Source organism: Grampus griseus (genome assembly GCF_964374135.1).
Source record: "Grampus griseus genome assembly, chromosome: 4".
In the NCBI taxonomy this organism is placed as follows: domain Eukaryota; kingdom Metazoa; phylum Chordata; class Mammalia; order Artiodactyla; family Delphinidae; genus Grampus; species Grampus griseus.
Window position 1 is genome coordinate 6,982,964 of NC_138997.1, and position 72,089 is coordinate 7,055,052.

Below are 72,089 nucleotides of genomic sequence, written 5' to 3' on the forward strand. Positions count from 1 at the left end.
ACCGCAACGAAGAGTAGCCCCCGCTCGCCTCAACTAGAGAAAGCCCATGCTCAGCAACGAAGACCCAATGCAGCCAAATATATATATATATATATATATATATATATAAATTAAAAGAAAAGAAAATGGAAGGAAATGATAAAGATAAGAACATCAATCAATGAGCTAGAACGCAAATATAAAGTACAACAATCAGCAACCAAAAATTTGTTCCTTATAGTAAATTACAAGGTTGACTTTTGGTCTAGAAAATTCTCTTCGACCTTATAAATATCTAGAATGCCAAATATATTAATTCTTTAATTCAAAACATGAATAATACAGGTTTAATTATCTTTACAACCTGTATACTTAATATTAAATTTTCCAAGTTTAAAATATGGATACTCACTAAGAAAATAATTATGCCACTCCCAATGATTTTGAGTGTTTTTTCCTAGGAAAATATTGTTAGGCTTCGTTCTCAGCAAGTGGATTTGTAGTCTGTTTGTTTTTTAAGTACCAGTGGTATCGATCAGTGTGCCACTAGGTCCTTGTTTAAGACACTGATGGGACACAGTGAACCATTTTATAGTTGCTATATCAATGACTCCAAACATAAAGGAAAAGTTGGGTACATACCTATTTTCTCAGATTTGAATTATTTTATTCCCAATTTTCAAGTAAAGTTAGTTTGTAATCCTCATTCAGCAGGTACACAGTTGAAGTTTGTAATTCATTGGCTCTTAAAATATGTAAATGTCTTCTTATCCACTTGCTAAAAATCATTAACAGAATTCATTATTCTCTCCTTTTTCCTGACTTTTTGGAGCATACAACCCTTAATAATATTAGAACGTCTGATTGGATTCTCCAGATCTCAAGGCTGTGTCTGAACCTATTCACGGCATAACTGCTACTAGCAGTTGGTTCAGTGTGAGGACTTGGATGGAATTCATGTGTGCAATTGGTGTATCACATAACTGCATTTTATTCTCTTTGTGACATGCCATATTTCCAGCATGTCACGACCCTTACTTTTTTAGTTCTAACTCCTCCAGGACAACAAACACCAAAAAGAAAGAAACCATTGGGTGGCCGCTCAAGTACTGACCTCAGAACTGGTCCCAGAAGTTGGATGTCCACACCATGAAAAATAAACACACCTCATCATTGCTGACACTAATTGTGTCCTTCACTTGTGTCTTCTCAGAAGAAAAGCCAAGAATGAAATTGCCATGAAGGACAAGTTCCTTCCCATCACTGGGAGTGGCCTCTTTACTACAGGGTTGAAGCCCAGCACTCACTTGCTGCGGGCTCAGTGCACATGGCCAGTGCCTGTGCTATTCATAGCACGTGAAGAAGGAAGGCGAGACCATCTCCTGGGACATCTAGCTTCCATGACTCAGCAGCAAATCTTTTTGCAAAAGTTAAGAGAAAGTATAATAGGCAAAAAATAGGTGAGAGGAGACTTAACGACATTACTCAGAACTTTCCTTTATGATACATAATTATCTATGATACGTCATCACTTAACATAGTTTTATGTATTACCAGATTTGTAAGTGATTAACTTTTTGAACACTTACAGAGTTGGACTATTGAGAGGAAAATGTGGTATTGGTCAGTCACCAGCAGGGTAAGTCTGAGTTAGCAGGCCCATTCCACTCTCACACATTCTCCTACATCAGCTCCATTAGTAACCAGGTTGGTACTTAGACTTCCATATACTAAGTCTGGCCACATGGCTTGCCTCCTGAGCAGTCGCACAGGACCCCACGCTTAGAAGGTCCCTGTGCTTAGAGGTCCCTGGGCTTGGTTTAATGCTCTGCTGTCCCTGTCTTGAATTCTTAATGATTATTAAACAAATAGGTTCATATTTTCATTTTGCACTGAGCCCTCAAATGAGGAAGGCAGTCTTCCATATACCATCCATTAAATTTTATTTCTTAACTTGTTCTGCCTGGGTGAAGAAGAGGAATGCTATTTACTTGAATAGCTACTCAAAATCCCAATACATCAAATCATATAAATTATCGTATAATTATTTAACAATTAAAGGCACAATTTAGGGAATTATACCATGTAATATAGAAACCGGATATAGAAACCCAATTTCTTTAGGTGTATGGTTAGGTTGTTTATTTGAGATGTTTCTTGTTTTTTGATGTAGGATTGTATTGCTATAAACTTCCCTCTTAGAATTGCTTTTGCTGCATCCCATAGGTTATGGGTGGTCCTGTTTTCATTGCCATTTATTTCTAGGTATTTTTTGATTTCCTCTTTGATTTCTTTAGTGATCTCTTTGTTATTTAGTAGCATATTGTTTAGCCTCCATGTGTTTGTATTTTTTACAGGTTTTTTCCTGTAATTGATATCTAGTCTCATAGCGTTGTGGTTGGAAAAGATACTTGATACGGTTTCAATTTTCTTAAATTTACCAAGGATTGATTTGTGACCCAAGATATGATCTATCCTGGAGAATGTTCCACGAGCACTTGAGAAGAAAGTGTATTCTGCTGTTTTTGGATGGAATGTCCTATAAATATCAATTAAGTCCATCTTGTTTAATGCATCATTTAAAGCTTGTGTTTCCTTATTTATTTTTATTTTGGATGATCTGTCCATTGGTGAAAGTGGGGTGTTAAAGTCCCCTACTATTATTGTGATACTGTCGATTTCCCCTTTTATGGCTGTTAGCATTTGCCTTATGTATTGAGGTGCTCCTATGTTGGGTGCATAAATATTTACAATTGTTATATCTTCTTCTTGGATTGATCCCTTGATCATTATGTAGCGTCCTTCTTTGTCTCTTTAATCGTCTTTGCTTTAAAGTCTATTTTGTCTGATATGAGAACTGCTACTCCAGCTTTCTTTTGATTTCCATTTGCATGGAATATCTTTTTCCATCTCTCACTTTCAGTCTGTATGTGTCCCTAGGTCTGAAGTGAGTCTCTTGTACACAGCATATATACAGGTCTTGTTTTTGTATCCATTCAGCCAGTCTGTGTCTTTTGTTTGGAGCATTTAATCCATTTACTTTTAAGGTAATTATCGATATGTATGTTCCTATTACCATTTTCTTAATTGTTTTGGGTTTGTTATTGTAGGTCTTTTCCTTCTCTTGTGTTTCCTACCTAGAGTAGTTCCTTTAGCATTTGTTGTAAAGCTGGTTTGGTGGTGCTGAATTGTCTTAGCTTTTGCTTGTCTGTAAAGGTTTTAATTTCTCCATCAAATCTGAATGAGATCCTTGCTGTGTAGAGTAATCTCTGTCGTAGGTTTTTACCTTTTATCACTTTAAATATGTCCTGCCACACCCTTCTGGCTTGCAGAGTTTCGGCTCCTAGTGTCTGGACACCTTTCCTCTTTCACGGCTCCCTCCCACTGGGGCAGGTCCCGTCCCTATCCTTTTGTTTCTGTTTATTCTTTTTTCTTTTGCCCTACCCAGGTACGTGGGGGGTTTCTTGCCTTTTGGGAGGTCTGAGGTCTTCTGCCAGCGTTCAGTAGGTGTTCTGTAGGAGTTGTTCCACGTGTAGATGTATTTCTGATGTATTTGTGGGGAGGAAGGTGATCTCCGTGTCTCACTCCTCTGCCATCTTGAAGGCCTTCCCTTCATTTCTTTTTATACCCTTGAATGTCTAGCCTAGAACTCTGTGACCATATTCATAGTAGATGATCTCTAGATACTTGCTGAATGAATAAACAAATGAATAAATAACTCATTCTTCATTTGTCTTCAGAAAGGTGATAGTAGCAAGAAGCTCTGGAGTCTTTGGGCATCAGAAAGGATAAGAAATGAGAAGGGGGGGGCAATAAAGGAAATATTGGCCTTCTTTTCACCAAGATTCAAAGGAGGACCAGGAGAAAAGGCCAACAGAATGAGCCACTCCTGAGGCCAGGACAGCCTGCAAGCAGGCATGGTCTTCCAGCTCTCCAGGGTTCCTCAGTCCATCTCCCTTCTGACCTGCCACTGACATTCAGAGGGTCCCAAAATAAAGCCGAGCAGAAATATCTAGTTATATTTACATCTTAATGGCAGGGGAAAATATATTTGCAGAGCCAAACATTGTTTTACCAGTAACCTTACTACCTGCAATCTAAAAGACATCACAGAGCCAAACATTGTTTCACCAGTAACCTTACTACCTGCAATCTAAAAGACATCACATTCGTTTTTCTTTTGTTTGCTTTGCTTATTTCTGGAAATGTGGTTTCTCTTTAGAATAGCTCCAGGGTGGAAGCATGTGAATACTCCTGAGTTATTAAAACCACCACCACAGTCTTCATATTCAAACGTGGCAAATATAGAAGGTGACTCCCATTTCACCAAGCTATGAAAATAATATTTGGGGGAGAAAATAAGAGGAGAGAGGTCTCTACATACATGCAAGCAGTGCCTAAAAGTGATCTGACCCTTTGCTCTTCAAAGTTTGGGCATCTAAAGAGAAACATCACGGGCCACACCTTCATTTGGCTAAGTATATGGTTTTAAGACACTAAACTACTCATTTACAAGTTTCTGCTTAGATTTTCAACCACATTTTAAGCACGAAAGTTTGCGGCTCGTGAGTTAACAAGATGCCACCAAAGAAAACATTGCTGCATGGGGTGTTGCTCCTGAGATCCTTGGAAACAGCAGATCGTACTGGGTTCCCTGTGACCCTCTGCATTTGAAAAGCATTGGTTTGCTAATAGTTGGTTTCAGGCTGCAGTGGTCCACAAACTGTTTTGTTCTTTTTCTATGGTCTGTGAATGATATGCCTCAAGGAATGATGGCTGATACTTTTTTCATTTTCCTCCCTAATTTTCTCACTAAAAAATGTTTAATTAGTGAAAAGGCAACATATTTATAGATATAATAAAACAGTAGAGGAAAGACTGTTTTAAATATACGCACATGTTGTGTTTAGATACACACACCCACACACACACACACACACACACACACGTATATTTTAAGGATACTTTAAATTCATACACATGTGATTCAGAAAACTATACTGTTATGTTTCCTTAGAGTATGATGAAAGTGAACTGTCATATGAACAACAAATTTTTTGAGGTGTTTAGAAATAAAAGGAATATATGTATGCAAAATCTATAAAAGGAATGTTTAATGTTACGGTTAAGTAATTTAAGATCCAAGGAGTGAAATATATTGAAGACTCACAGTAGCAGACACTCCATACGCACTATCTTACTGCTCATAAGGACTTTAAAATAGGTATCATGTCCTCATATTAAAAATATGGAAACTGAGACTAAGAGAAGCTAAAATGAATTCTAATTCTAATAAAGGATGAATGAATAGTTATGTTAACAATTTCTAAATTTGCTATTTGCTCTTACAACATGATTTAAAAGTGACAGTATAGTAAAAACTGGCAACACAATATTTTGAATGACAACACTAATGCTCTTTAGTCGATTGTTTCCCCAAAATCCTTAATAGAAAAGCCCAAAGCAGGAGTTTAATGGAGGCTGAAAAGAAAGGTGCTGGGATCAGGAAAACAATAGAAAAAGGAATGTATTCCACAGGGCTATAGAACATAATAAATAATTATTATGAGAAAAAATGTTTCAGAGAGTCATTCAGTAAATTGTGTTGTATATGAAATAATTTAATTAAAAATTAATTTAAGTTGAGAATTATATTGTATTTTACTAAATTTAATAGAAAATTCCAGTTATCAGTAAGATTTGGCCACCTAAGTAAACGAAAATATAAGTTATTAGGGACCAATAATTATTTTTTTAATTGAGATACAGTTGATGTATGATGTTATGTTAGTTTCAGGTGTATTACACTATGATTTGACATTTGCATACATTATGAAATGATCACTACAATGGGGACCAATAATTCTTGCTTACACCTGCAATGCTTTATACATTTCCCAGGCTGTCAAATGTTCAAACAAGTAGTGAGATCTCCATTCTCACAAAAATTTGCAGCAGATATATTTTCCAAGCTCGAACTGTAGTTCCAGCAGCATCTTTCAGACCTCCATGGAAGTGTGAAGGACATTTTTCAAATTTCAAAATGTATTTAATAAAAATATAAAATTTATTTAACTAATGAAATCGAGGAGCTTCCATTTACCTTCAATTGAGGGTAATTAATTTGCAGTGTAATGACAGGATAAAAGGCAAATATCAAGAGGCAAATCTAATAGAATTCTATCAATGCCTTCCAAGTAATGAATATGCTCAACTAAAATTGCATGCTTATGGACTGATATCAGTATTTAGCTGGAGCTAACTGTGTGAAAAGACATTTTCAAAGATGGAATATGTAAAATCTCATTTCATTAATGATGTCCCTTTGCAGTCAATTTCGATGATAGAGAACAACAACGTTGAACATTTGGCAAAATTTAAGGAAAGGATCCTGAAATGGGATTTTATTTATTAAGTCACTAATGTTAGGGGTTTTATCCATCAGAGTGTGTGTCATTTATTGCAACAGTTTGCCTTATGTAAGCTTAACCACAGAATCACCTACTTAAAACAAAACAAAAATTATTTTTTTACTGAGGTATAATTGACATACAACATTAGATTCGTTTCAGATATACAACATAATGATTTGATATTTATATATATTGTGAAATGATCACTACAATAAGTCTAGTTAACATCCAACAATTTTTTTTAATTTAAATCATCCCACTATCTATAGCGTATGAGCTAGGACTCAAATTATAACCTCAATATATTTTGTCTCATTATGATACACAAATTATGCTATCTCTAATTATATTTTATACAAATTAAATGTGCTATGACCTTAACTCTTACATCCCATTTAATATTTATACCTATCACATTGGGAATTATTTTGTCTTACAGACGAGAAAGACTAAGGCTCAGAGTGGTCAATTAATGTGTCTTAAGTTACTGAGCCAGAAGTTAACCCATGTATGTCTGTCTCTAAGTATGTCTTTTCACGTATAACTCTAACTGATGTCTACTTATTCCCATGACAGCTCACAGAGCAGCTGGGCTGAAGTGCTCAGAGCTAAAATGAGAACAGTGCAGTGTGGAGCCCCTGGTGTGTTCTGGTTCCCCCCCTGGTTATAGATCTTACTAAATGTATCCATCTCCTAGTCCATCTTCTTTATACTCTGATTTTACTCCAAGTGGCCACTTAATTAAAGTTTAGGTATCAATGTTCTGAGTTCATTATAGCTTAAATTTAAAATTAAACATGTCATATGTCCATAAAAAGATGGGTACACCAATGTTCACCATAGCTTTTTTCATGACAGAAAAAACTAACTAAATGCCCATCAACAGGAGTATGAATAATCAAATTGTGGTATATTTATATAATGGAATACTACTCATCAATAAAAACAATGAACTACTGACACATGAACAAAATAAAAGGATATAAAAAGTATTATGCTCAGTGAAAGAAGTCAGACACAAAAGAAGACTTGCTGTACAATTCCGTTTCTATAAACTTCAAGAAATGGCAAAACTAATCCATGGAATGAAAAACAGAATAGTGTTTGCCTCTGGCAAACAGAGGGAACAGACCAGAAAAGAAAATGAGAGAACTTTTAGAGTAATGCAGTTGTTCTATGTGTTGATTTGGGTGTAAACAGTTATTAAAGCTTAATGAACTGTACGCTTAAGATACACATAGTTTACTATATGTATTTACACTTTAATTTTTAAAAAAACCAAGTTTCTGGGGCTTCCCTGGTGGCGCAGTGGTTGAGAGTCCGCCTGCCAATGCAGGGGACGCGGGTTCGTGCCCCGGTCCGGGAAGATCCCACATGCCGCGGAGCAGCTGGGCCCGTGAGCCATGGCCGCTGAGCCTGCGCGTCTGGAGCCTGTGCTCTGCAACAGGAGAGGCCACAACAGTGAGCGGCCCACGTACCGCAAAAAACCTGCAAAAAAACAAAAAACAAACAAAAAAGCAAGTTTGTTAAAGGCCCCAGATTTGATCTGAATTCTTTTTATTTATTTTATTTTTGGCTGCATTGGGTCTTTGTTGCTGTGCGTGGGCTTTCTCTAGTTGCGGCGAGCGGGGGCTACTCTTCGTTGTGGTGCACGGGTTTCTCATTGCAGTGGCTTCTCTTGTTGCGGAGCACGGGCTCTAGGCACGCGGGCTTCAGTAATTGTAGCTCACAGGCTCAGTAGTGGCACATGGGCTTTGTTGCTCCATGGCATGTGGGATCTTCCCAGACCAGGGCTCGAACTCGTGTCCCCTGCATTGGCAGGTGGATTCTTAACCACTGCGGCACCAGGGAAGCCCCTTATCTGAATTCTAATGCTACCTTAAGCCCTAACAGCTTTGAAACAATGCTAAGTGCATCCCAGCAAGCATGTTTAATTTACTGCATTAATTCGCCGCCTTACTTGGAAACAACCACAGAACCATTGGCCAAAGTATGGTGCAATTCAGAGGGAAAACGAAAAGAAAACGTACTCTTCTGAGTTAGATGGTCTACAGAGTTAAATTGAAAGTAGCGTCATAGTTGTCCATACAGTGTTTTCTAGCAGGTTGGATGCTGCAGTGACTGTTGTTCTCCATATACATAAGGGTGTCTGAAAGTTTCAAGTGGGATCACAGGTTTTTTCCTTACTGTGCATGTTAAACATGTAATTCCTTTTGTATAGCCTATAACTTTGCTATGGTACTAGAGAATAATGTGAATGTGAAAATGATGGTGGGATAATAGAAGAAAACCTGTAGTAAGAGGCAGGCAAATTGATTTCCAATCCTGTGGTAATGAAATTAATTCATGTATTTTGGAGTTGGTGATGGTATTTTTCACAGGTCTAAAACAATGAAAAAATATCTCTCACTTCAACTAAACTCACAGTTAACACCCACTTGGGAATCTTTAAAAAGTTTCCTGAGAATGTCTTTATTTTATTTAGTTTTGATAAGTTTGCTATCTGTTCTTTGAGAAAGAAAAAAAAAATGTCAAGTGAAGAAATATTATAAAAGGCATTGTTTCATGGTTTCTTCAGGCATTTTCGTAGATGCCATCTTGGTATATCAAAGTGCCTCTAGTGAGCTTACCTTAACCTCTTCACAAAGAAATGATGGACAGATTTCTTGTCTTAACTTTATTGGGATATCTTTGTATCTTTTTATTGGGATATCTTTGTATGCCCAGCATGCATTTGGCACTATGCCTAGTACAGAGTAAGTGCTGAAAACAATGGATGGGTGGATGGATGGATGGATAAGAAACTTCGGCAAGTCTATTGCGTGCAACATCACACACTTACAAAAAGAAAAACTGGTTTTTCTTACTACTGACTCATAGAAATATCATTTTGGGCCTTATTTAAAAACTGAAATTAAGAGGCTACCAATCTCCTACTTCAACAGGTGCCTCTGTGATCAGGTAGATGAGTAATCTACAGCCTTTTGGTGTACATGGAATGCTATTGCTTAGCAAGAGTGTGTTTTAGAAAATTATAACCATTCTTCAAATTTGGGGACAAATGGCTAGATTGTATCAGCCAAACTCTCTCTTGAAATATGAATTTTATTTTAGGAAACAAATGAAACAAAAAAAATTTCTCACACCAGTGTCATGGAGGAACTTGGTGAAGGTCTGAATTTCTGGGCCTTTCTTATGATTAGACACAGTGAAGTGTTCAGTTTTTCTATTAGATCCATCTTCTTCTGCAACTCTCCTTGCTCCCCCTTCCCACCCTCACCCTCCCTTGTGAGTTCTCCATGGGCCCCTGAGCTGGACAGTGGTCCCTTAGCAATCCAACGCCTCATTTGATACACACTGCTTCCTTCTTTGCAGTCCTTTAGATTTGGTTTTTCTCAAATAACCTGTTCTTTTGTGAGGTCTCCCTCGAGTCCTGAATAGAATCTACCACCAAATTTAAAATACCCAAATGCATAGAGAACTTCTGTCTCTCATGGTGACCAACACTTCTCCTACCACAAAGACCAATTCTGGCCTCTTACGGGTGGTGGCTTCTTGCTGTTTGACACAGTAACACCAACAAAAGCAAAGACTCAGCCCACGTACCTTAATAAAGTATGAACTTGAATGTGGAGCAGGAGGTCTTGAGCTATTACAGGAAAACATAATGACAAGGAGGACTTGCCGCTGGTTTGGAATCAGCCTGAAATTGTAGGCAAATCCCTTGACCCTCACCCTAGACGGAAAGCCACAAGACCAAGGGAGGACATCATCTCTCGATGACAGCCCATCAGATTTAAAGAGAAATAAGAAGTTCCATCTGTTTTAAAAGATTTTCTAACTTTGTAGAATTAGATCACAAAACTTGAATTTTAATGGGGTCTCCAGGCCACCGTCCCATCATTGTAGTCACTACTTTCCTTTCACTATTGGGGACACTGAACATGGCCTCTTTGGGCTGTTACTTAATTTTATATTTCTATCAAGGAATAACTATGTCTAGGTTTTTAGATATTTCTATCTAAAAAATGCCAAACCCCCCATATTTTTTTGCATATAAATGTCATTCTTTCAAAAGAGAGACTTTGCCAGGTTTCAGGTGAGAATAGGCATTTCAACTTTTTTTTTTTTTTTGCGGTACGCAGGCCTCTCACTGCTGTGGCCTCGCCCATTGCGGAGCACAGGCTCCGGACGTGCAGGCTCAGCGGCCATGGCTCACGGGCCCAGCCGCTCCGTGGCATGTGGGATCTTCCCGGACCGGGAGACGAACCCGCGTCCCCTGCATCGGCAGGCGGACTCTCAACCACTGCGCCACCAGGGAAGCCCTATTTCAACATTTTTGATGGTGACAAAAGCTCATGTTTTCCAGAGTTGTTAAATTTCTTGCTTAATCTGATTTATTTTATTTCTGACTTGGCCTATTATTATTTAACTTGTCATCACTTTATTCCACCTGATTTTATTATAAATTGTTTAAATTTTTTTAGATTTTAAAAATTGAGGCAAGACATGTGGTCTTATCCTTTGCCTCTGAGTGTGGCTGCTCCCGAAGACTACAAAGATATAGATAACCATCTTGCATTTAAAATCTCTCTAAGAGGGCTTCCCTGGTGGCGCAGTGGTTGAGAGTCCTGAGCTCAAATTCTGATATGGTAGTTAGACTTCATCATTAGTAACAAGTACAAGAAAATCAGTCATTCAGTCAGTCACCCAACATCTAATAAGTTCTTTCTATAGGTGCGGTACCATGACAGCAATACAGAAAGTTATTTAGGAATAGAGAAAATCAGTGAATTAACTAGAAAATATCAAAAGAAAAAGAAAAAAAAACCCTAAAACTAAAAAGTTTAGGACAGAGGTTCTAGATGAAAGCCCAGGTAGGGGGAAAAGAATCATCTGGACGAAAATGAGACATACATAGAGAGATTATTCTTCTAAAAGGGAGAAAAGGAAGAAGCTTGCTTGGAATGCACTGGGCCAGAGGTATCCCGAGGAATCCACATTCGACACAGTCAAGCAGAAAATACCAAAGCAAATCCCAATAAATGTCCACTAAGTAAGCAGGTGGCCTCAGACGTCCAATGAGTGTTGTAACCTTTACGGATGATGCAATGAGATGAGCCATATCATACAAAATTACAACAAGACCACAACTAAAGACTGGCAGTGATTTGCTTTTTGTGGAATCACAAACTGTTATTATTGCAGGTCATTGCAGAAGGTCCAAGGCAATGGAAAACCTAAGGAACACTAAAAATATAACCCCAGCTAGTAACTAAAAGACTATATTTGTCACTTGTGCAATCCCTGAAATGATGATTTCTGAGAACTCATTTCTCAGTTCTTCACTAAAGAATGTGCTGAGCTGATAAAAAATCTTAGGCATTTTAACATCACAACGTAAACATTCAGGTTTTTCACAAAGTTATTGAATAATCAAGTAATAGCATGAAAGCTTCTCTTTGGTAAGTAGAAATTTGTTTCCAGCTCAAAACACAAAGAGGGTTAAAAAATTTTTTTAGATAAAAAGTGAGATCAAAATGATCCCTCAGTCTGTCCATATGTAGAAAAGAGTGTTTGCTTTTTCCTTAACTATGGCTGATAGAGATATAGACATAACAGCCCTCTGGAAATCATATAGATTCCCTTTCTCATTCTCTTAGGGTTCATGGCCCTCCAAAGCTCAACTCTATTATTCCTTAGTATTTAATTTCTCTCCTTAGGGAGACATTAAATGAAGTTATTTTTTTCTCCTTATGGGACAATAATGGGGAAAAAAAGAGTTGAGAAACACCGCAATAATGGTCTTTCAGTATTCATTCTTAGTCAGCAATTATTTCAAGATTATTTATGGAATAAATGTCCTACATCAGGCACTGTGATGAGTGCTTGGAGATATAATGGTAAATAAGACCCTGTCCCTGTCCTCAAAAACTTCTAATCTATTCAGAGGTCATAAGAGATAAGCAATCAGTCCCAATAGAGAAGGGTCATTACTATCACAGGAGTGCTTTGGAAACATAGAAGAGGTACCAACCTAGCCAAAGTGAAGATAGGAATTAAGGACAGGCTTCCTGAAGGATGTGACATCAGAACTGAGTCCTGGCTGACTGGTCAGAGTTAGACAGACAAAGATAGCATGTGCAAAGGCCCAGGGGAAAAGACATGGTGTAAAGGGAGAGAAATGAAATACTTTAGTATGAGTTGAGCTTAGTGTGAGACAGGAAAGTAAAAGGGTGGGGCTGGAGTCCTATGTAAGAGTCAGATCATGAATGGCCTTCTATGAAACTCTGAGAAGTTTAAATTTTATCTTGAAGATCCTAGAGCCATGGGGAATTTTTAGCAGAGGTTGAAAACATATTATTGAAAATATGTTTTAGAAAGTTTATTTTGGCCAAGGTGTGAAAAATGGATTGGAGAAAAAGAAAATAAAGAGGTTCTTGTAGTAACCCAGGTGAGACAACAGTGGCCTCAAGTAAGATAATAGTTGTAGTGAGGGTGGATAGAAGTAAGATTTGAGGGCTGTGGAACTGAGAGGACCACACTGGGATGGGAGGGGTAGGGGACAGACAAGTGATAAAGATGACTTGCATTGCTAGCTTGAGCAATTAGAAGGAAGGGTAGTTGGGAATTTGAGGTAATTTTGTAACTTCCAGGGGGAGATTTCCATTATAAGTTTGATAATACGTTATGACCCTGAAGCCAGGAGGAAAATTCGAATAAAAAAAAAGAAAAAAAAACAGCAGATGGGTAAGTGAAGCCATGGGAACGAAAGAGCTCATCCAGAGAGACTCTGGAGAATGTGAAGAGGAGCTGGACAAGGACAGAACCCTGAAAATATCAACATTCAAAAGACAGCTAAAGAAAGAGGAGCACTTAAGAGCAGCTGAGAAATAGGAGGCAGGGAGGGAAGAGGAAACAGGAGAATGCAGTACGATGCATGCGGGAGGGAAGTAGAAGTTTTGAAAGAGGAGGAAACAGTCAGTGGTATCTGCTACCGACACCACCTAGGAAAGTGACTGAAAAGTGTCCATTGCAATTCACCAGCAAGAAATCATTGACTAACCAGAATGAAGTCATTGGTAACCTTTATGAGATAAGTTTCTACAGAGTTATGGGGGCAGAGGCCATACTGTAGTGGGCTGAGAAACAAGTAGAAGGTGAAGAAGGTGGGTTATTAAATGTTGACAACTCTCAAGAAATTTGACTGTGAAGAGGAAGAGAGAAATACGTGAGTAGCTGGGTGGGAATGTGTATGGAGGAAGGAGGGTTTTTTTGGTCTTTGTTTTATAAAAGAGACTTGAAAATTAAAATTCCAGTGAAAGAGAGCCAATAGGTAGAAGCAGATGGCAAAGTAGAAAGAGAAGTACCTGGGCAGGTTGTAGAGAGATACAACCAGACTTAACCTTCATTCACTTCTCCCAAATCTTGAATAAAGAAGATATGGAAGGAGACAAACAAATTCAGAATCTTCCCCTTGGAGACAGGAACCACGTCACAGAGAACAGTCTATAAGTACCCTGCCCTCAGTCTACTATCTGCTAATAGCATTGTGTGCTAATCTTCACCGTCTCTTTATCAAAGTGCAAGGAATTAATTGATATATCTCATTAATGTTCACCTGATGTCAAAATCTATGAGAACATCAGTCTCACGTAAATAACCATAGATGTGGTTTTCCTGACTCTGTATCTAGCAATTTAAATAGATACAGTCCTTGCCCTCTAGAATCTCACAATAAAAAACAGATGACACAGACACACACATCACCACCACCATTACCACACAAGGGCACAATATTACAGTAAGAGAACATGATGGTTCTTAAGTAGGAATTTATATTAGGTACATGTTTGGTATTTGTTTTTTCTGGCTATGGAATACATGAAAGTTTTGCTGGCAAATTGAGTGGGGTTAGGAAAAGCATTACTTGACTTTCACATAAACAGTGGAGGTCTGGGAGGGAAGAGGGGAGGGAGAGCTTGACTAGATTACAAGTTCTAAGGGGAAAAAACCTGTCTCTTTTGGACCCCACCACCCAAGCTTACTAAATGAGTGACAGCAATTGACTGATTATAAAGTCCTAGATCCAGGGATTTACTGATGGAAAAACTAGGCAAAGGTTGAATAGGTAGGCTTGGATGGAGGGCAAATGCATACCGAATATCAAAAGGTTAACACCTTAGTGTTAAAAGGTATGACACCTTAGATTGGGCAGAAAAGGGTCCAAAGATGAAGTATCAAAGAGCAACCAGGCTGACGGTGAGGTAGCTCAGGAGAAGAACACTATAGGTGTGAAGGTTGTTGTCCAAACTACATACTACCTTTTGGTTTCATAGAGAAAGATATGGAACCCTTTAGGATTTAGTAAGAACTAGAATATTGGCATAGCCAGGAATTTTAGTATTTTTCTAATAGAAAAGAGGAAATTTTGTCATTTATTCCAGACAATTTTAGGTTATTAAGATTTCAATTAAGAGCTGCTAAGAGACTTCACATGAAAATATGTCTTAAAAGTATTTATTTACTTCTTAGATTTAGTTATTAATAAGTCTATATAGAGCATCTTGAAATATATTCTAGCAGGCAAGAAGTAATAAACGATATTGGAAAGGAAAGTTGGGGGCAGACTTTTTGGGCTGAGCAAGTCTTACCCAAGGTCAAAAGCTAGCAAGAGACAGCACCAGGACTTCAGTTCAATCTTTGATTCTAAATCCTGTGGTCACAGAAGTTTTGGTAAGGGGAAATAGGCAACATGCTCACAATTAGAATATTACTACTGATATTCTAACCTGGCAAGAGGTAATGAGGACTTGAACAAAGGCATAGGCAACAAGAAAGGAGGGAGGAGGATGGATTTCAAAGAAACTGTGGAGGTGGTGTTAATAAGATTTGGTAACTGAGTAAATGTAGCAAGTAAGAAAGAAGAGTACATCACAATGAGTGTAGGGTTCTTCCAGACATGACTCATCACACAGTGAAACTTGGTTGTGGCATCAATGATGCGAATGTGTGTTCATATGCCATCTAAGAGAATCAGTCCATAACAGCCTGTTTAAATAAAGAAGACCCTTGTGATGATGAGACCTTAACAAAAGGTGTTGTTGGGACAGCCCTAGTTATAAAAAAAACAAAAACAAAAACAAAAAGCAGTAAGAATCTTTGGTTTTGTTTCTTTTTTCCTCTAGCACTACTTCTTAGAAAGAATGTTCCAATAAACTTGCATGAATAAATCTAGTCAATTTAGAGTAGCTATAGGGCTGTTGGAAAGGATATATCAGGCTTAAATGACTCATTGAAGGTAAGAGATTACAGAATATTAGAAATAGAAAAAGGCTTAGAGATCACTTAGTTCAATCATTTCCATTAAAAAAAAACCTGTATAGGTCACTTCAAACATATGCAAAGGTGAAGAGCATAGCGTCATGAATCTGCATTGACTAATCATCAATTTGATGATTATCACATTTTATTTATTTTTTGGCTGTGTTGGGTCTTCGTTGCTGTGCGCGGGCTTTCTCTAGTTGCGACGAGCGGGGGCTGCTCTTCGTTGCAGAGCGTGGGCTTCTCACTGCGGTGGCTTCTCTTGTTGCAGAGCATGGGCTCTAGGAACGCGGGCTTCAGTAGTTATAGCACACAGGCTCACTAGTTGCGGCATGCAGGCCCTAGAGCGTGCGAGCTTCAGTAGTTGTGGTGCACGGGCTTGGTTGCTCCGTGGCATGTGGGATCTTCCTGGACCAGGGATCGAACCTGTGTCCCCTGCATTGGCAGGTGGATTCTTAACCATGTGCCACCAGGGAAGTCCTTTTTCTAAAACATATTTATTTATTTGGTTGTGCCGGGTGGGCTCCTTTGTTGTGACATGCGAACTCTTAGTTGCGGCATGCACATAGGATCCAGTTCCCTGACCAGGAATCGAACCCAGGCCCCCTGCATTGGCAGCGCAGTCTTAACCACTGCACCACCAGGGAAGTCCCGATGATTATCAATTTATATCCAACCTTGTTTCATCTTCATCCCCACCCCAAGTTATCTGTTTCATCCATGAGTATTTTAGGTTGAATCTCTAAAAGATGAGCATTCTTTTTAAAATAATAATAATATCATCATACCTAAAAACTTAACAACAATTTCTTAATACCAGAAAATATCTAGTCAGGACTCAACATTTCTCCAGTTGTTTCATAATTTCTCTAGATATGTCTATGTTCTGAAGTCTCTTAAATCGACAGTTTCCCTTTCCTCCTTTTGTATTTTTTCTGCTAATAAGATAGAAGCCAGGTAATATGTCTGATGAAGTTTCCCACTTTCTGGATTTGGCTGAACGCATCCCAATGGTTTCATTTTACATAGTCTTCTGTTCCCTGTATTTTCTATAATCTGCTAGATATAGAGGCTTCATCAGAGTCAAGTTCTATTGCTTGGGAAGAACACTTCACAGGTGATGGAGGAATGCAATGGCTGGGTCTTTTTTGGAGTGAAAATCCACTTATTTTTAAAAGATGGCTTAAACTGAAGACTTCTTGGGGTTGAGTGACTCACACATTCATAGAACAAACTTTCAATCTTTTGATTCTCAGTTCTCTACTCCTTTTATTATATCTTATACTATTAACTTTAATATTAAAGTTAATACTATTAACTTTGATAGTATATCTTATACTATTAACTATTAATCACTTAACTGATTGATTATAGTATACCAACTGCTCTGCTAGGTATTGCATGAGATATGGCCGCACCATTCTCAAAATTACCCAAGTCCTAAATCCAGAAATCATCCTCGGCTTCTCCACTTCTCTTACTTCTACCAAGTCCTGTTAATTTTATCTATTTAACATTGCTTTCCTTTGTTCCATCCTTTCCATCCCCACTGCTACCGCTTTAGTTTAGACCTTTATCATTGTTTTCCTGGACCACTAAAATAGCTTCTTGAAACTCCTCTCCTCCATAACAATCTTGCCTTCCTCAACGCAGCTCTGCCTTATCAACAAAAGATTTTTCCAACTTGCAAATCGAAATATATTGTTTTTCTGCTTTAACCCTTTGGAATTCTCTCATTTCCATGATGGAGTCCCTACTCCTTAGTGCAGCCTAAGGCCACTCCCTCATCTGGTCTTTGCCTATCTGACCACCTCATCTGTCCCTACTTCCACTCACTATATTCCAATCTACTGAATCACTGAAGTTTTCTGAATGTGCCAGCAGGGATATATAGTGATTAAAAGTAGACTCTAGAATTAGACAGACTTGACTTTGAGCCCTAGATTCCCCATTTACTAGCCATGCAACCCAGGGCATACTTACCATCACTGTATGGTACACTGTGCTAGTATCAGTAGCACAATCCTCAAAAACTTAGTGTAAAACCTTTATACTCAGCAATATGTTTCAGGAAATGTGTCTTACACGTTTTGACATTTAATTATACCAATTTTAATTTATGAGTCTCTGAAGCATATTTCAGGAAAAAAAATAAAATAATTGATACTAAAGTATTACTTGTTTATCAGGTTCTTTCCTTTATTATTTAGTATCTATTTTTTTACTAAATTAATAATGTAGGATTGTATCTGATTATAGTAAGTTTTCCTTCCTTTCAACATAATGAAAATTTGTATAATTATGAAATGTTTAAATGGTTAAATCTTTTGCTATTTATTTTAATTCAAATCCAGTATATTATTATATATATTCAGAACTCAAAACTATTCATCTTCATCTAAACCTTCAATTAAATTCCACAATGCAAACCTCTTGGCACTAGAACCACAGTTCATGTTTATTCAGCTGAGCTTGTGTCTTGAAAAAGTGTGGAAGTTCGGGGGTTTTCTGGTGAGAATCCACATTCTGACATCACCTTGACCATGACAGTGATTGGCTGTGGGAAGGCAAAGAAGAGTTTATAGCCTGAAAGAGCAAGTGAATGAGTGAGTGAGAGAGCAGAGGAAATACTCAATCTGTGTCACTCACTCCTGGGAGCCTGCCTTCTCACTCCAGGACTGCAAAAGGGTAGGGTTTAATATGACGACTTGATTATCTTAAAATCAAACACGCCACATTTCACATCTCCGGGCTTGGTTTTGAACTTTTTATTTAAATATGGATATTAACACATTGTATAGAATTGCTATGTAATTTAACACTTGTTTATCATTAAACTAGTACCTCATGTTTTAGATTCTTTCCAAAAGGCTGAGTTTATTAACCTAAGCATGTAAATAAGTTCTTATTATGATGTACATAAACTAGAAAATTATGCTTCCTACTTTCTACCTCTGTGCCTCACAGATAACTGTTTGTTTACTCATTCTGATGCATTCAAGGTAATCTGACTGAGATACTGTTTTGCACTTACAAATCTGCCTCGATGTATGTTGATTTCTCCATCAATTATGCTTAACCTGTACTTCAATTATAAACAGTATTTTTCAGTATGTTATATATTTGGTTTCAAAGTGTTAATATCTTATAGCTCTAAAAGCAGAATGGAAAAATGCATAGTACTAGGGAAATAAGAGATGTTGTTAGTTTATACTCTTCCCAATAAAAACTTGCAGTTAGATTCTCAAAACAATCCTTTAAAATGTTTTTAATTGTTGTCTGGGTTAGTAGTGGGCACTATAGAGGTCTTTGCTCTTGATGAATCACAAAGTAAATAAAATGAGACTTATGTAGGCAGCCAATTGCTACCTACATGAATCACTTGTTTCCTTTTATATTATTCCTGTTGTGTTTTCATCTAGTTGTTTTTATGGTTTGCAATGAGAAAATTTGATACTCTGAACTCTTTCTACGGTTCTACATATTTTAGTTTTTAGTTCTTTAAGATACTGTAATTACTCCAACTCTTTTCATAAAGCGGCAGAGCAATAATCTTCCTGTTTGTTGATGGGCTCCATCATGGGTGGCCAAGGTCAAAGTATTGTTCAGAGCACCTCAGTAGCAATGAGAGCTTCTTAGACAGATGGGTCTCCTTTAGGGGAAACCACTTTATCCCCGCGTGGCCATCAAGAACTTTTGCTAAAGTAGACAGGATGGTGAGCCAGTTTTCAGGCATCAAAATCAAAGCCCCACTCTGCCACAAAGAGAGGTGACAGAGGACCCCAGACAGCTTCTCCAGGACTCTAGCCTTACTCTGTGTAATGTTTATTTTAGCGTCAGATACTCAATAAGGATGCAATAAATCATGGCTAGTGACGATAAAATGCAGAATCTACCTTCAGTGTATAGTATATGACATGCGTTTCATACATTTTAAATATTACTTTTCCCAGTGTGTTTATGGGGAAATTCCCATTACCATTACATATTGCTTCTAAAATGTTGCCCAAACTGTCGCTCTGGAGGAGAAAGCACTCTCAGTTAAATGTGTTTGTCAGTGCAAGTGCTGGGTGTTAGTGGCTTTCAGCTAAGTTTGTTCAACTTCTATTAAAATAGGATTTTATCAACTAGAATAAAATTAAGATTCGATTTCACAATTGCTTTCCTTTTACCTATGAGGAATCTATGTGGAACTGAGATCTTGGCCTGGCTGCAAACCCCAGGACTGTTCACAATGTATTCCTATTCTGACAGTTACATCTTCAATTCTTCCATAAAATTGAAGTCTCCATCACGACTATCACCCTGACCTTGGAGAGCCCCACATCCATTCCATGACAATCTGCCACATCAGTGATGGAAAGCTTAAATGGAGCTGGGGAACAATGTAACTTGAGGAAATGTCCCCCTGATATCCCACGATGAACTCTGATAACTCTTCTCATAGAATCATCCTTAAACATGGAATTTGGGTGCTACATGTTATGAGAATAATACTTCACATGTCATGGATTTTTTCACACACATAAAAAATATCAAGTATTCTAAGATATCCACGGGAAAATGCCTCCTAGTCTACATTTTACAAACTTTTTATTATTATTATTATTTTTTTTTTTGTGGTACGCGGGCCTCTCACTGTTGTGGCCTCTCCCGCCGCGGAGCACAGGCTCCGGACGTGCAGGCTCAACGGCCATGGCTCACGGGCCCAGCCGCTCCGCGGCATGTGGGATCCTCCCGGACCGGGGCACGAACCCGTGTCCCCTGCATCGGCAGGCGGACTCTCAACCACTGCGTCACCAGGGAAGCCCACAAACAAACTTTTACTTCAAAAGGTATAGAGAAGCTGGAAACAGCCTGTAGGATAATTGGCATAAAAGCAACCATCTGAATGTATTCAGTTTTTGCTTAGTTTTTAATTATAAACAAAACAAACAGGTCATCTAACTGCACTAGCTAATGTTTCTACGTCAAGGGCATCAGGAGGCTTCCACGCCCCAACATGAAGCACACTGAACATGCAAGCCTGTGGCAGTGAAATGGTCTTCCACTGACAAATCAGAGCAGACAGGTTAAAACCAAATACGGAACTCATGATTATTCAAATAGATGGATAAAGTCAGTCTTCTACCACTTACACAGAAGGAACAATTTGAGAACAAAAGCAGAAATTTGGTCCTACTTAGTCAAAACTCTAATTGGACAAAAATGAAAACAATTAAATACATCGCTTAGTATAAGCAAAAAAGGGTACCTTCTTAGTTTTACTCATTAACTTTACCACTTCATTCATTCCAGAAGCAAAATGAAGACAGCTTTAGTTTTGCTCAGCATTTTGGGAATGGCCTGTGCTCTCTCAGTAAGTTCTTTATTCAAAACCTATGGTTATTTCCATTTCTGTCTTTTTGTATTGAGAGAATATGTAATAATTAAATGCTCTTTTAAACAGATGAAAAATTTGCATCGAAGGGGCAAATTAGAAGATTCTGAAGAAAATGGGGTAATTCACCTTAGCATATACTTCCTTGGCTTGACTACACTCCCTCTAGACTTACTGCACATGAAACATGAATGTACCATTTATTGTGTTCATGCAGGTCTATAAGTACAGGCCCCGATATTACCTTTACAAGCACGCCTACTTTTATCCTCCTCTAAAACGATTTCCGGTTCAGGTAAGTGTACAACTTAATTTTCCTTCTCACCCATTACAATTGAAAGGGAATCAAATTTAACTGTAAAACACCTAAATTCAACTCTCCCTGAAATTCAGCCAGAAAGACCACTGACTACAAGCAGTTTGTTTTCAATATAATAAAATAAAATTTATTCCTAAGGTTTTCTTGTAAAGCAGAGCCACACACATAGAGAGTAAACTCACTTGGGCCCAGTCTAGAGTGACATAATGAAAGTACACACTGCAGAACATTGGGTTCAGGTGTTTTGTCTAATTCACTGACGAAAGTGGACAATTTTATCAGTTGTTGACATTTAAGTCAGTGATAAGGCCACTAATTGCCGTATTATACAGTCATATAACTGTTTTATATCCAATAATTCAGACGCTTTTAATTTAGGAGAAAAAATTGACTTCATAAACAACAAAGAGCATTAAAAACATTCCTGATAACCACTGGTTTGCTGAAGAGTTTCTTAACCTTTGACCTGTGTAGTTCACTAGAACAATACAGCATACTGGAGCATAACTTTAATGGAAAGTGTAGCTCAAGAATGCAGAGGAAAGAGAGAAATTCATGAAGCAAACTAAACACCTCGTGAGAAAAACAAAACATCCTTAAAACCTGTAAACAAACAAACAGAATATAACTAAACACTAAAAATAAGAATTTCTGTTTTTACTGAGTTACCTGTGAAGAGGGTTCTGAAAACTAGAGGGTGTGGTGCTGATTTTAAATAGACAACAAACCAGAATTGTGCTATTTTTATTACTATACAGTCTGGGCTCAGGGCACCAATTATGCACCATCTGACCCCCGTCTCCTGAGACACTAAAAGCAGTAAGGCCGCTGAAAATGATGCCTTAGCACGGTGGCTTGGCACAGTATCCTGCCATATGTTGGGTTAACCCACTTCCAACTCATACAATGGGAGGAAATGATCATCTTAAAGTATTTCTAGCACCATAATAATTATGGGGAATGTGTATGGCCACAGAAATATGAGCACCAATGATACAAGAGTTGTGGGTTTTCAGAATTGCCTTCCATTCTTTGGCTTGCTCACAAATAAACATTGCTCATTTGAAACTTTGTTGTCTTTCTTAAACTTAAATGGAAATGATAATACATTTACGTTTCGGACTACCTCTTCAACTTTTCTAAAATATCATATACTTGGAGGTATTCCCACCTAAACATTTTTATAGATATCTACGTGTGGCCCAATTCAAATGTCTGTAGTGAAAAGATAATAGGAGAGGTAATATTTTTCCTTACTGATAGACCCAAAGTTCACAGATTTTTAAGCAGATCTTTAATATACAAAATTTCTACACATTATATGCAGATAGATTTATCTCAACCAATGTAGAATTTGTAAATAAGACAGTTGTTTCAAAATATAATCCAATAAAATATATCTCCTGATCCAACAGTCTGATCTAGTACTGATGATCTATCATCCCACTTTACAAAGTTTGACTTCCAAGATTTTTCTCCTTACATGTCTACTTATATGTTTCCATAGCTCCTTATTATTTATTTCCATAAGTCTGTTAAGTATTTAGTGCCCAGATTATCACCCCCAAATGCATTAAGCTGCACTGGCTTTGAAGTTCGTGTTTTATTCAAACTGATCTGTGTTTATATATAATCTTTTCTAAAATACCAACTTGCATGAAATAGCTTATGGTGATTGCAAGGCTGTCAGTCCATTGTAGCTTATCTGCTTGGCTACAGAAATGTAAGTATCAATAAGCTTAACACCCTAAGCATTTTTAACTGAGGAAATTGTTTTTTTATGATTAAAATGATATTTGGTTCGTGTGTGAACTCTTAGACAGCAGGGACTTTATCTTCAATTTCTTTTATCAGACTCATCTCAGTTATCACAGTACTTGACATGGGGAACTGCCCATACTTCCAACTTCCTCTCTTGCTACGACCTTCATTCTCAGTACAATGCCTGGAATATATATTTTGGAAGTGAATAAATGCAGTAGGGATAGAAGTTGGAAGGAGTATATGAAAGACTTCCAGAAGAATCAATAGGACTTATTGACAAGTTGGTAATAAGGTGTAAATGAAAGAAAGGAAAATAAGAAATGCTAAGTCTTCAAGGCATTTCATGCCGTTTTAAAACTGTCCTCACTGCAGATACTAATTGAAGAGTGAAATGGTTGGAGTAAGATGAAAGCTAGAGGTAAGGAAAGCTTGTAAAATGACTAAAACATTCCCATTGAGACAAAGTATGCTGTCCTCTCTATATAATTTAACTAACAAACAGAAATAGTTCCAATAGAATCTAATGCTTTATTCACCTCTGGGCTAGGGGAGGCACAGCCATTAAGGTCATAGCAGTGGAAGAGCAGGTCTCATTATTCTCTTTTCCACCCAAGATTATTCTTGGCTCAAGGAGACAAGCATTCCTTTCCTTGGGTGGATGGCTTGGCCATCTGAAGAATGAGCCCAACAGGGAGAGCCCTGAGCGGGGTTGGGACATGAATATTCCCTCATGTTGATCTCTAACCCTAAGGTTCTTCCGCAGCTATGTTTTCTAAGACCGACGGTACTTAACTGAGTCTCCAGAATCAAAGATAAATGTGCAGAGCAGAAAATGACAGAATCTTAAGTTAGGTATCTACTCGTATGCTTAGTGTCATTAAGGAGTGGTTGCAGAAGAAAGAAGGAAAGTTCAATTTGGATTAACATTGGGAGAAAGAGGAAAAATCTCCTCCACTGTCTTAAAGGCTCAGACAACAGATGTTTAGATATACCTTTCCTTTTAAAAAGTAGCAAAGCTCATTAACTTATAATTTTATTTTTATCTGCAGACTCCTTGGTTTAATTTATTCTCATTCAATATTGAGCTTTTTAGAGGAATGGTACTCATAAATTTCCTAAATGAGTAAATGAATTTTTCTCTTATATAACTTTACACACACACACACACACACACACACACACACTTCATTTTAGGCATTAGCTTTAATTAGATTAAAAGGTACTAAAAATTATATGCAAATTTAATTTCAAGTCAAATTCTAAGTTAAATTCACCAAGAGAGCTCATTATTTATGAAAATCATCCAGTAACACCTTATATTTTGTAAAAAGCCTAGTTATCATTTCATTCATATTTTATAAAGAAAATAAAACAATGAGATCGATGTTTTAGCTCAAGACTTGCCTTGAACTGGTTGGAGAATTCACAACCATGTGGGCTTAGATTCCTTCTTTGTAAAATAAAAAAATTGGACCAGATAGTTCTCATTCTCTCAGAGCTAAGCCATTCTGCCATTCATTGCTCTCGTTTTTACGTACAAAATATTTCAACACACTGTCAATGCTTTCGAGGTTAAAAATGGAATATTTCAATGCATATCTCGATCACTGTAAAATGCCCCTTTCTCTCTAACCTTGTTTTGCAGATGTCCAATCTCCTCATATCTTTCTCACAGTAGCATGAGAACTGTTCTAAGTAAATAAATATGTATGTACATATATATTCATATGTCTATGAATTCATGCATACATTTTTTTTTAGAGCAGTAGTGACTTATCTGAAGAAAATGAAAATGGTGAGAGCTCAGAAGAGGAGGAAGAAAAGGTAAGGAATTTCTGCAGGTTTTTTCACAGCGAACCAGGCAGCACAAAAAACAAATAGAAAACTAGTCTCCTGTAGTCTACACTCAGCAAACAGACATTGCCAGGTTACCAACTGCCCACAGCCTTCTATTTTGGACAAGGAGAATATTATTTAAATGAGGATTAAATAAAATGACCTGCTTAAAACACTATTACAGTTTGGGGATAAAGTTACGTGTAAGTTGTATATGAATACAAAAGTAACTCTATTTTAAGTGGAAGAAATGTAAGTTCGGAGAGGAGGCAGGAAAGTATTATTTACATTTAGGCGGATAGAGCACGATGGTAAAAGACAAATATACAATAATCCTAAACTTAGTGCAATACTTGTTTTAATGACTGAACTTTAAAAATTCAGTTTACTCAGTGGGTAGTATAAGAAAGCTAATCTCATCTCCTCTACAGTGTTATTGTGATTCATCTGCCTTTCTTGACTCACAAAGTAGGGCTGTTCTTTCTGACTGGAATTTTATATGTCTTTTTGTCTACTAATAAAACTCATGTTTTCATAGAAACGCAAATGCTCAAGATGTATAAATACCCTCCTACATAGTACTACAAATTAGTATAGTTCATGGCTAAAATTCATCTATATAACTTGGAAATTGTGCTAACATGTTTATAACTGACATTCTTGCCCATAGAAACATAGTAATTAGGTACATTTTCCTGGGTAGTCAATTATAGCTATCCACTGGTTTGGGAACCTTCTAAATTCAGGTATTCTTAGATGCTATTTATGAAGGGACAATGACAGTCTAAAATGGATCAAAATGTCTGCTCAAAATGGATAAACGTCTGCTCTCTTGAAAACAAAATGGTGTGGGGACTTTAAAAGTGACGCATAATTAGTCTGATTTTTTTTTTAACCATAAAAGTAACTTTTTTAGTACCACAATTTATCCTAATAGCTTTTAAAGGGGTACCTTACAAGAATGGCAAGCCAGTACCAGGAAAAATGCCACCTACTAAATCCCACAAAATTTTGCCTGGAGTTCCACATAGCAATCTTACACAAGAACTAAGCTAGGGTAATCCATTTAACTAACAGCTGCTTGCTGTACAGAGATTGTAAAATTGCCTTACCAGCTAGATTTCCCAGTTAGACTGCATATCTTTTGACAGTGGTTCTTCATTTGTTACGATGGTGGTTGGGATGGAGAAACATTAAGGTTCCTTTAGAATTCTGATGAAATTTCACGTACTCGATATTTTACCAACAATCTCTGAACATTTCTGGTCCTCCCAGAACTTATCTGCAAACTCCCCATGACCCAGGAGACTAGAGGCCATAGGTGACAATCCTCGCTTTGGGGGTCAACAGTGCTGTACCCTCTTTTGCATCTCTTCACACTGCCCAGCCCAGTTTCTTATACATATATAGTGCCCAGTCAATATTTGGTGGTTTGGTTTTGAAACTTCAGAGGAATAAATGCTCCAAAGACCATTCATTCAAAGTGAGAGTGGAAAACTGGATGAAGAGACCTGGGAGTCTTCCATCCTGAAGAGAGTTTAGAACCTCTTTTGTCCCCGTCTCTTCCTGAAAATGTCACTGGCAATTCAGATTAAATACAGAGTCTCCAGGAATTGTATTCCCATGAGAAGGTGCTTAGGCATATTTTCTATTTGGTGATCATACATTTTTTCCCCTCTTCTAAATTATTCAGTCTCACATTTATAAAACTTTTATTGAAATATAATGTACGTAACACAATTATCGTAAGTTTAGAGATGACTGAAATTTCAGAAATTGAGCATTTAAGGGTAACCAGCACCCAAAGAAAAAAGCAGCACATGTTTTGTGCTCCATTCCATCTGTTAATCAACCACCACCAAAGGCAACTGCTATGTTGACTCCTAACAGATAGATTGTTTCTGGCTCTTTTTGTGTTCCATATATATATATATATATACACACACACACACACACACACACACACACACACACACACACACACACATGTATGGAATCATGCAGCACATATTCTTTTGCATGTGACCTCCACAATCTCTTGAAAAGCACATTGAAATAAATTCAGTTTTCCAGTACTCATTTAAAGTAAATAAATTCTGTGTATGAATTCCTGACTTTCAATATTAGCTATGAATTACTTTGAGAGGTTACCTCGATCAACAAACAATTGCCTAACAACATGGAGAAAAGGCAAAATAGTAAAATGTTAAAGATGATAATAACATTCATTGAGGAGTAGTAATTTTTAAAAAACATCTTCCTGCAATAACATAATATATCGCTAAGGATTTCTTGGAGTGTTTGATTTCTTCTTTGCACAGAAAACTTGTGTGTCAAATGCCTGACATCTTTTGAATACTGCCCACCTCTCAAAACTGGCTTATATATTGGCAGATGGATTTTGAATTTAATATGTCTCTTTTTCTTTAAATATTCCTGAAAGTAAATGAAATACATTCACTTCTTTTTGATAGTAAATACGACATGCAATCAACTTGTTTGAAGAGAGGGGCTTCTATAAGGAATTCTTTTCTGAAAAAATATCCTAGGTATAGTGTGGGCAATTCACATAAATCCTCCTTGTCATCAAAAACGTCATGGTGCACAGAAAGGGCCCGGGTTTGTTTTGTTTTGTTTTTTTTAATTAGAAAGATACAGTTTCGTCACTTACTATGAGACTTTAAACACGTTATTTAACTTTTCTGAGCTCACTTTCCTTTTCTAAAGGGTGTGAGTTACAACCCTACCTTAAAAGACTGCTCTAAGGAATTTAAAAACAGGTATAAAGTTCTCAGCTCATTTGTCAGCAAATACAATAACTAACGAACTGTCATGTCGTAGCAGCTATTAACAAGACTTCCATAGCCTAAGCTATGTACTGTATGATACCATAGAGTCAGATATGCTGAAATTATTACACAAATATTTTTGAATTGATTAAACGGAATACATAAATATCTAAAACACACTATAGTGAGGTAAATAGCATGAGAAAACTTTGAATTGAGTTCTGAGAAGTGAGAGGTGCAAATGGCACAAGAGGAAGCAGAACTGTCAACACTGGGTGACAAGCTGGCTGAGGGATACGGAGGACGTTCTTTCCAATAACGGTTCACGACTACAACAAACCTTGAGTTATCTTCTAGCTTAAATAAATGTTCTTGCTCTGGACACTTACCCCAGGAGACTTCAAATGAAGAAGAAAACAATGAAGAGAATGAAGATTCTGAGGGAAATGAAGACGAAGAGTCAGAGGCTGAGAACACCACCCTTTCCATTACCACACTTGGTTACGGAGAGGAGACCGCACCTGGAACAGGGTATATAGGTCTAGCTGCCATCCAGCTTCCCACGCAGGTAACAATTCCTCCAAGATGTTCAATCTGCTCTCATTGCTTTACTGAAGTCTGAGGTTATCCTGACACTCTACACACAGTATTTTATATTATCTTCATTAACTCAATGAAAAAGTAAGAGCAGGTACAATGTCCCTGTTTACAAATAAGGAAAGGTTTTCCCCATGGAAGTTCTCTTTCCATGCTCTTATACTGACTTTCAATATTATCACAGAAGACTAAGGAGAAGCATCTTAGCAATGGATAAAAGGTCCTGGGAGATGCCATAGCATTTCTGGGAAGAGGATTCCAAGACAGAGAAAGTGAGTAGCAAAGCTATAGAAAGCATCTCCCACAGAGACTTATTTTATCAGGTACCTTTTTTCTCCCTCAAAACCCAATGACAAAGGTACTAATTCTGAATTTTTAAAAACCCACCAATTCTTTGGTAACTTAAATTGGCTTCAATTAAGAATTACATGTAGGACAAGGCTGTCAGTACAGCCTATGTTGGATGAAATAATGGCCTTAAGTTTTATGTTTTTCACACCTAAATTTGGATTCCTTCAAACTTTCCCTTATAGGCTGGGGATATAGGAAAGAAGGCTACAAAAGAGGAGGAAAGTGAGGAAGAAGGAGGGGAAGAAAATGAAAATGAAGAAGAAGTGGATGATAATGAGCAGGGCGTAAATGGCACTAGCGCCAACAGCACAGAGATAGACAATGGCCACGGCAGCAGCGGTGGGGACAATGGAGAGGAAGAAGGTGAAGAAGGTGTCACCGAAGCCAATGCAGAAGGAACCACAGTGGCTGGAGGCCAGGACAATGGTGGCTCTAAGGCAACTACCTCTCCGAATGGTGGATTTGAACCTACAGCTCCACCCCAGGAGATCTACGGAACTACCCCACCACCGTCTGGGGAAACCACCACCCCTGGATATGAGGGGGAGTATGAACAAACAGGCACCAATGAGTACGACAATGGATATGAAATCTACGAAAATGAAAATGGAGAACCTCGTGGGGACAATTACCGAGCCTATGAGGATGAGTACAGCTACTATAAAGGGCGGAGCTACGACGGCTACGACGGTCAAGATTACTACTACCACCAGTGAAGGACCAGACTGGGATGAATTCATCCGTTCCGGCACTTTGTGTGGTTACCGTTTTCAAAGTTCAACTCAGGAAGGTGCAATATAACAAATGTGCATATTACAATGTGGAATGGTGCTGCCGTTCCAAAGTGGTTAACCAATGCATGAGATCGCGTGTGACTGAATAGGTTGAGGTTGTAGCTCTATAAATAGTGTTTTCAACGTGTTTGCGCTAGCGGCTAAAACATACCCTTTGTTCGAGCGGTGCTTCTTAGAAGAGATTCACTGACATCAGTGACACTGTATACAATAAACGTGTAGTTCTCTGATCACACTGCCCACCCATCACTGTCTATTAGGGTTAATTATCATCCTCATGTATTTTGATGTGACCTGTATGTATATTCTATCTATGGGTTTTATCACAAATAAAAATGCAATCCTTCAAATGTGTTATAATTAAGAAGAAAAATGAGAGATTCAGAATGAAGGAAAGTGAGACCTGGATGACGATTCAGCTAAAGTATGAAAGCTTACTTCCTCTATGGTTTAAAACTAAGAAGGACGACAGACATCTTTTTCATGGATAAATCAACATAACTAAGAGTTTGAAATGCTTGTGGGCGGGCTCAGCCACATATATCAGGGGAATAAACAGCTTTTATTAGAGTTGCCAGATTTGACAAATAAAAATGTAGGATGCCTAGTTAAATTTGAATTTCAGATAAACAATGAGTAACTTTTTAGTATAGGTATGCTCTATGCAATAGTTGGCATTTGTGAAATATGTGGGACATATTTATACTAAATAAATGATTCATTATCTGAAATTCAAGTTTAATTGACTGTCCTGTGTTACATCTGGCAGCCCTACTCCTATTGATTTGGTTCTAGGTGGCATAGCAGTGGGATGGGGTAGAAAACTCTTATACATACGCACAAACATCAACCCATCATCTCCTTACTCTTTATTTTGAAAAATGCCAAGCCTTCAGAGAAGTTGGAAGGCTAGTACATGAGCACCTAAATTCACCCATGGTTAACATTTTGCCATATTTATCTCTTTCTATTTCTGTGTGCCTCTCTTCATATATATACACTTCTTTGCCAAGAGTGATTGCAGACATCACGGCATCACAATGTTCACCCCTAAACACTTCAGCATTTAGTATTAGAACAAGGAATTCTCTGACATGGCTGCCATACCATTCTTATTCTCATTCTCAAGAAATTCAACCTAGATATGATAATATTTTCTAGTACCCAGTCCATATTCAAATTTTCCCAATTATTCCAATAATGTAATTTATTGCTAACTCATTTAACCCTCACAAAACTGTCAGCTAGGTTTTATTGTTATCGCCCATGTTATTGACAAAGGGGCTGAGGTACAAAGAGGTTGAGCATCTTGCACCAGGTCACAACGTCAAAGCAGCAGCCTAGCTTTAGGACCTGTTCTCTTGACCATTAGCGTATATTCATTAGGCATGCTATATTCATTAGTGCATATTCATCAGGAATGGATGTTGAGCCATGAGTGGGCAGGAAATCTCTAACGATAAGGCATTGCTGAAAAAACGAGACGTCCTCTATCACAATTTTCTTAGAACCAACTATGTTTTTTTATGACTTGAGCCCTAAAGAATATTTTCAAAGCAAGGATCCTCTGATATTTTTCAGGTATTTTGGTATACCTTTCTATATAGGTAGACTGGTATTGTGCAAAATGCACGAGCCCTGGAGTTAGGTGGGCTTGAATGATGGTGTTATCGAGAGTAAATGAATTTCCTTCCCTAGTCTTTGTTCCCTCACCTCCTACATGTGGAGTATACTCAGTGGGTTGCTGTTTAGAGTCCGACCCATTACGAGCTACTCAGATCATCACCTCTCTCCTCTCCAGTCCCTTCCTTTCTCCATCTAAACATTTAGGTGCATCTGATTGTAATAGAATTACCTGGTCATAAAAATTGTCTTTTGCGAACTCATAGATCATTTTTTTTCTTGTCCTAATGCCTCCTTGTAAGCAAAAGCTTTTCATGAGATGGAAGCCTTGGGAACAGTGTGATAAATACTATTTATTCAGCAATATAGGTAATCTTTACTCTTTATTTGTGACATTGTCACAAACTATCACAATATATCATAGAATCATCAAATCTTAGATTTGGCCAGCCACAGGGCACTTTGCTAAGACTCGGGTTGGACTGCAGTCAGTTCTTGCCCACATGGTCTATGTGGAGACCATGCAAGGTTGTCAGAGAGCTGCTCTTCCATGTACCTCTTCCAGATACCAAGGTTTGGGAGACTTATGAGTGTCCTAGACCATTTAAAGAACATTGACCACATGGAGAGTTCAGATGGGCTTAGCATGAGAGAGGGCTACTTATGTGAGATGATTCATGGTGACATGTAGGCCCTCACCAAGCAATGGGATGCTGACTGGCCTCCCAGCTCAGCCCACACCCCAGGGGTGGATGGCCTTGGGGTATTAGCATGGCCACAGGGTAGCTGCTTCTGAGAGATGACTCTGCCCCTCTCCCTGTGGTCTCCCTAGGCCCTATCCCCTCACTTCAAGTCCCTCTTACCTCCTCCAACATGATGCCTCAATCAATATCCTCCCCAGCTGGCAACCAGGGTGAGCCATGTTTAATCCGCAGGGAGCGCTGAATATCCCCCTTCCCCATTTCAATTTATTATTGTTACATAAATTCTATACCCTGCCTCTTTCATGGCTGACCCTGCTGATTTCCTATCACCCTTTCCTCTCTTAACAAGAGTTTCATCTTGCAAAGCTAAAGCTTTAGTTTTCAAAATAATTGCTTCTGCTGAGAGTTTCAAGAGCCTATTCAGAACTGAAAAACAAAACATTGACTTTCTTTCCATTTGGATTCCTCTTATTAAAAAAAATCCCAATCCGGGACTTCCCTGGTGGTCCAGTGGTTAAGACTCTGTGCTCCCAATGCAGGGAACCCTGGTTCGATCCCTGGTCAGGGAACTAGAACCCGCATGCCACAACTAAGGGCCTACATGCCGTAACTAAAAGATCCCACACGCTGCAATGAAGATCCCACGTGCTGCAACTAAGACCCAGCACAGCCAAAAAACCCCCCAAATCCCAATCCATCTCTAGGCAAAGTGAATCCCTCTGAGTGACAAAGAGAAAAAGTAACGAAAGTGTGAGAAAAGCAGAAAAATATAAATACATTCTTTTGAAAAGGATAGTCTAATGTCAAGAAATATGAGTCTTACTTTTAAAAACGAATCAATATTAATTAAAAGGAAATCATGAAGCAATCACGTGGACCTTTTGTTTATCCAAGTGCAAATACTTGGAAATATTTTCTGCCCTCAGTGGGTTAGAAACTCATTAACTTGGTTTGTTGTTCTAAGAATAAAAGTTCCATGGAAGATGTATTCTGTTCTTTTTCAGGAGGCTTTCCCCCTGTATTTCATAACTCCCAGGGTCCAAGAAGATAAGACCTTCATCAGTGTGTACAGAATTTTGTCTTATCACTTTTTGTGTGTGTGTGTGGTACACGGGCCTCTCACTGTTGTGGCCTCTCCCGCTGCGGAGCACAGGCTCTGGACGCGCAGGCTCAGCGGCCATGGCTCATGGGCGCAGCCGCTCCGCGGCATGTGGGATCTTCCCGGACCTGGGCACGAACCCGTGTCCCCTGCATCGGCAGGCGGACTCGCAACCACTGCGCCACCAGGGAAGCCCGTCTTATCACTTTTTAAAGCACAAATTCAACTTTCACTAGTTTAGTCATGGGTCAGAAACTTTCTCTGTAAAGGACCAGATAAGTAAATATTTTTGGCTTTGCAGGCCATATGGTTTCCGTCACAACTCTTCAAATCTGTCATTGTAGCAAAGGCCACCATAGACAAAACGTAAACAAATGGGCATGGCTGTGGTCCGATAAAACTTTATTTGCTAAAACAGCTGTTGAGCCAGCTTTGGCCTACAGGCCATAGTTTGCTGATTTCCATTGCGGATGACTATAAAGTCACAACCATAGAGAACTGATTAATTTAAAATTTTAGCTGTGGTTAATCACTTGGGATATAAACTATCAGTGAACTCACTAAAAATGCAGTACATTTTCTCCAGCAATCTGCGAGTTATCTCCTTTCTGCAGCTGCTTAATAACATGCTTCTGACACTTCCCGGACCTGAACACATCAAGAATGTTATTTATGTCTAATAAATAATATTTGAAGATAATACTTTCATTATCCTAATTATCTTTTGAAATTTTGTGACAGAGATTGTCAGGTACGTCTAACCCCTTAGCCAGCTGAGGGAAAGTTTGATTTTGATTCTAGCTATAGGACAGTGATGGGGAATCAACAGCACAACATAAACCATTACTTATGCTGTGTAGAATGAGTTATCATCAAGTCCAGTACTGCTATGGTTAATTCTACGTGTCAGCTTAACTGGGCCAAGGGGTGCCCAAATTAAACATTTTCATTTCTGGGTGTGTCTGTGAGCATTCTTCTGGATGAGATTAGCATTTGAAGAGGTGGACTCAGTAAAGTAGATTTTCCTCCCCTATGTGGGTGGGCATCACCCAATCAATGGAGGGCCTGAAAAGAACAAAAAGGCAGCTTCCTGCTTGGCTGCTCAAACTGGGACACCTGTCTCCTGCCTTGGACTGGGAATGACACCAGCTGCTCATCTGGCGCTCAGGCCTTGCGATTCAGATTGGATTTACACCACTGGCTTCCCTGGGTCTCCAGCTTTCAAATGGTGTATCATGGGACCTACCAGCTTCTGTAATCATGTGAGCCAATTCCTCATAATAAGTCTCTTCCTATGTGTATAACCTATGGGTTCTGTCTCTCTGGAGAGAAACAGACTAATATAAGTACAGCAAACATTTTAAGAGTAATTTTCAGTGAATTCTCAATGCCTGCATTGCTATCGGGACTGACTCAGGCACACTGTATTCTCCAAAGACAGCTTCGACACTATCTCCCCTTCCACAAGTCTTCGGCAATGTGACGTTGCCACTTCTCCCCAAGGTGTGGAACATGTACCTACTCCTTTGAATCTGACTGCTTTGACCAATATCATGACAATGACTCTAACAGTTCCAGGCTTCACTTACTTCTGTTTTCTGCCCTTGAGAGCCTAGAGGGTCTCAGGAGCGGGGAAGCCCCCTGAGAAAGAGCAGAATGTAATTTGCGTGGGAACCTCTACTATTAGACCAACAAATCCAGTTAATGAGCTTTTAACCCACTGAGTATTTTAACCCTGAGCTACCACATGAGAAGTCCAGTTGGTTCTGCTGGAGAGAGAGGTCATATGAAGAAGCAACAAAGCACCGTCTTGGATGTGCAGCCCAATCAGGTCTTCAGACAAGTCCTGCCCCCATCCCGTCTGAGTGTCCCAAATGAGAGATCTGAGGATAGCACAGCACAAGTCACCCCACAGACACCTGACAGAAAACAATCAACGGGTGTTTTAAACCACTAAGTTTAGAGGTAGTTTGTCATATGGCAATAGATAACTGAAACAAGAACAGACAAGCATAGAAAAAATTCTGAGAATTTGTGAGAATTAAGACAGTCATGAGAGGAGAGCTAAAATAAAATGATAACACAATACATATAAACACAAAGTTGAAAACCTGAGAAGACAAGATATGCCGAAATTAGGTAAGAAAATAGTATGTGTCCAATACGATGAATAACTAGCTGGTATATGTCATCATGTTCTGTCTCTTAAGAGGATACTTGGTCCTGCAAAACAAAATGGCAAGAACTATTTGGGAATGAGAGATAGTTCCCTCCTGAGGTCACACAACGGAGCCTTACAGCTTCTTCCAGCAATGTCGCCATGTCCTGAAGGAAAAGCCTGGTATCATTATAATTACATTTTAACTACACCCTCTGAATTACACTTTAAGGTGTAGTAAGACATCTTTCTAATATAAAAATAAAAGCAAATTATATTGACATGCCTTCCCTTTGCCAGTAATAGCTGAATGGGTAAACAAATAGCCCAGAGAAATGAACACAGCTAGCTTCATGCTACTCCGTGACCCTTTGTGGTTCCGTATCTGGCTGAAATTTTTATGTACTTCTGTTGAAATTCCCAAACACTAAGAGAAAAAAATAATAAAACTAAAAAAAAACCCCATAATTTGGAGGTAGATGAGAAAGTTGGTTGTAAGTGACGTTTTAAAAAGTGACCTTTTTTAAACTCAGATGAATATTGATCCTCATGAATGAACATATTTAAAACAGAAACATTTTCTTCTGCTAAAGACAGGGCAAGTCCCAGCACACCCATTTCACACTCTCTTCTGGAGATGAATGGGGAATAAATGATTCTATGAAATGCCTAAAGCCTTGACAAATCTGTAAGGGTCCATATGGTAAAGAGGAGAGGCTCAACAAGGGCCCTTCTTTTCCATTCACAACACTGTGGAGATCCCCCCACTGTTTCAGAAGGGAAAACTCAGTATTTGTTGCATATATAAATTAGAAAATAGAGCGTTATTTCAGTTAGTCAGAACCTATGGTAATATGCATAGTATATATTTATCTCTAACTGCCTATGATGATACAGAGAAATGTGTCACCTAATAATGTTAAGAATAAGTTGGGGACCAAGATCCCAGAAAATAAAAAGAGTTCTTACTATCCTAAGTTTTAAAAATGTATATCAAGGGCTTCCCTGGTGGCGCAGTGGTTGGGAGTCCGCCTGCCGATGCAGGGGACGTGGGTTCGTGTCCCGGTCCGGGAAGATCCCACGTGCCGCGGAGGGGCTGGGCCCGTGAGCCATGGCCGCTGGGCCTGTGCGTCCAGAGCCTGTGCTCTGCAACGGGAGAGGCCACAACAGTGAGAGGCCTGCGTACAGCAAAAAAAAAAAAAAAAAAGTGTATCGAAACAATTGGACCTAGAGCACAAGTATAGAGAAGATGGATGGGAGGTTCCAGAAATAGATGGAAAACCAAAACAAGACAAAACACAAAGCCTCACTCCTGATGAGGGTCCAGTAGCTGGAACAGATAGTGTAGTTTCCTAGTTAGCTCATAGTTTATGATTGTTCTCAATAAAGTGAAGGGTAAGAAATGAAAAAGCCAGCACAAGATGAAACAAGTTTCGTGGAGTATTTCCATCTGAAAATCTCTTTGAGGAGCAGCTCCTCGTGTCAGCCCGGCCCAGGAGATTCCAGCTAGGTGCACCATTGGTGGAGATGTCTGTTCTTGAACCATGAACCGAGAACCAGAAGAAAGTTTGGGTCCATTTCCTGTTTTTCTCTAGTCCTTCTTAATTTTGTTTTATTTTGTTGTCTTTTCCAAGTAAATAGAAATAGTGTGAGGCTAGATTACCTTTTTTACAGAACCCTGGTCTTTATCTTTGATTCTTAAGAAATGTTATGGCAAAACTGTTTATTACACAAAAACATTTAGGAAACTTATGTTCAGTTTTTGAAGTTCAAGCTCAACCCAGGGGGCAAGCTTTAAGAGGGTAGCAGTAACACCTCTACTTCACAGAACTTTAGCAAATGATCATTCTCTGGTTTTCTCCCCATGGTTTCTTCTCGGCAAACTTTTAGACAGAAAGTTTGATAGGCTCAATGTTTTTTTCTTTTTTTCTCTTCTTGCTTTAGTCAATTGTAGGTTCTAAATTTAAAGCCCAAGTTGCATTTTTACTTTTTGAGCTTTGAATTCATTTTAGCTTTGGAAGTATTATATATTTAGCTACTGCCAGTTTACTCCTTGGTAGGACTGGTAGCTAAGTCAACTTTCCTCTTAACATTCTATGAGTTTTCTCTTATAGAACACAGATTCATCTAGATAGAATTAAACACTTTCCCATCACTTAAATAAAGGGGAAATCTCTTGCTAAATTTCTTTGGAAAGAAGGAAAGACAAAGAAAAAGCACATTTGAGAAATAATCTGAAACTATAATATTAATGAAAAACACCCTAACATTTTCTAAAGCTGCACCATGTATGAGGCACATACCAGGTGCTTACTTCTACCTGATCATTCAAAAGTATAAAGTTACTCATAAACTCTAAAGTTACGGAAGAGCGTAAAACCTTAAAACGCTGCGGATTTCCTAAGTGCTCTAGAAATCTGTGAATAATTCATCGCGTTAAGAGAATATTAAAGTGAGGGTTTTTGTGGTATTCTCATCTGTCTACTGTTTATATAGCTGTATGTTTCTGTTCAGTCTTACGGTTGACTGAACACTGCTGCTTGTCCATTCCTTTCCTTTCCTTCCATTTTCCTGTTAGCCTTTTTCTCTGTCTGCCAAGTCCTTTACATTTTGCTAAAATTCTGGTCATTAATATTTGTGATGTCTAGAGAAACAGCCCACCGTTTGCTCTTAAACTTCAACTCTATTATTTCTTTCACCATTTCATTGATTTTTTTCCCTTCAACAATTGAGTCGTAAAAGAAGACATGGTTGGAAGATAAAGAGAGGACAGTAAAGAGATGCAGGAGGATGTCATCTGAATGCCAGATTATTATATAATGATGGGAAGAATGGGTGGGATGGGTAGCTATCATGTATTTATCATTTAGTTTAGACTTAGGAACATTTGTTGATTTAATGTTTATGCAGACTTTAAGAGACAGTATAGTGCAGTGGTTTTCAAACCTCATTTTGGAGCCTCATTGCTTAATTATAAATTCTGGCTTTTTATTTTTATTTATTTATTTTTTTTGCGGTACGCGGGCCTCTCACTGTTGTGGCCTCTCCCGTTGCGGAGCATAGGCTCCGGATGCACAGGCTCAGCGGCCATGGGTCACGGGCCCAGCCGCTCCGCGGCATGTGGGATCTTCCCGGACCGGGGCACGAACCCATGTCCCCTGCATTGGCAGGCGGACTCTCATCCACTGCGCCACCAGGGAAGCCCAAGTTCTGGCTTTTTATATTTGCTGGATATATGACCTTAAGCAAGTCACTTAACTGCTTTATGTCTTATCACTAAAATCAGGGTGATAATAACAGCTACAATATAGAGTTTTTGTAAATATTAAATGAGTTAATATACCACACTTAGAGGAATACTTGGATCATAGTAATCATTCAATGAAAGTTCAGCTTGTTATGATGCTCCCCATTCTCATATGGAGAAATTGAGGCTCACAGAAGTTCAATTTAGTTGCTTAAGCAATTGACCACGGCAAACAAGAGGTAGAGTCAGTATCTGAACTCAGGTCTGTTTGACTCCAAAGCTACCAGTTAAACGTCTCCACTGTCAATGACAATGTCAAATACTCTAAACCCCATGGTTGAACGACTGTGAGTCAGCAGTGTCCCCAACCTAAAAGCTAAAATTCTAATCCTGGCAAGAGTTTTAAGAACCAGCTACGTACACTCAGAAGAGGATCAAAAATAGGGATTCAGCCTGAACTAGAAAAGAAACCATTCTCTCAGCTAAGGCTGCCTAAGGGCTGCTTTCTTTGTTTTATTTTGGTTTTTGTCTGTTTTGAAAGTTAGGAGAAATTGGGAGTTTACATTTAAATCTCATTAAATATCATTTATAGTCTGTTAAAGTGTGTTTAGCTATAGGTAGTTCTTATCCCTTAGTATGGGTTAAACAATTCTTACATTATCTTTTATTGATGTTTCACATAAAGTTCTAATTACCCCTTCAGGTCGTATAATATTTTAGACTGAATGGAACCTCCTGAACTACTGCAATCATGATTTTGGCAGCCAGACTGGGCCAACTACTGCCCCAGAAAGGCTTATTCCAATGTGCGTGTGCCACTCATTTCACTGAAAAAGTCAATGTCCTAAATTGACCACTTTATAACATTCACGTACAAACCCAAACTCTCCATATTTCCCCCTAAACCACTCCTGCAGTTTCCCCCATAACAATAAAGAGCAACTTTGTTCTTGCAGTTGCTCAAGGCAAAAACCTTGGTGCCATCCTTGCTTCTTGATTTTCTCTCCCAGCCACATCCGGTCCGTCAGCCAATCCTACTGGCTTTACTGTCCAAATACATTCAGAACGTGACCACTTCTCACCACCCCTGGTGGTTCAAGTCCAGATTACTTCAAGAGCTCCCTCGCCGGTCTCTGCCTTTGCGTACTCAGTCCCTCCTTCAGTTCCTCCTTTGCCCAAGAACGCCAAGGGCTTCCTTCTCACTCAGGGTGAAGTCAGGGCCTCGTGATGACCCAGGGGCGCTACATCATCTGCCACTGAATACTATTCTGACCTCGTTTCCTGCTACACTCCCTTCCTGCAGTCCATCCAGCCAACCTGACCTCTCCTCTGTCTTGGAACAAGCCAGCAGGCTCTTGTCCCAGGGGTTCTCCTCCTTCTCTTCCTTCCGCCTAGAATATTCTTCCCCTAGAGAGTCAGATGTCTACAGGTCTTTACTCAAAAGTCACTCTCTCAACGAGGCCCTCCTGGGCCTCACTATCTAAAATTTCAACCCAGGGAATTCCCTGGCAGTCCAGTGTTTAGGACTCTATGCTCTCATTGCTGAGGGCCTGGGTTCAAACCCTAGTCAGGGAACTAAGATCCCGCAAGCCATGTGGCGCAGCCCCAAAATAAAAATTAAACAATTAAAAATTTTAAAAAATAAAATTTCAACCCAATGTCCCCACTCTCAGTGCTTGTTATTGTCCCCTCCCTGCGACACTTTTTCTTCTTAGACTTAGTCTCTGTCACTACCTAACATAACATTTTTTACTTACTCATCTTATTTATTGTCTGTCTCCCTGCCAGCTTATAAATTCCATGAAGACAGGGATTTTTTTTTTCCTTTCATTCACTGCTGTTTCCCTAATGCTGGTCACATAATAGGCACTCAATGCCCTTTTGTTAAATGTTGCTGAAGTTCCTTCAGGCACAGTTGAAATTATAAGCTTTTGACATAAGAGGATAGCGAAACTGTTTTCTATTTATAAACTTGTGAGTTATTCAGCCAGTCCTAGTTAATAGTTCTGAAATCAATTTTAATTATTTGACAACATGATACACCAAGCTGAGGTATTTATATTTTCTGTTTATCCCACTTTCTGGAACATTTGATAGCAGCTTTCTACCACAAAAACATTTTTAGATTAAAATGACTTTGCCCCCTATGGTTATCTGTGGGCACTGGTAACAAATTGTTTGCTAGTGCTAAGTGAGCCAGTGCTGATTGGCCATTGGGGACTCTAACAAACTTTAAATTTCAGCAGAATGCCCAGACACCGTTAATTCTGCAGAAGACCCAGGTGTTCTGAAGGTCAAAGGCCCCCAGGTAATTTGGCTCTCTTGATGTTCTCGATAACAACTTTATAACATAGTTCCCATTTGTAGGATGCATGCTGTCCAGGTAGGGAGCTGGCTTTTGAAAATGAATGCATATTGAAAGTGTTCTCTACTGAGCACACCTGTGTACTATGTAGTGCTTTGTTTTAGAAAGAGAAAGTGTGTTACCAGCTCTAGAAATGATCGACTGAACTTGGTGGTTTGGTAGAAGCTTTCCCTCTGATTTGACTACCAACATTATCAAGCGCCACAGTAGCTCAAAGACTTCAATTTTACTCCACACCTTTGCTTATAGGACAGAATAAGGATAATATGATCAGACTTATACTTTCAAACCTCATCTGTACTGATATTTCTAGTGATCAGCATTGTCATTTGATACTTGACTTGTACTGTCCTAACCTCTAAAATGCTTGGAAGCTAAATTATAGCTAGGATTAAGGTCCTTAAAATTGTATTACTTTAGAAGAGAATAGCCCAGGATTTTAGAATACATTTAAAAGTTATATTTGTTTCTCCAAATAAAAGCTATTACCTTGAACTGGTTAAAGACTGCAACAGTATTTAGATTATTTTTCCTGTTAAAAGTACTTTTCTCTCAAGTAATATCAAAGAGTGGTGTAAATTTTTACTTCTCATATTGGTTGCTATGTGTCTGTGTGGTAGTTAGTAAAATATTTAATATCAAAACCAACAGATCAGTCATCCAAAATTATGTTGACTTTCTTTTTCAATCTAATGGCTACTTGACTTAAGTGAACTCACTAGATCCTCTTAGCATATAAACAGGTACCTTTATCCATAAGAAAATGTTAGTGTTTTAAACATCGTTTTGTGGATCCCAGTAAAATACTATGATTTGCTTTACATCAACTACATGTAGATTTTTCTGTAATAAGATAAAAGAGTAGAAACTTATTCAAGGTGCTGTAGAGTCTGGCGTTAGAGCTACATTGGCTGGATGCTAATCCCAGTTCTGCCCCTGAACACCTGGGAATTCTGGGACAAGTTACTTGACTTTGTGTCTATTTCCTAATCTGTAAAACAGGACTAGTAATGCCACCTAACTCCACAGGGTTACTGTGAAGCTCAATTAATTGAATATATGTCAAATTTTTAGAACAGTGCTTGGCTCATTTTAGTTTTCAATAATGTTAGCTATTAATATAACAATTACATAAATTGTTTTGGTCTCCAGCCCACAGGTGGCTTCCACCTCATACACCTTGCTAATGAGTACGAGGATATATATTCAGGCACAGGGCTGGTGGTGAACAAGATTTCATTCCTCACAGTAAAGCCTGCCACCCTGGCAGATTCATTTAGAGTCTGTTATGAGTTGCTATACTAACTTAATGTTATTCTTTTTTTTTTTAACTGTTTATTTTTTTAATGACAAAAGCTAACCTTTATTGAGCACTTACTATGTGCCCGGCTCTGTGTAAAGAACTAAGAATTTTTTCATCAGATACAAGTATAAGTATTATTCAGATCTTACAAATGAGGTAACCAAAGTTTAGAGAGTTTAAATGACTTGCCCAGGGTCCCTTGGTTATTAAATAACAGAGCCAAGAACTCAAACCCAGATCTAACTTTAAAACCTATTTCTTAACAATTTTGCTTTACTTCCTCTCTAAGAGATAGAATTCTGGGTTGACCACTGCTACCATCACATAGGTCCCTGAGGAAGTAGAATATATTTATAAAGGACTGAAAGAAAAGAATGGTCATTTAAAAACCCTTTTTTCTCTCTCTCGTTCAAATTACATCATTTCTATTGATCTACCTTAAAGTTTATTGACTCTTTGCTTAATGTTATTCTGAATTATATAAATAATTCAATTAAATGGTCTCTCTCTAAAGATAAAAGGGAAAAGTTTGGGCTGACAATACAGCAAATAAATATGTCTATGAACTCCATTTCTATCCAACTTCATTGTTTTCATAATATTGGACAATTTTCATTTTCACATTGGAATAATTAGACATATGAAAGCTCAGATTAAAGTTTCTACACTTGGATATAAATTATATGTAGTTTTTTTTAAACAAGAGGAAATGGACTGCTAAGGGGAAGGAGGTTTGTATAGACTTTTCTGTTTTATTTATTATTATGGCTGCAGTTCATAACTGGCAATGCTTTAGGGTAAAATATTATTGTCTTTTTACAGAGATTCTCAAAGATGCGAATCATCTGTTTGGGACTGCTCCTTTTCAGTCTGACCCTGGCAGCACCAGTAAGCATTTACAGATTCAGTTATGCATCATATAATCTCTTGCTCTCTTCTTCTATTTTTCTTTTAAGCGATGTCTTTTGAAATTAGTAGCACTTACCTTGTTCAGTTACAATAAAGTACCACACAAAGAGGACCCATCCAACCCTTGACACAAATGTCTGTCACCCAGACATTGAAGCCCTCAACGAACATGTGAGAAGAATTACAAGATGGCTACATGTTGCCTTTGGAGAAATGCCAGTGAAAATATTTTTGAGAAAACCAATAGCCAGCCACAGTGTTTCAATCAGCTAATGCTAGTGAGTAAATATATCCAAATTATAACCTGTCAAAAGAATTTCTCAATATTTTACCAAAAACGGAGAGAATTTGACTTGAATGCTCCATGACTAAGCAACCAGACTTTATAGCTACACGATAACATGAAGGGACCAGACCTCTCCTGTAGTTCTTGCAACACTGCAACACTGGGAGATCCTGCTGGTGATTTTGTCTTCATCAGCGAGGTTAAAGATGGGAAGAAGTCCCCCTCAGCTTAACCCAGATCAAGCTCCAATTTCCTTTTGTGTCTTCTCTTCCCTCTGATTCACCCAGATGAGTGCTCAGGATGTGACGATGTCATCTTGTGAAAATGCTGAGTGCTACAGATATTTTCTGCAAAGGAGACACAGTGCTAATTAGATAGTGTCTGGAAAACATCCTAACTTCTCGGAGTAACCTTTTCAGTTGGAAAAGTGTGGAAGCGAGTGGTCATTCTGTTGTCGGAAGAACTTACACATAGGTCCTGAGCGAGTGGGCAACCAACTGGGAAATGCACTGACGGGCACGAGCTGTGCCAACCGGCTGGGAGAGCCGGAGCTGAGGAAGGCGTGTCCCCTTTCAGCACACATGCTCTAGCAGTCCTCTAGGGGACGTACTGCTTAAAATAGACATCTGCCAGGCCCGATGCACACGACTGACTTTGCTCAATCGGGGCCACAGAGGCACGGGCTTAGGCATAAGGAGGATGGCGTGGGCCCCGCTGACCCAGCTCATCCCACCAGCCGAGGACAAGCCTGTTTTGAGCATCACGTTCCGAAGAACAGCTGCAGTGGCATCTCCGACCATCTTCCAAGAAATGTGCTGTGTCAACACCAACCCAGTGACCACCGGCCAAGAGAGGATGCCTGGCTTCCCTGGTGGCGCAGTGGTTGAGAGTCCGCCTGCCGATGCAGGGGACACGGGTCCGTGCCCCGGTCCGGGAAGATCCCACATGCCGCGGAGCGGCTGGGCCCGTGAGCCATGGCCCCTGAGCCTGCGCGTCCGGAGCCTGTGCTCCGCAGCGGGAGAGGCCGCAACAGTGAGAGGCCCGCGTACCGCAAAAAAAAAAAAAAGAGAGGATGCCAGTCTTCTTCGACCGAGGGAAACAATGCCATCTCCATTTCCGGGCCACGTTCAAGGGCAGGAGAGCTGCCAAGTGGGTGTGAAGGGTGGCGGGCGGGGAAGGAGGGGGGCAGATTTCAAATGAAAGAGGTTCGGCAAGGACACAGAGACAAATTTGGAATGACGAAGGACTAACTGTAATGTTTTCTTTCAGATATGGATTCTATCTGAGTAATTATCTAAAGTACTTAATGACAGATTGGTGGTATCAGAAATTAGTATGTACTAAGCCACTTACATATGTTCTGGAATCATAATCAAAATTCAAACTCTAGGGGAGGAAAAGGTTTTCCTCAACCCTCTTTGGGTCCCTGGCTGGGTTTGAAAATTCAACTGAGAAAGACAGATTAATAGGAGAAGAGCACACAAATTTTATTGAAGTTTTACATGTACATGAAAGCCCTTCACAAGAGAATGAGGACCCAAAGAAGTGACCAGAGCAGGAAGCTTTTATACCTTTTAGACAAAGAAACAAGAAACAATACATTTGTGAAGAATTGGCAAGATAAAGGGGCTAGGGGAAGTCCAAGTAGGACTACGGAGTACTTCTCTTCCCTAACTAGGAAGATTAGGATTAGTTTAACAAGATTTGTTTGCAGATTCTTCTGTGCCATCTCTGGACTGATAAGAGTTTGTCTCTAGTAAAAGGAGAATTTATTTCCTGCCTTTAGGCAGAAAAGGGGAAGGTTTTTCCACATGTTCTACTTCTTAATTGCCTTCAGCTCAAAATAATTTTTATGTCAAAAAGACATATTTAAGGGTGGCATTCTTGTTTCCTTAAAAAACAAAACTTTCAGTGCAAGAATATAAAAGATGATTGTTGGGCCATGCAATTCAATTAATATTCATTGATATGCAATTAGACTATAAAGACTTTGTTATGTTACCTTGTTGTAAGTTCATGATTTATTATCGTGAACTGTATTAAACATACCATCAAGTATGTTTTTAATACATGTGGTGTGTGTGTTCTGTAAGAAAATACCGAATACACCAAACTGTCATTTCTCTCTTTTGCTTAATATCTACCCATCTCGTTTTTTATATTTTCTCTTTCCTATACCCCCATTTCCAGAACTATTTTAACTGTTTCGATATTTCTGAGGAGTTATGCAATGCTCTAAATTTATATGCACAAGATCACACAAGAACCGACATCAGCAGAGGGCAATAAAGGGTAGAATTATAAAATATGCAGTTAGGGGAGAAAAATTATTGTGGAATTGAAAACAAGTAATTTTCTAGGGCTTCCCTGGTGGCTCAGTGGTTGAGAGTCCGCCTGCCGATTCAGGGGATGAGGGTTCGTGCCCCGGTCTGGGAAGATTCCACGTGCCGCGGAGCGGCTGGGCACGTAAGCCATGACCACTGAGCCTGCGCGTCCGGAGCCTGTGCTCCGCAATGGGAGAGGCCACAACAGTGAGAGGCCCGCGTACCGTAAAAAAAAAAAAAAAAAAAAAAGAAGTAATTTTCTTGGTTTTGATGTTAGGTAAAATTCTGGATTTTTAATAGTGGAAGTAATGGAAAGTTTAATGGTTTATAGTGTCATTCTGTATCTCACATTCTATAATACACAACCTTTCAAAATGTCATTTTCCTGAAAGAAAAAACTGCCCAGGTAACTGGCAACAATGCAGCGCCATCATCAGGTGGTTTCTTTCCCCTTAGGTGCAGGGCTATGGTTTCACTCTTGCTGGACCATCTTACCTTAAATGGAATAGCAATGACTGAACTTATACAATCAACGCACATGCAATCCACATCACTCAACTCTGATTTTGGTTCACTGATACTAAACACTCCCAGTGTGCCAGGGAAAGCTTTTTCAGTGGATACCAATGACATTCAAGCTTTTTCACCTGGAGTGCCACCCCTCCCAACTCAGCTGTTCTCCCACACTTGAACGTGGTTCCGCAGTGGAGCCGGCACTATCTCCCCCTGGGGGAGGAAGGTCGGCATCCTCCTTCAATACAGAAACAAATGTGATGTGTGTGCCCATCGTCTTTGAGTCAGAATGATTTTCCACATTGAATAATACGCCCCAGTGAGAGAATAAGCAAGGAAACATTCACTGTTTGAAGAAATGAAAGAAAGAAGTGTTTAGTGAAGTTTTATTTCTTGTTTCCTTTCAGACGTTGCAACCACAGGCTGAGAAAATGAAGCAAGACTCTGTGGAAGAACAGAGGGTAAACAGAATTATTCTTCTCAAATACACCCCTTCCAACTCTGTAAAGAGAAAAGTCAATAAGAGGAAATTTTTAACTGTCAAAATATTCTTGTGTACCTAGAATGGAAATGGAAAAATTATACAGCATAATTTTGGCACTTTAATTCACACAATGTGTGATAGAAAAGAGAAAAGCCTTCTGAATGGGAATTCTTTCTCTTCAATGATTTCTTCCTTCAGAGGGATGAATAAAAGTTCTGGGATATTGTTATTAGCAAACAATATTTTCCCACACATGTACGTGAGAACAGAGAGATAAATGAGGGAGAAAACAAAGGGAAGTGAGTTAAGAAGTCTTCAAGGGGAAATTCCATGTACATGGAGTTAGTTTTCCAGATGCAACCAGAAAGTTAAATAAGTACCTTCAGCTTTTCGTGTCACCAAATTGCAACTTACTTCTGCCTACCATGGTTTCTTCTTGCAGTCTCAGAAAATTCTGTTCTAAAAACTAACAATCTTCCGCTCTCTATCTCAGCTGAAAACTGCAAAGGCAAAAACCACAAGCTTAGGAGCCTGAATGTTCATGCTGGGAGTTTTGCCAATTTGCCATCAGCATGAATACTGTAAAATCTGCCTTTCACCTCGTCCCTCTGCCTCCTCCTACCTGAAAATATGTCCAAGTGCTCCATTTCCATTGAAATTTGGTAATAAGATTGATACACCCTGGGGGAGAGAACTGTTTGACAGTCGTCCTCAGGGAAAACAGACTTAGAGATAGAAAAGAAAGGAACAAGCTGCTCTCTTCAGGAGCTCGCTGACACACGCTGTCCTGCGGTTATCAGATGTACCACCACTTGTTAGATGCAGAAATAGACTTGACCCAAGTTAAAAATACCTTGTACTATCAAAAAGAGAGCCAGAAAACTTCTTCGTAAGAGATAAACCCACCTTAATATAATGCTGTGTTTTGTAGATAATGTACAAGGGCCACCATGAGAAACATGGGTATTATCTTTTTAAGTATGTTTATACCTCGTCTGGGAGGAAGAATCAAACTGATGTGAAGGTAAGCAGAATCCTAGTGATTTTATCATGATCCAAACTCTGGACAAACATTAGGCGAAACTGTAGGGAAGAAAAAGTTGACTTTTGCCTTCTCTGGGGTTTCTGTCTACGGCTGGTGCCTTTATATTCTTCCCACGGTCCCAGGCTCCTGGAGCATCTCTGCTATGGAACTCTGTGTCCCAGTGTCTTCCTGACACAGATGGGCTACCGCATGCCCTGGCCCAAACCCTGCCCTGCTTCAGGACCTGCCACAGCAGATGTGGTGCTGGTGGATACTGGACACCCATTGAGTTTTTCATGTTATTGCTTCTGAATAAAGTTTGATCCTTTGTAAGGAGGTTTTCTGGACATATTCTACCATATGCTCTAATGGGGCAGGGGGGAATGGATTAGAAAGAAATCATTTTGGCCTAAAAAGCGGCACATTTTAGTGTCCCTTAAATTCATTCCACAGATGATGCCATCTGTGTCAGGATGCTTGGAAGAGAAAGAATAAGGGCATTGTCACTGGAATAAAACAATAATTCTTTTCACTCAGTCCTTTCTTGCAGACTCACTGGCCACAGAGCTAGAAACAGTTTAAAATGCCATCAGCAAAAGGACTATTTACTTTCTTCAAATCTGGCCTCATTCCCCATGAAAGTAGTAGCTTCCCTTCAGAATGTTATTCTGTTCTGCTCAATATTCTTTATACGCATCTCGAAGACTTAGCACCTCTAAAGCTAGCTGCCTTTTAAACTTATTGGTTGTAACAAATCCATGCTGAGAGCTTCCTATTGTGCAAGATATTATGAGAGATAAAATGATTGAGAAAACTTAACTCTTTCTCTACAGGATTTTAGAGTTAGAAAAGAAACAAAAGGTGCTTACAAAAATTATTGTAACCCGAGACAGAATGTGCAAAGTGCTATGTGAGTGGTACCCGAAAAATCATGCTTCAGGGCTTGGAGTAGAAAAGATTAGTTCCTAGTGTGGTGTTCAGGGAAAGCTACGTAATGGAAATAAGCGAACTGGACCTTGGAGGATGCGTAGGGTTTGAGCAAATATTTGTGTGGGAGAGACTGTTCTCCATGAAAAGAATAATATGAGGTAAGGCACGGAGACAGAAAAGCAGATCAGCCAACTGACTGTACGACCATCATACAGGAAACAGTGCCACAGGAAGTCATTTAACATAAGCAGTGCAAAAATGATCGACCATCGCACATCACAATTTAAAAGTTGTTTCATGTTTTATTTATAAAAACTCTTCAGTCTTTAAAGAAAGGTACACCATTAGTGTACACGTTACTGTTTTAAAAGCAGTAAAAACACCAAATATAAAACAAAACTTCCCACTTCAGAACAGGGAGGGGAAAAAATTAAGAAGGGATTATTATAATGCACCTGTTTAACTCGAAAGTGTATATTAGCAGTGAGCAAATGAACTTACTTGCAAAGGAAAATACAAATGTCTGTGTAAAAATTTCCCAGATGGAATGCCTTAAAATAGGTCAAATGTTTAAAATACTTTTTATTCAGAAATAATTCACTCTAACGTTTTTTTCTATTATACTTTTCCTCATGAGAAAACCTTATCTATTTTCAGAATATACCTGCCAATATAAAAGATTAGTGAATAATGATAACTCCCCCCAAATAAGTCATTTCAAATTATATCTTAAAAATACTACACTTTGGGGCTTCCCTGGTGGCGCAGTGGTTGAGAGTCTGCCTGCCGATACAGGGGACATGGGTTCATGCCCCGGTCCGGGAGGATCCCACATGCCGCGGAGCGGCTGGGCCCGTGAGCCATGGCCGCTGAGCCTGCGCGTCTGGAGCCTGTGCTCCGCAACGGGAGAGGCCACAACAGTGAGAGGCCCGCGTACCGCAAAAAAAAAAAAATACTACACTTTGGAACTTTTGTATACTGCATGTGAGGCAGCTTTGTAAGAATAGAGGGTACTTCTGTAAACCATTTTTATCTTGAGGTTCAAGTGTGAGCTGAGTCAACAATTCCCCACAGCTTCCAACATTAATAAGATTTATGTATAAAAGCAGGCAGTCTTCCAAGTAGAACAGTACTCCTATTTGAGGATGGATCTGAACATAGTGACCTAATAAGAGCCTCTGCACATGTCAACCTGGAGAAGAGAAAGCACCCAGTGAATATGGAGAAAACCTGGACTTTCCTGGAAGGGTTTTATGTGAAAGAGGAAATAACCTTAAGGACTGCTGCATCAGGAAAAAAAGGGATACTAGTTACTAGCTGCAGGTTTAAAAAAACTTGAAAAAATTAGAATATCCATAAATGAAAAGATCTGACATGAAAAGTAACAAGCAATTAGCTCATAAAATGTTCAAGGATGTTCAAGCTGACCATAGGTCATAGAAACTGGAAAGGACGTGGGCTGGGAGGCTGTGACACCCAATTCAGTCTCTAACTGGATGTTGCTTTTTGAGCTTAGGTTCTATATCCCATCGACGTCAACACGTCTAATATTAAAGTTATCTTTTTCTCTTGTCTTCACTTTTTCATGTCAACGTTCTAGGTATTAACCCTTCTTCTATTTGGGCACCAGTAGACGATTTTTCTTTGTGACATTTTTCTTTGGCATAGTCCTAATCCAAGCGACTACATCTCATTCCTGGACACTGCAGCATCCTCCTGACTGTCCTTTCTTACCACAATTCCTCCTAAACCTCTGATTTTTATTTTGTTAATCTCTTGATCATGCACTTTCACTAGCTCTTCATCCCTTGCAAAATAAAACCAAATTCTTATGCCTGGAGTCCCAGGTTCTACAAAGCTCTGACCCTCTGTCTGTGCAGACCCTGATTGAATACAAGGTCTCTGTCACAGCACCTCACGCCCACCCTCCATACCCCTGCAGGACTGCTGCCTCTGCCATTCAATAAATCATCAGGTATTGCTTAGAACATGTAGCGCCCAGCCCAACTTCTTACATGTCCCAGTTCCTCAAGAAATATCTCTTATTTCGATTTCATGTTACCCGCCAGTTCAGAGGTCTATGTAGCGGTGTTGTAAATTTCAGCTCACCCTACAAGTCTGCGGTGGAGAGAAAGTATGGTATTTATTCTGTCTATAATTGTTCTGTTGCTCAAGAGCTCCTACCTGTGGGCTAATGAAAGGGTAGGGAGTGTGCAGAAATTAATTTAAATTCAACCTGTTTAAACTTAAGGTTATCTACTCATGGAAATAGTTCTTTAAGGAAGCCCTTCAGTCCCTTTTGGATAAAAATGCTCAGATGCTCCTTCTTCCCCTAAGACGGCGTGCAAGCACGTGAGGGAGTTGGGGGTGCCCTACACCGTCCAGCCTATACCATATACCATATGCACACACACGGCTCAAGCCACAGTGGAGAGGAAGACGTGGGATCCTCGGACATGGACGGGACAATGTTGCTCGACCCCTTGCGTACTGCTTGCCCTGCTGGTGTCCTAAGATGAGGCCACTGGCTACAGTAGCTTAGGACCAAACAGTACAGCCTTGCGGCAGCGCTGATTCAGGCTCTCCTGGCTCTCACGGACAATGTAGACCCCTCTTTGTTCGTGTATGACTCACATTTGTTCCTAGTATATATGCTCCATCGACTTTGCTCCTTCTAGAGCCACTTCACTCCCTCTGGAAAGTTCCTAACCATTCTCAGATGCTTCCATATCTAGCCTGCACCACAGAGAAACAGTGAGTGGTGTGGGCAAAATCAATCTCAGCCCCTCTTTCTTCTTGACCACATTGTTCAAGCTTCTTGCACCTTGGCTGTACCTCGAGTTGGTAAGGTGCAGCCTACGAAGCAGCATTTTACAGACCTTCCCCCCCCAAAAAAAGGACAAACTGAGATACAGGCATAAACACTCTACCCTTCTTCTCCACTTTCTCTTTTTCATCCCATTATTGTCTCAGGGACTTTTCTCATCCGGACCTCATTACTTAAACTTAGGATCCAGAAGAGTGGTTCTCCAAAGGTGGTCGCAGACCAGCAGCACCAGCATTAGCTGGGAACTTGTCATACATGCAGATTCCAGAGCCCCACCCCAAGCCCACTGAATCAGAAACTCTGGCCGTTGGGTCCAACAGTCTTCATTTTAGTAAGCCTTCCGAATAGTTAGGAGAAATGCTAAATTTGAGAACTACTGACCCAGACTATCAAATCTGGTTTATTAATGACAAAAGAGGGAAAAAAATAAAATTAATGAATCCTTTTTCAGACAAAAGCTAGGGTGGCCAATACCTGCTGCAAAATATTTTCTTTGGATGTCAGAACCTAGATTCTTCTATTTGTATATTTTCTGTTGAGAAAAAAGAGAAGAGGAAAAGATTTATACCTTTGAAGACCAGGGTGAAAGCAAAGAGAGAGAATGGGAGTGGGGGGAGGGAGAGAGAGAGAGAGAGAACGAGAGCAAGAAAAATCATGTTTGAAAGACGAACTTCATTTCACTTGCAATGTGTCACTAGTCACAAGATGAGGACCACACTGTCCTCTTTAAAGTCAGGTCCTCCTTTAAAATCAGGCCCTAATCTATATTTCCAAACTTATTTATCTTATTTGGATTCTCTTCTTTATTATTCTCTTTAGGAGTTCTCTACTCCAGCCTTATAATGTTATTCATATTATCTTTCAAATGTTTCCTGTTTCCAAACATGTGAATATGCCATTTACTCTTAAGATGTTCTCACCATTTTCCTTACATGTATTTGAATCTTACCCACTCTTCAAGCCTTTCTCATCCTTCTTTTTCCGTGAAACCTGTTTTGGCCGTTCCAGAATTATCTCTACCAACAAATCTCTATTGAGTTAAAAGACTCTTTTTATTAAGTATCTGGCGGGGTTTTAAAATTTATTATTATTGCCTAAGAATTATTAAATTTTAAAAGTTTAACATAAAATAACCACTTTATGTTGAAAATTACACTTTAGCAGGAAGAAAAGAACAAAGACAATATTGCTCTTCCCCATTCTGGCCAGAGAAGACATCAAGAGCCAGTGCCTCAAGAAAACATTGTCCAAGAAAAAGAGAAAGACGTGTCCCTCCCTGGAACCAATGAAAATAACAAAAGCACTAAATCTCAAAATCTTCTGGAAGATAGACAGACAATGAATAAAGACTACAGGATTAGTAACAAAGAAAATGCCCACAATGACCTGAAGACGTCCATTTATCCTGAATCGACTGGGAGTCGTGGGACTGAGGATGGAGACAACTCTCTTAGCAAACTACATGACCAAGAAGAATACGGCAAAGCTCTCATCAGAAATAACATGCACCACATAATGGAGCCAGGGGCTGTGACTGAACTCTTGAGGGAAGAAAACAAAGAGAACAAAGCCCGGAATGTTTTAAGCAAAGTTCCAGCAGGTGCCAATTATGCTAAAGCCCCCTCAAAAATTAAGAAGAATCATCAAAGAGATTCCCAAGCCCAGAATATTCCAGTAAAAAGCAAAAGTACCCATCGTATCCAACACAACATGGACTGTCTAAAACAGCTCCCCAAAGCCAAACAGGTCTCCAGTGATTTTGAAGGCAGTGGTTATCCAGATCTCCAAGGGCAGGAAGACAGTAGCTCTCCTTTCAGTGGAGATGGTCCACCTTTTAAGGACATTTCTGGTAAAGGAGATGCTATTCGTCCTGACCGAGAAGGTACAGATATTCAAACAGAGTTTTCCAGCCCAAGTGAAGCTGAGACCATTAATCCTGATGTGAGAGGACCAGGTTATAATGAGATCCCAGAGAAAGAAGGGAATGGTGGAAATACCATTGGAACCAGGGATGGAACAGCCCAAAAGGCAAATGCTGCTGATGTAAGCCTGGTGGAGGGCAACAACAACATCATAGGTAGCACCGATTTTAAGAAACTCTCTGGAGAAGAAGGAAGCAGAGTGGATGGCGGCAGCCAAAATGCTCGTCAAGGGGAAATAGAGTTTCATTACCCTCACGCACCCACAGAAGACAAAAGAAAAGATGGCGGTAGTGATGGAGCTGAAAGTACTAATGAAATTCCGAAAAATGGCAAAGGTAGTAGTAGAAAAGATACAGAACATTCTAAAAGGAATCAAGTGACCTCAAATGAAAAACAAAGATTTCCAAGTAAGGGCAAAGGTCAGGGCCAGCTCATTCCTTCTCGTGGTCTTGATAATGAAATTAAAAATGAAATAGGTTCCCATAATGGCCCCAATAATGAAGGGACCGTAATAACACACAGCAGGAAAAATTATTCTGTGCCCCACAGACAAAATAATTCTATGCAGAACAAGGGTGTGTCACAAAGCAAAGGTTCCTGGGGTTACAGAAAGCCCCATTCCAATAGGAGGTTTCGCCCCCCTAAAAAGCATGACAGTAGTGAATCGTCAGACAGTGGCAGCTCCAGTGACAGCGATGGTGACTAGAAATTCCCAGCAGGATAAAGATTTGATACTTGGTCAACTGTGACTTAACAGTATGAAGGGGAGCCACCTGACAGTAGACCAGACGGACAGAGCCAGGAATTGAATAAGCCAAGAGACCTGGCCTCCCAGGGAGAACTGTTGCTATTTTGACGGTCACAGTATGAAATCCTATTCAAAGTTATGATGCTTTATGAAATCCTATTCAAAGTTATGATGCTTTTTTAAGGAAAAAGAATTCATTAAGGAGTCATGGAATAGGTAACATTTGAACAGATATCATTTAAAAATAGGTTGTGTCACAAAACCCTTCCTTTGTTGTTTGCTCTGTCGACATGAAAAACAATCTCTCATATGATAATCTGTAATTAAATGATCTATAAGGAAGTCTGCTGTCTGTGGTGCTTCATTTCAGACACAACAAGATTAGTTCTGCCTCTGGCAAAGGCAGTGCTATGAAATTAATCCACTGGGTAAAGCTTGAGAGCCTCCCTACATCCCACTCTGCTCCAGCCAGTAGTTCCTTTTGCTTCTGCTCTAATAAAGATATCCTGCGTCATGTCCTTCTATGCTCTTTCCTCTGTTGCACGTTTATAACTTCTAGTAAAGCAAGTCTTTATTTCCTGAAGCAACTCTCCAGGTTATCACTTTTCTCAGTTCTACCTCCTTCTAGACAAAGAGGTGAATGGGGTGGAGGGAGGGCAACAGGGAGAATTTGAGAAGGAGAAGCACAAGTGCAAAACCAGGACAAAAACTTGCTTTGGCAGATATTACTCATCGGCTGATTCCAAATCATCTCAGCCCTATTTCTTTTTTCTGGCTTTTAGCGTAGATGCTTTTCCAGCTAATAGCCTTGTGATACCATTCTGGAAATTAACCCTAAGTCTCCTGGTCAGAGAGAGGAGTGGAGTTCTGGAAGGCTTTTTGTCTTCTTGGTAAGAGAGTGTATACAGTTAATACCACCTGTCCTTTTTTTCTTACCCTATTCTTCTTTGCTTAACATCAACATGATGCCTGGAGGTGCAGCAGCCATTCTGTGACCATGAAGGAAGGGCGTGAGATAATAGGGAAAAAAATATATATATGTGTGTGTGTGTGTGTATACACACACACACACACACACACACACACACACACACGTACCTGTTCCCAGTTCCTGGCACAGAACTCCTAAAACCCTTGTAATTTCTTAAGTGATAAGAGCACTAGGACCATCTTTTGTTCTAATATTTGGTCGTTGACCCCAGTTCCTGACACAGAGTTCCTAAATCCCTTTGGATCTCCTGGGTGTTAGCAGTGTCTTTTGTTCTAATGAGGTGCCTCTGAGTGGGCACCAGAAAGACCCAGCCACGATTAGAAGCTTGAAATTTTCAACCCTACCCCCTATTCTGCAGAGAGGGGAGAGGGGCTGGAAATGAAGTTTATAGTTGATTATGCCTATGCCATGAAACCTCCATAAAAATTCCCAAAATGTGGAGTTCAGAGAGGGTCCAGGTTGTGTGAACACATCATAGGAGAACAGCTCACCCGGGGGGGCATGAAAGCTCGGCATCCCTTCCCACAGAACTTGCCTTACACGTCTCTTCCATCTGGGTGTTCATCTGTATCTTTTATCATATCACTTTACAATAAACTGGTAAACAGTAATACACTGTTTTCCTCACTTCTGTGAGCCACTCTAGCAAATTAATGGAACCCAAGGAGGGCGTATTGGGAACTTCCAATCAACAGGCAATAGGTTGGAAGCACAAGTGACAACGTGGACTTGCCATTGGCATCTGAAGTGGGGGACAGAGGCAGTCTTGTAGGACTGAGCCCCTAATCTGTGGGATCGGACACTATCTCTGGGTAGATAGTGTCAGAACTGAGTTAAATTTGGGGACACCCAGCTAGGGTCACAGACATACTTGGTGTGGGGAAAAAGACCCCACACATCTGGTGTCAGAAGTGTGAATGTGATAGCAGTGTGAGAGTAAACGAGATAGGAGGAGTGTAGGTTTTCTAACACAAAAGGACAGAAGAATCACAGAGATGTCTCTCAACCAGCCCCATCAGCTTCCTTCCTTCAACCGTTCTCGATTTGTTAAGCAACTGCTCTTTTGGTGGTTATCGATAGCTGAGTTGAATTCCTAATGAATACACCTCTCCATTTTTGACATTCTTCTCAAGGAGAAGGGCTAAGAGAAGAAGAAAGAGAGAGAGATAGGGAATACAGTAATCAAGGTGCATATTATTTCTCTTGTCTCTTTGAGACGAAAGTTCCCAAATAGAAATCATGACTGACACTTTCTGTACAGCACCTTAATTATCGAGTTGAATAATCTATATAACACAAATGAATACAAGTCAGTGTCAATACCACATTATGGTGCTTTCAAAAAATCTAAACTCCCACATTGGGTAGATAGAAGGTACACTTTTTTTTTTTTTTTTACTAAATAAAAGCTGTAGTATAAGCTACGGAATAAATCAGTTACACTCAAATAACAATGGCTAACATGTGCCATGCTCTGTTAAATCCTCTAATCTGCACAGCCACCCTATTACACAAGTAGTATTATTATCCCCATTTACAGATGAGAAAACTGAGGCATAGAACTGTTAGAAAATGATCCAACTAGTAAGCTAGGATTTGTATCCAGGCAGTCAAGCTCCAGTGTCTCTGCTCTTAAACACTCACTGTACTACCATATGTTTGTCACACAGACAGACATAATACATAATATACATTATATATATGAATGTATGTATATATAGACATACACATGGAGAGTGTATGTATATATTTATGCACATATATGAATATGTAAGCATATATATGTATGTGTGTGTGTGTGTGTGTATATATATATATATATATATATATATATATATATATATATACACACACACATACACATATATCTCTAAAGAGAGAGAACCTGAAAGAAATGCTTCTTAGAACCTGCACACAAGGAATACTTTTCCCCCCTCAGTTCTTCTCCATCTCCTGGGTATAACAGAAACCAGTATCAATAGCAAGACTTAACATATCACCTAATAAATTAGTCACAATCAGAATTCCCAAATAAACTATTCCTAGTACAGGTACTTTGCTTTCTTAAAAGACAGTTTTGGTGCACACACACACACACACATACAACTGAAGGCAACTAATGAAGTGAAGAAAACTATATTAGCATTTAAATCACAGATAAATGAATTGAAATCAACCTGCTAGTTATATCTAGATTGTATCAGACCTTTACATGTGAAAGGTCTGATCACATGAAAAACACTTGCTGTTGTAAAGACAAAAAAATGAGCTGATAGAGAAAAACTAATGTTTTCTTTGGGTGATTATAGGTGGGACCTTCCGAAGATTGTCTGTCCTAGTCTGCTACCTAGTGTGGAAACTGTACATTTCAATTCTCTGGTCAGGTTTTGTTTCCTCCTTCCAAGCCTCAGTGTTCATGCATATTTATTCAAAACACTGACAACGTTTGATTTTCTTCATCCACTTAAGGGAAACTCTAAATGTTTCAATATCCATGATACATTGCTAAGGGATGATGGAGGGCTGAGTCCCAAACAGAAGGACCAGAGATCCGGGAGCACAGCCTGCAGTCAGATAGTGGGTCTGTGCTTCATCCAAACCCAGGTTTCAGCCATCAAGCTGCACTAGCTTCACTTTTATTTATTTTTTTTATTTTTAAGTAAACATAGATTTCCAAACTAGGGCAGGAAATTTCCGCCTCACTAAGCTGCCTTGCATGCAGTTACTGAAGTGGGCACTGTCTGCCACCTTGTGCCCAAAAAGAAAAGATCACACCAGGCTATGGAATTTATTTCCGCATCTGCTACTCTCTCCAACCTCACTGTTTTAGATTTCTCAGCTTGTAAATATCTACCTTGATTTTGTAGCCCTAATTAAACTGTTCTTGGCAACTCCAGCCAGTCAAGATACCTGATCCTGTTTGATATAACATTCAGGTCAGTTGAAGAGCATTTACTGAAGGACCACATTTTACAAAACTACATGGGACCAGTCAGAATGGCCATCATCAAAAAATCTAGAAACAATAAATGCTGGAGAGGGTGTGGAGAAAAGGGAACACTCTTGCACTGCTGGTGGGAATGTGAATTGGTTCAGCCACTATGGAGAACAGTATGGAGGTTCCTTAAAAAACTACAAATAGAACTACCATATGACCCAGCAATCCCACTACTGGGCATATACCCTGAGAAAACCAAAATTCAAAAAGAGTCATGTACCAAAATGTTCATTGCAGCTCTATTTACAATAGCCCGGAGATGGAAACAACCTAAGTGCCCATCATCGGATGAATGGATAAAGAAGATGTGGCACATATATACAATGGAATATTACTCAGCCATAAAAAGAAACGAAATTGAGCTATTAGTAATGAGGTGGATAAACCTAGAGTCTGTCATACAGAGTGAAGTAAGTCAGAAAGAGAAAAACAAATACCGTATGCTAACACATATATATGGAATTTAAGAAAAAAAATGTCATGAAGAACCTAGGGGTAAAGCAGGAATAAAGACGCAGACCTCCTGGAGAACGGACTTGAGGTTATGGGGAGGGGGAAGGGTGAGCTGTGACAGGGCGAGAGAGAGTCATGGGCATATACACACTAACAAACGTAGTAAGGTAGATAGCTACTGGGAAGCAGCCGCATGGCACAGGGATATTGGCTCGGTGCTTTGTGACAGCCTGGAGGGGTGGGATAGGGAGGGTGGGAGGGAGGGAGACGCAAGAGGGAAGACATATGGGAACATATGTATATGTATGACTGATTCACTTTGTTATAAAGCAGAAACTAACACACCATTGTAAAGCAATTATACCCCAATAAAGATGTTAAAAATAAATAAATAAATAAATGCCAAGACAACAGGGAAAAAAAAAACTACATGGGGGTCAGAAGAAAAGAGATGCTCTTGGCTCTTATTAAGACTGTAATTTAGTCAAGAAGAAAGGGATAGAAAAGATACAAGGCAGACTGTGGTAAGTTCAATAATAGAAACATAAAGTGATTATAGGGGTTCTGAGGAAAGAGATGAACTCTAGCTGAAGGAAAGAGCAAAGATTAGTAAAATCCATTTTCCTTGAGGTATTACGCATGCAGAAGGGCTGCTGACAGTGAGCTCTAATGGGCAAATGAGGGCTTGATAGTCAATGACTTTAAATTATACTATATATATTTTAGAGCTTAAGAAAGACTGGGTAGGGGGAGTTGGAAGGCAGAAGACTGGATGTAGGGACAACTTAAGGGCAACTGCTATAATCCATAAGAAACAACCCTGTCTCCTCACTCAGTCTTTTTATATATATATAAATTTATTTATTTACTTTTATTTATTTATTTTTGTCTGCATTGGGTCTTCGTTGATGCACATGAGCTTTCTCTAGTTGCAGCAAGCGGGGGATACTCTCTGTTACAGCGCGCGGGCTTCTCATCACACTGGCCTCTCTTGTTGCAGAGCATGGGCTCTAGGCACATGGGCTTCAGTAGTTGTGGCACACGGGCTCAGTAGTTGTGGATGTCTGGCTCTAGAGCGCAGGCTCAGTAGCTGTGGCACACAGGCTTAGTTGCTCCACAGCACGTGGGATCTTCCCGGACCAGGGCTCGAACACATGTCCCCTGAATTGGCAGGCAGATTCTTAACCACTACGCCACCAGGGAAGTCCCTCTCACTCAGTCTTATTAGGATCCATTTTCAACCAAGTAGACACTCAAGATGCATTAGTTTTTAAGACACTATGAAGCCTGCGTTTCAAAAACAACTTCAGGGGGCGCTTCAAGATGGCGGAGGAGTGAGACGTGGACATCACCTTCCTCCCCAGAAATACATCAGAAATACATCTACATGTGGAACAACTCCTACAGAACACCTACTGAACGCTGGCAGAAGACCTCAGACCTCCCAAAAGGCAAGAAACTCCCCACGTAACTGGGTAGGGCAAAAGAAAAAAGAAAAGACAGAGACAAAAGAACAGGGCCGGGACCTGCACCTCTGGGAGGGAGCCATGAAGGAGGAAAGGTTTCTACACACCACGAGCCCCTTCGCGGGCGGAGACTGCGGGTGGCAGAGGGGGGAGCTTGGAAGCCGCGGAGGAGAGCACAGCAACAGGGGTGCGGAGGGCAAAGCGGGGAGATTCCCGCACAGAGGATCGGTGCCGATCGGCACTCACCAGCCCGAGAGGCTTGTCTGCTCACCCGCCGGGGCGGGCGGGGCTGGGAGCTGCGGCTCGGGCTTCAGTCGGAGCGCAGGGAGAGGACTGGGGTTGGCAGCGTGAACACAGCCTGCAGGGGGTTAGTGCGCCACGGCTGGCCGGGAAGGAGTCCGGGGAAAAGTCTGGACCTGCCGAAGAGGCAAGAGACTTTTCCTTCCCTCTTTGTTTCCTGGTGCGAGAGGAGAGGGGATTAAGAGCGCTGCTTAAAGGAGCTCCAGAGACGGGCGCGAGCCGCGGCTAAAAGCGCGGACCCCAGAGACGGGCATGAGGCGCTAAGGCTGCTGCTGCCGCCACCAAGAAGCCTGTGTGCGAGCACAGGTCACTATCCACACCTCCCTTCCGGGGATCCTGTGCAGCCCACCACTGCCAGGGTCCCGGGATCCAGGGACAACTTCCCCGGGAGAACGCACGCCGGCCTCTGCCGGCGCAGGCTCGCCCCGCATCTGTACCCTTCCCTCTCCCCAGCCTGAGTGAGCCAGAGCCCCCAGAGCAGCTGCTCCTTTAACCCCGTCCTCTCTGAGCGAAGAACAGACGCCCTCCGGCGACCTACACGCAATGGTGGGTCCAAATCCAAAGCTGAGACCCAGGAGCTGTGCGAACAAAGAAGAGAAAGGGAAATCTCTCCCAGCCGCCTCAGGAGCAGTGGATTAAATCTCCACAATCAACTTGATGTACCTGCATCTGTGGAATACCTGAATAGACAATGAATCATCCCAAATAGCGGAGGTGAGCAAAGAGGACTTCGAGAGCAAAGATATATTTTTTTTTCCATTTTTCTCTTTTTCTGAGTGTGTACGTGTATGCTTCTGTGTGTGATTTTGTGTGTATAGCTTTGCTTTTAGCATTTGTCCTAGGGTTCTGTCCGTCTGTTTCTTTTTTTTAGTATAGTTTTTAGCACTTGTTATCATTGGTGGATTTGTTTTTTGGTTTGGTTGCTCTCTTCTTTCTTTCCTTCTTTCTTTCTTCTTTTTTTAATTACTTAAAAATTTTTTTCAGTAATTATTTTTTATTTTAATAACTTTATTTCATTTTATCTTCTTTCTTTCTTTCGTTTTTTTCTCCCTTTTATTCTGAGCCGTGTGGATGACAGGCTCTTGGTACTCCAGCCAGGCGTCAGGGCTGTGCCTCTGGGGTGGCAGAACCAAGCTCAGGACATTGGTCCACAAGAGACCTCCCAGCTCCACGTAATATCAAAGAGCAGAAATCTCCCAGAGATCTCCATCTCAATGTCAAGACCCAGCTCCACTCAACGAACAGCAAGCTACAGTGCTGGACACCCTATGCCAAGCAACTAGCAAGACAGGAACACAACCCCACCCATTAGAAGAGAGGCTGCCTAAAATCATAATAAGGCCACAGACACCCCAAAACACACCACTGGATGCGGTCCTGCCCACCAGGAAGACAAGATCGAGCCTCAACCACCAAAACACAGGCACCAGTCCACTCCACCAGAAATCCTACAGAACCCACTGAACCAACCTTAGCCACTGGGGGCAGACACCAAAAACAACGGGAACTACGAACCTGCAGCCTGCCAAAAGGAGACCCCAAACACAGTAAGCTAAGCAAAATGAGAAGACAGAGAAACACACAGCAGATGAAGGAGCAAGGTAAAAACCCAACAGACCTAACAAATGAAGAGGAAATAGGCAGTCTACCTGAAAAATAATTCAGAATAATGATAGTAAAGGTGATCTAAAATCTTGGAAGAGGAATGGAGAAAATACAAGAAACATTTAAAAAGGACCTAGAAGAACTAAAGAGCAAACAAACTGTGATGAACAACACAATAAATGAAATTAAAACTTCTCTAGAAGGGATCAACAGCAGAATAACTGAGGCAGAAGAACGGATAAGTGACCTGGAAGATAAAATAGTGGAAATAACAGCTGCAGAGCAGAATAAAGAAAGAAGAATGAAAAGAAGTGGGGACAGTCTCAGAGACCTCTGGGACAACATTAAACGCACCAACATTTGAATTATAGGGGTCCCAGAAGAAAAAGAAAGGGGCTGAGAAAATATTTGAAGAGATTATAATTGAAAACTTCCCTAACGAAGGAAAGGAAATAGTTAATCAACTCCAGGAAGCACAGAGAGTCCCATACAGGATAAATCCAAGTAGAAATATGCCAAGACACATATTAATCAAACTGTTAAAAATTAAATACAAAGAAAACATATTAAAAGCAGCAAGGGAAAAACAACAAATAACACACAGGGATTCCCCATAAGGTTAACAGCTGATCTTTCAGCAGAAACTCTGCAAGCCAGAAGGGACTGGCAGGACATATTTAAAGTGATGAAGGAGAAAAACCTGCAACCAAGATTACTCTACCCAGCAAGGATCTCATTCAGATTTAATGGAGAAATAAAAACCTTACAGACAAGCAAAAGCTAAGAGAATTCAGCACCACCAAACCAGCTTTACAACAAATGCTAAAGGAACTTCTCTATGCAGGAAACACAAGAGGAGAAAAAGACCTACAATAACAAACCCAAAACAATTAAGAAAATGGTAATAGGGAAATACATATCAAAAATTACCTTAAATGTAAATGGATTAAATGCTCCAACCAAAAGACATAGACTGGCTGAATGGATACAAAAACAACACCCGTATATATGCTGTCTACAAGAGACCACTTCAGACCTAGGGACAGATACAGACTGAAAGTGAGGGGATGGAAAAAGATATTCCATGCAAATGGAAATCAAAAGAAAGCTGGAGTAGCAGTTCTCGTATCAGACAAAATAGACTTTAAAGCAAAGACGATTACAAGAGACAAAGAAGGACGCTACATAATGATCAAGGGATCAATCCAAGAAGAAGACATAACAATTGTAAATATTTATGCACCCAACATAGGAGCACCTCAATACATAAGGCAAATACTAACAACCATAAAAGGGGAAATCGACAGTAACACATTCATAGTAGGGGACTTTAACACCCCACTTTCACCCATGGACAGATCATCCAAAATGAAAATAAATAAGGAAACACAAGCTTTAAATGATACATTAAACAAGATGGACTTAATTGATATTTATAGGACATTCCATCCAAAAACAACAGAATACACTTTCTTCTCAAGTGCTCATGGAACATTCTCCAGGATAGATAATATCTTGGGTCACAAATCAAGCCTTGGTAAATTTAAGAAAATTGAAATCATACCAAGTATCTTTTCCGACCACAAAACTATGAGACTAGATATCAACTACAGGAAAAAAATCTGAAAAAATACAAATAAATGGAGGCTAAACAATACACTGCAGCAAAAGCAGTTCTAAGAGGGAAGTTTATAGCAATACAACCCTACCTTAAGAAACAAGAAATATCTCAAACAACCTTACATCTAAAGCAATTAGAGAAAGAAGAACAAAAAAACCCCAAAGTTAGCAGAAGGAAAGAAATCATAAAGATCAGAGAAGAAATAAATGAAAAAGAAATGGAGAAAACGATAGCAAAGATCAGTAAAACTAAAAGCTGGTTCTTTGAGAAGATAAACAAAATTGATACACCATTAGCCAGACTGATCAAGACAAAAAGGGAGAAGACTCAAATCAACAGAATTAGAAATGAAAAAGAAGTAAAACTGACACTGAAGAAATACAAAGGATCATGAGAGATTACGACAAGCAACTCTATGCCAATAAAATGGACAACCTGGAAGAAATGGACAAATTCTTAGAAATGCACAACCTTCTGAGACTGAATCAGGAAGAAATAGAAAATATGAACAAACCAATCACAAGCACTGAAATTGAAACTGTGATTAAAAATCTTCCAACAAACAAAAGCCCAGGACCACATGGCTTCACAGGCATATTCTATAAAACATTTAGAGAAGAGCCAACACCTATCCTTCTCAAACTCTTCGAAAACATAGCAGAGGAAGGAACACTTCCAAGCTCATTCTACAAGGCCACCATCACCCTGATACCAAAACCAGACAAAGATGTCACAAAGAAAGAAAACTACAGGCCAATATCACTGATGAACATAGATGCAAAAATCCTAAACAAAATACTAGCAAACAGAATCCAACAGCACATTAAATGGATCATACACCATGATCAAGTGGGGTTTATCCCAGGAATGCAAGGATTCTTTAATATACGCAAATCAATCACTGTGATACACCATATTAACAACTTGAAGGAGAAAAACCATATGATCATCTCAATAGATGCAGAAAAAGCTTTCGACAAAATTCAACAGCCATTTATGATAAAAACCCTCCAGACAGTAGGCATAGAGGGAACTTATCTCAACATAATAAAGGCCATATATGACAAACCCACAGCCAACATCGTCCTCAATGGTGAAAAACTGAAACCATTTCCACTAAGATCAGGAACAAGACAAGGTTGCCCACTCTCACCACTATTATTCAACATAGTTTTGGAAGTTTTAGCCACAGCAATCAGAGAAGAAAAAGATATAAAAGGAATCCAAATCGGAAAAGAAGAAGTAAATCTGTCACTGTTTGCAGATGACATGATACTATACATAGAGAATCCTAAAAATGCTACCAGAAAACTACTAGAGCTAATCAATGAATTTGGTAAAGTAGCAGGATACAAAATTAATGCACAGAAATCTCTTGCATTCCTATACACTAATGATGAGAAATCTGAAAGTGAAATTAAGAAAACACTCCCATTTACCATTGCAACAAAAAGAATAAAATACCTAGGAATAAACCTACCTAAGGAGACAAAAGACCTGTATGCAGAAAACTATAAGACACTGATGAAAGAAATTAAAGATGATACAAACAGATGGAGAGATATACCACATTCCTGGATTGGAAGAATCAATATTGTGAAAATGACTACTACCCAAAGCAATCTACAGATTTAATGCAATCCCTATCAAACCACCACTGGCATTTTTCACAGAACTAGAACAAAAAAATTCACAATTTGTATGGAAACACAAAAGACCTCGACTAGCCAAAGCAATCTTGAGAAAGAAAAATGGAGCTGGGGGAATCAGGTTCCCTGACTTCAGACTATACTACAAAGCTACAGCAATCAAGACAGTATGGTACTGGCACAAAAACAGAAATATAGATCAATGGAACAGGATAGAAGCCCAGAGATAAACCCACGCACATATGGTCACCTTATCTTTGATAAACGAGGCAAGAATATACAGTGGGGAAAAGACAGCCTCTTCAATAAGTGGTGCTGGGAAAACTGGACAGCTACATGTAAAAGAATGAAATTAGAACCCTCCCTAACACCATACACAAAAATAAACTCAAAATGGATTAAAGACCTACATGTAAGGCCAGATACTATCAAACTCTTAGAGGAACACATAGGCAGAACACTCTATGACATAAATCACAGCAAGATCCTTTTTGACCCACCTCCTAGAGAAATGGAAATAAAAACAAAAATAAACAAGTGGGACCTAATGAAACTTAACAGTTTTGCATAGCAAAGGCAACCATAAACAAGGCGAAAAGACAACCCTCAGAATGGGAGAAAATATTTGCAAATGAAGCAACTGACAAAGGATTAATATCCAAAATATACAAGCAGCTCATGCAGCTCAATATCAAAAAATCAAACAACCCAATCCAAAAATGGGCAGAAGGCATTTCTCCAAAGAAGGTATACAGATTGCCAAGAAACACATGAAAGGAGTTCAACATCACTAAGCATTAGAGAAATACAAATCAAAACTACAATGAGGTATCACCTTACTCGGGTCACAATGGCCATCATCAAAAAATCTACTAACGATAAATGCTGGAGAGGGTGTGGAGAAAAGGGAACCCTCTTGCACTGTTGGTGGGAATGTAAATTGTTACAGCCACTATGGAGAATAGTATGGAGGTTACTTAAAAAACTAAAAATAGAATTACCATATTACCCAGCAATCCCACTACTGGGCATATACCTTGAGAAAACCATAATTCTAAGAGTCATGTACCACAGCGTTCATTGCAGCACTACTTACAATAGCCAGGACATGGAAGCAACCTAAATGTCCATCAACAGATGAATGGACAAAGAAGATGTGGCACATATATACAATGGAATATTACTCAGCCATAAAAAGAAACAAAATTGAGGTATTTGTAGTGAGGTGGATGGACCTAGAGTCTGTCACACAGAGTGAAGTAAGTCAGAAAGAGAAAAACAAATACCGTATGCTAACACTTATACATGGAATCTAAAAAAAAAAAAAAAAGTGGTACTGATGAACCTAGGGGCAGGACAGGAATAAAGACGCAGATGTAGGAAATGCACTTGAGGACACAGGGAGGGGGAAGGGTAGGCTGGGACTAAGTGAGAGAGTAGCACTGACATATATACACTACCAAATGTAAAATAGCTAGTGGGAAGCAGCCGCATAGCACAGGGAGATCAGCTCGGTGCTTTGCAACCACCTAGAGGGGTGGGATAGGAAGGGTGCGAGGGGGACACAAGAGGGAGGGGATATGGGGATATATGTATACATACAGCTTATTCACTTCATTATACAGCAGAAACTAACACAACACTGTAAAGCAATTATACTCCAAAAAAGATGTTAAAAAAAACCAAAAACAAAATAAAACAAAAGAAACTATATAATCCCTGGGACTTCCCTGGCAGTCCAGCGGTTAAGACTTTGCCTCCCAATGCAGGGGGTGCAGGTTCCATCCCTGGTATGGAGCTAAGATCCCACATGCCTTGCAGCCAAAAAACCAAAACATAAAACAGAAGCAGTATTGTAACAAATTCAATAAAGACTTTAAAAAATGGTCCACCTCCAAAAAACCAAAAACAACTATGTAATCCCTGTAACACCACGTGTTGGAGAGTCAGAGTAAAGGCTCGTTTCCACTGGCTGCAGGGAGGCTTGGGGGTCCGAAGAGGCTTTCACAGTCATATTCTCCATCTTCACTGATCCCTCCAATCTCCCACCCCTTGTCATAAAATATGTGAGCCCAACTGAGGGACCCTCCCTGTAAGGGGCTGGCTCCTTTCACCAACCTAACACTGGACAGGGCACATAGGCGACTTTGTAGGAGAACACTGCAGACTCATGGATTATTGCTCGCAAATTCTACTAGCTGAAAATTCAAATAACAAGGGACAATCTCCCAGAACCCAAGCCTTTGGGAAACATAAAACAGCAAACACATCTCAAATCAGCCCTTTATGACCCTCTGCACTTTTGACTTTTGCTCCTTCGGTTCCTTCTTTGTTTCCTTGTCACACTTTCTGTTCTGTCTTTTACAGAGACATATGCTGTGGTCATATCCTGCTAGAATGACTGATTTGTACGTGACCTGATGGCTCACCACAGCTTGACAGCCACCAGATTACTTTCCACATTGGGGTGAATTGGGGAAACCCCACCCACAAACTGGGAAAATGTTCCGTTTTGCAAGAGCCTGTCTAAAGGTCTGTGTTTGAAAGACATCTTATAAACTCACTTTAAATCATATTTTCATCATTTGCTGAGAGAGACAAGCCACAAGGCACAGTATCTCTTCATCACAGACTGAAAGCATCCCCACAGGGCCAGGTTAACACAGAGGAAGTTCTGGACTGTCCACTAACCTAGAGAAGAACTAGGAGACTGATTTGAGGGTCACTGGAAAGATACCAGCTCGTGATTTCAAACTTTGATTTGCATCAAAATCACTCGAGGAACCCGTTAAAAATGAAAATCCCTGGACCCCGTTCATGGCCTTGTATCACAACTTTTACTGCCTCTACTCACTAATGCAGTGTTTCTGAGATCAGTTCCAGACCACCTACATCAGAATCACTTCTTTCCTAGAAATAACAGCTGGCTTTCTGCACATAATACACCTGGGGTGTCAGCATACAGAGAATAGAGCGCCCATAGAATTTCAATGTTTGGGTTTACTGTTATTTTTTAGCCAAACTTTACTGATGAACACTGAAGCAGTTTTTTGTTAATCAGTATTAAAACCAGTGTTATAATAAACATCTTTGATTGTGTATCTTTGTATTCAGTAGCAGGGTAAACTCTAGCCATGTTAAGCCTATCTTAAGTTTCAGGTACAAAGGTGCAACACCAAGCTGCATGTTGCTGAAACCAAGCTGTTAGAGCAAGTACGTAAATACTGCACTTCAAATAAATTTGCCTCTGTGACACTTCATCCCACACACAGTATGTCCCCAGGGAAGTTAATTCCGAACACTGGTGGTAGACTAGGTCCAGTAGAGTCATCTGAAGATCTTTAAAATAGAGCAGAACCCCTAGAGCCCCACCTCAAAGATTCTGATTTCGGCTTCAGGTAGGTCCTGGAAATCAAAAGTTTAGGAAAACTTCCAGGTAATACTAATGCACAGCCAGGTTCGACATCACTGCCGCGGGACCCATGTTCAAGAGCTAAAATCGAACAGCAGAAAACAGTCACTAGGTGGCAACCTCGATCACTTTTTTGTTTTTAACACAAAATGAAGCAGAGCACTTGAGTCTTTTTCCTTCTCATTCATGATTAAATTCGGACACAATATTTCCATATAGGAAATTAATTTTTTTTAATACACAAGCAGGTGCCTCTCTTTTATGATGCTCATATCCCATTACTTTTGAACTCCATAATCAAAAACAAGGGCTCTTTTGTTTGAATAATAGTCCCCCTAGAAACTAACTCCAGCTTTTATTGGCACACATTTCTCCTGTAAAACCCTGAATTTCCTGTTTCCTAAGATAATAGCTGGAATTTGTCTTAACTGGAAATACCTCTTTTCTTTCGCACTGTCTGAATCTCATTAAAGCTGGAGACCAGCTGTGCTCAGTTTGGTGAGGATTAAACCCCCATGACATGAATGCTCTGCCATTCTTTTTCTAACTTGGCCTAAAGACGTACCTAGATTCTTGGAAGGAACCTTAGAGGTCATCTAGTCCAATGGGCACCTAAAGCAGATGACTTTCTTTCATCCCTAACAGCTGGTCATTTTGCCACTGCTTAAACACTTACATTGACAGGGAACATACTACCTTGCACTTCTGGTTCTAGACAGAATAATTCATTTTTTTCTACCTGACATCTTTCAAATTAAACCTTTTTCAATGACCTTTCGTGTGACCTGTCACCATGCTGGTCATCTTCAATCAGTTGGGCACCACGTCCACAAATCACCTACACCTCTCAGCACACAGTGTGGCAGTTACCTCCCGTACCCTGGCTACTAACTCCTGTTAATATAGTCTAGGATTGTGTTAGATTCCTTGGCACCTACAAAATGCCTCTGCCAGTGCTTGGCCCCAATTACAGGCTGACTTAATATCGGTTTCCTTTGCTTCTTATTTAATTTCTAATTATATAAGTGCTACCCTCCTTCTGTTTTTGTTTGCTTGTTGCTTACTCCATAAGAACCAATATTAGACCAGCTCTGCCCTTTATACCATATTATATAATTTATTTTCAGAAACAAAATTCCTAATGTAATATTTTATAATACAATTTTATCAGGGTTTTCTGGACCTTGATTTTATGATCCTAGGTATTAACTATCACTCCCAGTTTTTTGAGATGCAAATATATCATTACCTTTAGGCATTCATCGCAGCTATCTGTAAGAATTTTGAACAGGGTGGAGGCTAGGACAGTGCCCTGTTGCATGATGATGTTGGCTCGCCTGTGCCCTTCAGCATTTCCTAGTCTATAAGATCAGTAATACTATTAAAATCAGAATAGTACAAACAAAACTACACAAAAATGTGATAATGTAGATTTAAAGAAAAATAATATTCCCTCTCACCAGTCCTTTCATACATCATACTGGAAGTCCTTACTAATGCCATAAGGCAACAAAGTGGGGGAAAGGTATACATATTGGGAAGGAAGACATAAAACTGTTTTTCTTCACAGGTGACATGATTATCTGTATAGAAAACCCAAAAGAATCAACAACAACAAAAAAACCCCTGGAACTAATAAGTGATGATAGAAAGGTTGTAGGATTCAAGTTAATATACAAAAATTAATCACTTTCCTGTATACCAACAATGAACAAGTGGAATCTGAAATTTAATACCATTTAGTACACGCTAAAATTAAACATTTAGTATAAATCTAACAATATATGTACAAGATCTGCATGAGAAAAACTCTAAAACTCTGATGAAAGAAATCAAAAAAGAAGTAAATAAAAGGAGAAATATTCCATGTTCATGAAAAGGAAGACTCAATATTGTCAAGATGCCAGTTCTTCCCAACTTGATCTATCTATATCTATATCTATATATATATATATTTTTTTTTTTTTTGCAGTACGCGGGCCTCTCACTGTTGTGGCCTCTCCCGTTGCGGAGCACAGGCTCCGGACACACAGGTTCAGCGGCCATGGCTCACGGGTCCAGCTGTTCCACGGCATGTGGGATCTTCCCAGACCGAGGCACGAACCCGTGTCCTCTGCATCGGCAGGCGGACTCTCAACCACTGCGCCACCAGGGAAGCCCCCAACTTGATCTATAGATTCAATGCAATCTCAATCAAAATCATACCGTTATTTTATGAATATTGACACACTGATCCAAAAGGTTACATGGAGAGGCAAAAGACCCAGAATAGTGAACACAGTACTGAAGAAGGACAAAGCTGGAGGACTGACCACCACCTGACTTCAAGACTTACTAAAAGCTACAGTAGTGAAGACAGTGTGGTATTGGCAAAAGACTAGACAAATAGATCAATGGAACAGAATAGAGCGCCCAGAAATAGACCCACATAAATATAGTCAACTGATCTTTGACAAAGGAACAAAAACAAAGCAGTGTAACAAAGATAGTCTCTTCAACAAATGGTGCTGGAAAACAGAACATCCACATATGCCAAAAAATTGAATCTAGACCCAGACTTTACACCCTTCACAAAAATTAACTCGAAATGGATCACAGACCTAAATACAAAATGCAAAACTATAAAACTCCTAGAATATCACATAAGAGAAAACCTAGATGACCTTGGGTATAGCAATGACTTTGATACAACATCAAAGACACAATCCATGAAAGAAATAATCAATAAGCTAGACCATTAAAATTAAAAACTTCTGGTATGTGAAAGACAATGTCAAGAGAATTAGAAGACAAGCCACAGACAGAGAAAATATTTGCAAAAGACACATCTAAAAAAGGACTGTTTTCCAAAATATACAAAAAACTCTTAAAATTCAACATAAGAAAACAAATGACCTAACTAAAAAATGGATCAAAGACCTTAACAGATGTGCAACCAAAGAAGACACACAAATGGCAAATAAGCATATGAAAAGGTGCTCCACACCATATGTCATCAGGAAATGCAAATTAAAACAATGAGATACCAGCACACACCAGCACACATTAGAATGGCCAAAGTCCAGAACACTGACAACACCAACCCAGACACGATGTGGAGCAACAGGAACTCTTATATATTGCTGATGGGAATGCAATGTGGTACAGCCACTTTGGAAGACAGTTTGGCAAGATCTTACAAAACTAAACATACTCTTATCGTATGATCCAGCAATCACTCCCCTTGAAATTTACCCACAGAATTTGAAAACACGTCTACACAAAAACCTGCACATGGATGTTTATAGCAGTTTTATTTATAATTGCCCAAACTGGGAAGCAACCAAGATGTCCTTCAGTAAGTGACCGGATAAATACAAGGTGATACAACCAGACAGTGGAATATTATTCAGCACTAAAAAGAAATGAGCTCTCAAGCCATAAAAAAGATATGAAGGAAACTTAAGTTCATATTACTAAGTGAAAGAAGTCAATCTGCAAAGGCTAGGTACTGTATGACCCCAACTATATGACATTCTAGAAAAGGCAAAACTATGGAAGCAATAAGGTCAGTTGGGGAGGGGGGCATGAATAGGCAGAGCA

General features: G+C 39.6%; 2 protein-coding genes across 2 annotated transcripts; both read left to right on the top strand.

The window, feature by feature from the left end:
- Positions 1 to 21,021: 21,021 nt before the first annotated feature.
- IBSP (integrin binding sialoprotein) lies at positions 21,022 to 29,468 on the top strand (the record flags this gene model as incomplete). Its single annotated transcript, XM_082653489.1, has 6 exons — positions 21,022 to 21,075; positions 21,166 to 21,216; positions 21,314 to 21,391; positions 24,941 to 25,003; positions 28,199 to 28,372; positions 28,935 to 29,468. 6 exons carry the CDS (start codon positions 21,022 to 21,024, stop codon positions 29,466 to 29,468), a joined length of 954 nt encoding a protein of 317 aa, XP_082509615.1.
- A 13,405-nt stretch (positions 29,469 to 42,873) lies between these two features.
- MEPE (matrix extracellular phosphoglycoprotein) lies at positions 42,874 to 53,970 on the top strand (the record flags this gene model as incomplete). Its single annotated transcript, XM_082653098.1, has 4 exons — positions 42,874 to 42,933; positions 46,485 to 46,538; positions 47,493 to 47,585; positions 52,504 to 53,970. The coding sequence occupies exons 1-4, from the start codon at positions 42,880 to 42,882 to the stop codon at positions 53,968 to 53,970; spliced, it is 1,668 nt and encodes a 555-aa protein (XP_082509224.1). The 5' UTR covers positions 42,874 to 42,879.
- Positions 53,971 to 72,089: the final 18,119 nt, after the last annotated feature.